The sequence below is a fragment of the Octopus sinensis genome, linkage group LG4 (assembly GCF_006345805.1).
Source record: "Octopus sinensis linkage group LG4, ASM634580v1, whole genome shotgun sequence".
Classification (NCBI taxonomy): domain Eukaryota; kingdom Metazoa; phylum Mollusca; class Cephalopoda; order Octopoda; family Octopodidae; genus Octopus; species Octopus sinensis.
In genome coordinates, this window is record NC_043000.1 from 72,086,583 (window position 1) to 72,158,671 (window position 72,089).

At 35.9% G+C, this 72,089-nt stretch overlaps 1 protein-coding gene across 2 annotated transcripts; it reads left to right on the forward strand.

Moving 5' to 3' along the window:
- The first annotated feature begins 2,754 nt into the window (after window positions 1-2,754).
- Window positions 2,755-43,210, forward strand: LOC115210905 (collagen alpha-5(VI) chain). 2 transcript variants are annotated; one of them, XM_029779683.2, is made up of 7 exons: window positions 2,755-2,893; window positions 5,356-5,386; window positions 8,033-8,174; window positions 12,460-12,901; window positions 35,119-35,352; window positions 37,875-38,471; window positions 42,255-43,210. In XM_029779683.2, the coding sequence occupies exons 3-7, from the start codon at window positions 8,094-8,096 to the stop codon at window positions 42,827-42,829; spliced, it is 1,929 nt and encodes a 642-aa protein (XP_029635543.1). In that variant the 5' UTR covers window positions 2,755-2,893; window positions 5,356-5,386; window positions 8,033-8,093; the 3' UTR covers window positions 42,830-43,210. The 2 variants fall into 2 exon arrangements, with proteins under 2 accessions (XP_029635543.1, XP_036358031.1); XM_036502138.1 differs by lacking the exon at window positions 8,033-8,174 and having other exon boundaries at window positions 2,756-2,893.
- Window positions 43,211-72,089: the final 28,879 nt, after the last annotated feature.

Here is a 72,089-nt window from a genome sequence, read left to right on the forward strand (position 1 = left end):
GTTTAACAGCAGACTTTACACAAATTGGTCATAAACGATTTAGAATTCATGTTGTTGATGGTACCTAAATATAAGAAGCAAGAGGCAAAAAATAGTATTTATTGTAAAGGACAACAAAGGCTCTCACCCTCAATAAACAACAAACCAAACAACAGGATGAATTAAAGCAGCTTTATCTATGACGTCAACAATATAGTATCATCTCTTAAACTATAAACAAACAAATTAGGAACATCTAAGCAGTGGTTAGAACTAGAAACCAAATCTCCTTCAGATATCAACTTAGCAGCTTAAGATAGAATGATATACTGGATAAAATGTGCTACAATAATCACGATTGGAAAGCCAGTCGAACGATTAAAATTTGACGCACAGTTATCATTAAAAACACACGAAATCTGAAAGTAAAAAGTAAAAACAAAAAGAAGTGCAAAGGAACGGTATTTGTCTCTCTCAGCCCATCCCGTTAGAGCCATCACTAGGAATTTCTAAGTTGCCTTTCGTTCTTCTTGGAAGAAGCGAATATCTGCCGCATGTCAGAGCGTACAATATGCTTCACAGTTAGATGAAGGCATATATGCCTGGACCAATAATATATCTACGTCATGCACCAGTCGCGCGGCCGACTACTTACGTACCATAGATTTATTTGATTAAAGTTAAGTACGAGGTACACAAAAAATGTTGAGGCTAAGTACCGGAGCTGATTAATCTCTCTAGGGGCAGAGAATATTTCCTTTAAATAAAATAAGAGATAATTAGTGTAATTAATGGTTTGCAGAATGAGTTATTCTAAGAAACAAACGTACTGGCGTTGGAGGAAATGAAAGAAATATCTTGCAAACTCAAAGAGTAAGTTGATATTCCCCAAAGCTGGATCTTACCATGAAACTATTTTCTTCTGTGCAAAATACAGAATCAACAAAGTTCAGCCGAATTCTGGATGTTGAAGATGATCGAATTTTGGAGTACAATGAGACAGAAAAGTATACTACCACATATCACAGACATACTTTTGCTAAGCACATAAGTGTATCGTTGTTATAGCAATTAAGTTAAACGAAGTAAAATGTGTATTATTACATATCCTGAAGATACAAATAACCACAGAAGTAATCATTGCTATGGTTATTTAATTGAAATTATGTGCGAAAACTCAATATGAGTCGCTGGTATCGAGCCAGAACCAGTATTCAATGTATATTCATGTGTATTCCAAGCAAAATTGTGTAAAGCTTTAAAATCAAGTTAGTCGGTTAAGTGTCTGGAATGCAAGATAATTGACAATTATAAGTAGCTGTACACTCATTTTCCCACTATAGATTTTCTCACGCCGAAAGCACATAGTAAAATTTAAAATAACAGGAAACGAAATAATATTTAAAAATATTTCAATTGATTAAAAAAAATTCAACAACATACAAATCAATATAATCATCTAACTCAAGTGTATAATTTTTTTAAGAGTGTGTGTTACATGAGCTGTCATATACGCTATAGATCAATTTAATAACCTGTCTTTATTCTTAATGAAGAATGTTTCAAAATGTGCCCAATTCTAATTTATTCGATACAGAAACGGCTTTGTCTAGACTGAAATTAAATATAAGCAGGAGGAAGAATATTTAGGTTGGAAAATTTTAGATTTACTTTGAAACTAGAAAAGCACTCAGAGAGCGCAGACCTCCGCCAAGCAGCTCATTTTCACCCATACACACATATCGAAAATCGCCCAATTTTCCAAACCAACGCCGGCAAAAACATAACCTCCTTGGCGGGGGTAAAAAATGATTTTAAGAAAAACATAAAACCCCTTTAAAAACAAGAATCATCCTAAGCAGTTCACAACCACCAACATCATCAGCAGCATTGTCTTGCTTCCACTTCAACCACATACACCGCCATCAATGTTATCATGACGGTTATCTTGACAGTCACTTTCACCACCACAACCAGTATAACCACTGCAACACCACCATCACACAACTAACGCTATCATCAACACCACCATCACACAACTAACGCTATCATCAACACCACTATTACCACCATCACCTCAGCATTACACATCACACCGTTCCTGTCGCCATTATAACCACCGATACTATTTTATCCTCCTCCCATACTTATCTCGACCATCGTCATCATCAGCACTGTCTCTAAACAGCAACGCCACCATAGGTTACTTGCAAACGATGTGTTTTCAAGGGAGATAATCAAAGAACGTAACGTTAAACTTCATGTAAATGAAAAATCCTTCAAGAATCCATAAAAATTCCCGGATCGCTACAAAAATTTCATCATCTGTTCCCTGTGTCATTACCAACTTTTCCCGCAAGTTTCATCAAATACTGTTCACAACTATTTGAGTTATTTTGCACACAGACGGACAAAACAACGCCAGTGAAAACAACCTCCTTCCTTGGCGGAGGTAATTAGTAATGAGTTAGAATTATATTCTAATTCCTGATGTCATTATGTTTTTGTGCTTGCGTTCGTGGGACAAAGACGCCCACGTATATGAGGCCAGCATAACAACATAACAAGTTTATACCTGTTTGCACAATCTTTTATTCATTTCATTTATAGAGCTTAAAGTTCTGGCTATAAGGAGAAAGGATTGTCTGAAACAATTTGAAATAAAGAGCCGGAAATAAAAGCATTCATGGTATTTACAGTGTTTCATGATAAATCGTAATCTCCGAACTTGCCCTCCTTCTGGGCAATCCCAGTCTTAAAAATTTGTATGATTAACAATATATATATATATATATAATAGATCATCCCGTAATAAGTTCATAACAATAACATCAAGTGGAATAGGCTGGTTGCGCGTAAAGCAAATATGAAGTCCCAATACTTTAAAACAGTTATCTTTTGGGGATTATTCTCGGTAAGTAGATGCAATATTGAATAATGTATTTATTTATTTTATTGTCAATGCATTTGATGCTTTTTAACGCGTTTTTTTTATAAAAGAAAACTATTGTAAAAAATATTTTTGTTGCCATTCGCCGTACATTATTTGTATTATTGCGCGGAAATTTCTGTAATCAATAATGTAATGTCGAATGATCCGCGAATATCTTACTGGACATTATCTTCACAGTTTTCCGCACAACTAACGATACAATCTGACTCCAATTTCATAATTTCATATGAGAAGAGACAAAACCGTTGCTGACTTATCCGTTTATGCAGACTATAAAAGATGCAGATTTGTAGAAAATTATATGTGTAATTGCCTAACGGTACTATATTACACATGTTTTTGAAATCTAGTAGATTATTATGATTTATTGTTATGCCCCAGGATGACCATTATGTCAATAATAAACACACGCATTGATTCTATTTCACTTCTTTTATTGTTATTAGTTAACATTCAACCAATTAACTAATTCCTTGTTTTTAATCGTTTGGCCAATCAATCAATCAATCAATCAATCAATCAACTAGGTTTGTCAAAGTCTATTCGTTACCATTCACAAGCAAATCTGAAATAGAGGGGGAATGTTATTGAGGAGGTCACGAATAGTGTCGGAGGAACTTTGACAAACTTAACGGATTAATTGATTGACCAAACAATTTATCAAACAATCGATTAGTTAATTGGTTAAATGTTAACTAACTGACTAATAATAGTAAAATAATTGAAATAGAATCAGTGTGTTTCGCGTTGACATAGACCCCTCCCTAGATACAACAAAATCTCTTTCAACACATGAGTTCACATCATGAATCTTGCACAGCAGATACAAAAACGAAATATCATTAACATTATATATTGATTCGGCGAAATCAACAGGCTTAATTTCCATCTTGAATAGTTTCAAATTGTCTGTTGGAGAAAAAATAAAACACGAACAGAGATTAGATTCCAGAGGGTCGACGTTCTAAAGAGGAATAACTGGGTGCAGTGGTTAGGAGACTGAGGAGGGACAAAAAGGCGAGAGATGTTCGAATATCTGAGAGGCGGAAGCATAGAAATGGCAGATAGAGGAAACAGTAGATTTATGGGCGACAAGTTAGTGTGTGCTAGTGAGCCACTTATATCAATAAATCAGTTCATTTTTCAAATGCAACCTATTGTATGTATAGAGAAACAGTTCCAAATGTAGGAAGAGTACACCCTTGTGTCCTACATGATTTATGTAAACTGTTGTTGTTGGTGGGGGGAAATATTTTCTGGCTTTCAAGAGGATGTGCAATGTTTATGATGCGGCAGTCATTATTATGCTGAGTTTGCATCTTCGCCAAGACTTCTTCAGTAATGATGTGGCCTAACATTTGTAGTGACCTTGAGTATTCCAGTTGCATGTTGTTCGTTTTTAATCTGAGGGTAGCAGTATGACATTGTCTTCTTAATAGCTGTAGTGATTGTGTTTTAGCGCTGTTGAAAAAGAGGAGGCATTGGAAGTTGTTTTTAAGATCTGTATTTACGGTGGCAGCGGGGTTTGGCCTGAGGTGATTAGATATCGGAGTGGAGAAGGTTAAAAAGAAATGTAGAGCAGTATCATTTGTGTAAGACATGGATTTGTTGGCTATGGTTGCAAGACGGTCATTGATAAAAGGGGGAAAAGAGGGGAGCAAAATTCTGGATTTGAACCTTGTGGTATACCAAAATTGACTGAACATTGATTAGAGAGAGTTCCTAACAGCGCACGCCACGATGATATGATTAAACAAAAGGTCACCAATCCAAGAGAAGTGAGTAGGTTTATTTGCAAACTTGTGAGCCTGACACACATGAATTCTTCGATGGTGTCAAGTGCAGTGGCATTATTTTCATTAGATTTCCTGAAGATAAGTGTCCATTGGTTAGTAACGTCAGGGAATAGGTCACCAGTAAATTTGAATTTACGAAAGGGGCAGTAGAAGTCATTAAAAGGGCAAGTGTTAGAAGGGTGAGATATGATTGGAATAGGATGATAATTGATAGGATCCGAGGGAAATGGGGCAAAGTGCAGAATGTTTCCAAAGATCAGAATATATCAAAATATATCCAAAAATAGAGAGAGAGAGAGAGATTGGGAGAGAGCAAGTGAGACAGGCAGAAGAATTTGGCGAGGATAAGAGCTAGCCTGGAACACATTGTTTATCGTGTTGTACAGGTTGCATTCTTTATAATTGTAACACAATGCGCCCATTATCTGTGCTACTGTTGATTCAATGCTAATGCTAATCTACGTTAAAAGTCACAAGAATCTCGACACATTCAAATTTACGACTATAATCCTATATCATGAAAATCATTTCTCATTTAAAAAATTCAATCTTCTGCAATAACTAATCAAGAATTATGTACTAACATAATTTATCATAATCAATATCTGCTTTCTTTTAATTTAACAGATTTTGAAACAAGTGACATCCCTGCCAAACAGTAAGTTTTCTTTCAATATTTGGAAAAATGTTTTCGTCTGTAGAATAGATAGAAAGGCTTTATATATATATATATATATATATATATATATATATATATATATATATAAAGCCTTGTATGTATGTATGTATGTATGTATGTATGTATGTATGTATGTATGTATGTATGTATGTATGCATGCTTGTATGTATGTATGCATGTATGTATGTATGTATGTGCGCATGTATATATATATATACATACATATATATATATCACTGTATCGATCAGACTATCGGATGTTGCTATACACCGCTGGTCACAATGCGCTTCTAATTCTTTCTTGATTCTTCCATCCCACCCGCCATCATAGCTCAAATCATCTAAATAAATCGTTTCCCCATCATCATGATCTTCCGAGTGGCCTTTTCTGATCTGTTGGCTGACACTCGGCAACTGATGACATGTCCGGCCCAGCGGAATTTATGCTTTTCATATTCTGCGATAACATCATTTACTCCACTCCGTTCTCGAATTATTTCATTCCAAATATGCTCTTTCGCTGATATTCCTAGCATAGATTTTTCCATCACCCTTTGCACCATAACCAATCAATGTTCTTCCCTCTCCGAAGTAGCCCACATCTCACTTGGGTATAAGGGTACGGGTAAGATGGTGCTATTGAAGAGTCTGGCACATACGGTTTTGCTTAGTTTTAGGTCCAGCTAACTTAGCACAACCATCATTGAGATGAATGCTTTCCATCCTGCTTTTATTCTTTTAGCATCCATGTCTTGACGCATATTCACAATGTACCCTAAGTAGACGTTCTACTTTGCTTCTCCCATTTCATCGCCTCCCACTTCTATTGAGTCTTGTGCTACGTTTTCGGAGTGCAAGTATTTTGTTTTTGCGAAGTTCGACAGTATTATCTGCAGCTGATACGTGGTTTGTCATTTGCAAATCGGAGGTGTGTTAAAAGCTCACTATTGATGCTCACGCCACTTGGCAAGTCAAAGTCTCTGGTGACCATTTCTAGACATTAGGTGAAGAGCTGTGGAGGGATATCTTCATAATTGACGCACGCCTTTTCTAATTGAAACTCTTACTGCTTGCAGTGGCAGAGCTATATCAGTGGTGAATTCAGAGTTCGCATCCCTGAGCTATCGAAATACTCTCGTTGTAGAAAGAGTCGAATACCATTTTGCTTCGTAAGAAGAGGGAGCAAGCAGGTTTCCGTGAGAATTACAGTACGATGGATCACATTAATACAACGGATTCTCACACACCTACCACATTCGACTGCCCTTCTTCTCCAGCCCCATATCTGCACACCGCGTAACTCTGTACCCTTTCTTCACACACCACTATACAAATACCTATACACACTGTTCAACTCAGTACTCACATCACACATCATTACGCACTCACCCACACACATCTTCTCACTAGCACCCAACAGCTCTCTGTACCCACACCACACCATTATCCACACACCCAAACACACTCTTCAATTTTCTCACCATACACAATTATGCACACTTCCACGTCAACACACTCACATGCACATGCATTCACACACACCTTCCCATTCCACGCACACTAGCAACCAATATCTGCCTACTCCCACCCCTCCACCTCATCCCACATTCACTGACATACACACATACAAGATAGCCGCACATATATACACACGTCCATATGTACACACACAAATACACAAAATGCACATTAGTCCACATAACCTCATAATATTTGTTCTATACCTAATATTTTCCTAAATCAACAGGTATACATTATGCATATAATATATATTGTGAAACCGTAATGATTTGATATTTTCTGAAACGCTTAACCGCATGTAAACTAATTTAAATGTCTCCAGTCGATGGGCACTGATCAATACATAGTCTATTCTATTCTTTCTTATTTTATTTTTGTTCTACTTTTATTTATTTACTTTATTTATATTCTTATTTCTATCTTATTTGATTTTTATACCTTTAACTTTTATTTTTATTGTATTTGCATTTTATATGAGTTTATTTTATTCTACCTTATTTATTTTATTTTATTTCTTATTATATTCAAATTAATCCATTATCCCTTACGCACACACAAAAATAGAAATAAAATAACTCCATATACCTAGTCTGATTGTATGAACTAAGAAGTCAACATGTAATCTTTTATTGTATATCTTTTCCCCTGATGATATTGTGTTCATACCTTATACATGCAAATTTAAACCATAAATTTGTAATTTATTTAATAAGCACGATTGAAACAGCAGTAGGAAGTATGAAGTATCATTTTACTAATAAATAATTATTAACTTTCAACTCTCCATTTTCTTTTCTTCTATTAAGCGAATTCGTGTGTATACATATACATATACATACATACACACGTATATATATATATATGTGTGTGTGTGTGCTATTGAGTTATACATGGCCTGGGCCTATAATGGCCGACTCCTATCAAAATAAACATAGTGGCAAAACAGAAATACAAACACTGATTATTTACGTGCAATTATTAATCACAACTAATCGATTACTCATACTACTAAGAAAATGAAAACACGACATCGCATTTCACAAACATTTAAACTAGTAATTTGCTATATTATATATGTGCAAATAATTTCTTTTTATATTGTAGCTAGCACCTGCCAAGGACAAGATGTTGACATTGTATTTATCTTGGATTCTTCGGCTAGTATATGGCCGCCATATTTAAAAAACAACTGGCATTCGTGAAATATTTGACTGATAATTTTGATATAGGACTCGGAAATAATCAAGTAATTATTTAAACAATTTTAATTTTGATTTAATAAAAGGAAGTGCAGCTTCCTTATGAAGATACGTACGTATATATGCGTACGTATCTATATGTGTATGCACACACAAACATACACTCAAACATACACACACACACACACCACACACACACACACACGCACGCACACACACACACACACACACATATGTGTGTGTGTGTGCTATTGAGTTATACATGGCCTGGGCCTATAATGGCCGACTCCTATCAAAGTTATCAAAGTTATATATATATATAGGGTCATCCCATAGATAATGCGGTTTTTTCAATTGTATGAACTAAAAGTCAGAGGGCACTGCTTAGAAGACGAGCCTCGTCCTGAAATATCTGTAGGGCTCGACGAGGACGTCTTGCAAACCCTGGTGGAATAAAATCCCATCGCAACTGTTGACGAAATATCAGAGAAGCTTGGATTTAGTCATTCAATCAGTCATTCAAGTTAGCGCTAGAAGAAAAACGACCATCTTTGGGTTCAAGACAAAATGTGTTCTTCGATCAGGATAATGCTCAGCCACATACAGCTAGGATGACATTCCGAAGGATGGAACAGAATGGGAATGGGAAAATATTCTCCACCCACCATATTCATTGGACATTGCCTCACTTGATTAACATTCTTCAAAATCTTTTGGACGGAAGAAATATGAATTCTGTAAGCGAGGTCAGAACATTACTGGAGGGGTATATTTCATCATGGAGAAGTGAATTTTGGAAAAGGAGCCTTGCAAGTCTAGATAGATGGAAGAGCATTGCAGAAAATGAAGGACAGTATATTCTAGATTAAAAAAGAACTTTATCTTAATTTCGAAAAATAAAAGAAGTATAAAAAACCGCATTATTTATGGAATGACCCATTATATACTATAGTACCCGTGACCCATATTAAAGCTGATTTTAACATTGCATTGAAATGAAAGTTATGATGATTCAGTTAAATATTTCAATTCGATCGTGTCATCATAGGTCTGGTTTACAAGTTCATGTTTAAGGTTTTATTGATTATTTATCAGGAGCGTCAATGCAGATAATGCAGATGTGTTCCTCTCTAAACTGTTACAAACGAAGTCATACACATCTTTTTCTCACTATTCGATAGAGGGTCTGGCATAATTACAAATGTGTACCCTCTCCCCGACTGTGTTGCCTTATAACTACCAGAAAAATGGATACTTTTAACGAAATTTTCAACAAATACAGCTTATATATTGATTCAGTGCATGTAGGAATTTGTGAGGAAGAATTTTTCTGAGGAGGTGGGGAGAGGAGTTTCGGAAAATTCACACGATCCAAATTTTTTCCCTCATAACTTTCAAGAAAATGGATATCTTTTAATGAAATTTTATACATATACCTTTCAAAGATTATGATTATAAAGAAATTTGTGGGGACATTTTTTCGGTGCGGTGGGGAGAGGAATTTCGGGTCAGGAAGACGAAATAAGTTGGAACTACTGCATTTTGACGGGGATTTTCTCCATTTTTTGAGTCACAACCTTGGAAATGATGGTGTGTGTGTATGTGTGTGTATGTGTGTGTATGTGTGTGTGTGTGTGTGGTGGGGTCGTCTTTTTATGAAAAACAACTTTTAAAAATCACCCCATTCCTTCCCATCTCACTCTGGACCGATTTTGGCCGGTATATTTAAACTTAAAAACCATTTTCAAAGGAAAATGTGTACGATTCAAGGGAGATTTGGCTGTTGTTTCTAGCACACCCCAAACCACCACCCATTTTCGCTCTAACATGTATTGATGGTTTTTTCAATATTCTTCTCCCATTAAACACATTTTATGGAATGATGATACGGAAGTAACACACGTGTGGTCCATTGGTGGAATAAAATAACAAAAACATTGTAATTTAAATTTTACCTACACCTCAATCAAACGAAGCCGTGTGTGTGTGTGTGTAAGCAAAAAATATTTTCTGACAGAAAAGTAGCTATTAAGATTAATAATCTTTTACATACATCTTTATTTTAAATCACTGTGGATAAATGCCAGCAATTACCTTCTCAGGCTCTCCAATGTTTTAAATTATGAACAGAAACAACCGAGGGCACAGTTGCAAAAACAATCATCAATTTTTTTTAATAGTGTATAAATGTATTTATGGGGAGAAAAATATTGGAAAACATCAATACATTCGAGAGTAAGAAAGAAAGGAGGAGGGTTGTCTTAGGATGTGCTAGAAACAACAGCCAAAATCTCCCTTAAACGAGTCACTTTTTCCTCTGAAAATATTAACAATTTTTAAAAATATTTTTTTACCGAAAAGGTTCCTCCCATGGTTTTGAAGTGCAAATCAAATTGGCCAAAATTGGTCCGGAGTGGGATGATGAGGGGAAGAGGTTGTTAAAAAATGGGGGAAATCCCCGTCAAAACAAAATAGTTTCAATTTATTTGGTCTTCCTGATCAGAAACTCCTCTCTCCACTCCCTCACAAATAATTCTACCCATAAACTTCTTTATAATCGTAATCTATGCCGTTTGAAAGGTATTTGTATAAAATTTCATTAAAAGCTATCAATATTCCTGAAAGTTATGAGGGAAAAAGTCAGATCTTGTGAATTTTCCGAAACTTCTCTCCCTACCCTTTCGGAAAAATTCTTTCTGATAAATCCCTGCGTACACTGAATCCACAGCATCTAAGCGGTATTTGTTGAAAATTTCGTTAAAAAGCATCCATTTTTCTGGATGTTATGAGGCAACATAGTCGAGGCAGGGTTACAGATATGTAGTTAAGCCGAGAGTCTCTCTCTTCTACAAATCGTCGCTGCTCTTCTCTGCTGTATTGCAACTCATGCAATAACTCCAAATTGCCAATATCCTGATTAGCGACAATATTGTTTGGCGTTGGCAAGTTAAAGTCACTAAGACTTTTGCCCAGGTCGTTAAGTTTGTCTCCAAAATACAGAAGACATTGATCATAATGTCTCTTGCTTTTCTTCCCTTTCAGAATTAGCGTTTCTTCCCTTTCAGAATTATGTTATTTTGAGTGTATTTTCCCATTATGCACCATTTGGCTATTTATGGAGGTAGCCAAAAAAAAAAAAAACCACTCGTATCTCGGGAATTCGTGGTCCGATTTACGCAAACTTGTTTTATTCCGTTTGTAGTCACATTTCACGGATATTTTTCTTTCAGAGAATTTTCCTATTATGCGCCGGTTTGGCTGTATTAAATTACAGACACACATACACACACCTTAATTATTTTGGGTAATGTGAGGCGCGTAGATTAGTCTTAGGGTATTGCACTCATGATAGTAAGAATGTGGTTTCCTAGACCGGGTGATGCGTTGTGTTCTTGAGAAAAACACTACATTTCACGTTGTACCAGTTCACTCAGCTGGTAAAAATGAGTAACTCTGTGTCGAAACGTCCAGTGGAATGCACAGTGGAAATTATATACGGCACAGAATCCGAGAAATTAGCCTTATGAGTTTATGGCTCGGGAAGGATCATTGATCCCTTTTTTATTCTTAGTTACATAATAATAATAATAATAATAATAATAATAATAATAATAATAATAACAATAAGTACATCCAACCTAACTTGGATGTGTTGTTTATAAACGCCTGAGACTGCGGTAAAGGTCGTGTAAAAGACAAATGTCAAAGAGCTAAAAACAGAATCTGTTTACCTGATTTTCGGTCTTGTATTCGGTGTCTGTCTGTTGCTGTGATCCGAAATACGGCAAAATCACTTGATACAACAGTGCCATCCGCCGGTGCAGACAAATTATCGTCAACTTATGCTATCTATACTTTTTAACATTTGTCATCTACACTGAATGAGTTCTCGGGACGTTTACCGCAATCATAGACGTTGAAAACAACACAACTAAGGTTAGATTGCCACTTAATATTCGTTACAACGTCTACTTCTGTCGCTGATAGCTAATATATATATATATAATATATATATATATATATATATATATATATATTATATATATATATATATATATATATATATATATATATGCGTACTTGTATACACACGCATACAAACACGTGTACAGAGACTGTAGGGAGAGGGGGGTGAAAAGAGAGAGAGAGAGAGAGTATAATATATACATATATAAATGTTTGCTTACAAACGCACATGCATGCGCAACATACACTCACTCCATTACACACACACACACACACACACACACACGCACATCAAGCGCAACATACACTCACATACACAAAAATATAAGTGGAAAATGTTGCCAATTTAAATCTTTAATATTTCAGATAAGAGTTGGTGTTTTGTCTTTTAGTAGCTGGCCTAGTATCAATATCTACCTAAAGGAATCGACTGATCGTGAAAGCATCCAGAGAAAAATTGAAGTTATAAAACATCAGCAAGGAGATATGACCAACACAGATGCTGCTTTAAATATGCTCGCAGACACTATGTTTAAACCCGAATATGGTGGTAGAAAAAATGCTGAGCATTTAGCAATCCTGCTAACCGACGGAGTGTCTTACAATCCCAAAGCCACACAAGCCGCTGCAAAAAGATGTCATGATGCCAATATCAAGATAATTGCTATCGGAATTGGTGACAAAATTAACAGTGAAGAACTGAGAGATATTGCTAGTGAACCAAAGAGCCGGAATTTTCTCTTTTCAGCAGATTTCACTGCCCTGAATCGTATAGAATCCGATGTTATCCAAAGAACATGTCAAGAAGGTACTGTACATTATAATTCAAATAATATGGAAGTATTTAACTATACTTTGAGGGAATATATATATATATATATATATATATGAATTGATTGCATCGCAATCATTAACACTTATGTATTAACTTTGTTGGGTACTTCACCAGCAGTATATTGGATATATGTTATCCCATGGAGGGTTGCATTTACAACCCCTATCTCAATTTGTATTTTGTATATATATCTCCCCTCCCACTCTCTCATCAACCCGCCTCTTCAAACCCACAGATTCCAACCTCTACCCCAACTTCTTCTCCTCCCATCCCCCCACACCAAACGAGTCATCTCCTGCGCTCGTCTAATCGATAGCACAACACCAATCCCCACATTAATCCTCTAACAGCACCCTCTTTCTCCTCTTTTCCCACCCCTCCACCCTACCTCTCGTCGGAGGATCCTACGGGCTTTCCGTCGTCTCTAGCTAGATCCTACCACCCGTCCCATTTTCTCCAACCCACCCTTGTCCTTCTTTAAACGCGTCAGTAACCTACGCAATCTACTGGTCCGTAGCACCTTCTCCTCTTCTCCCCATCCCCACCCGGATCCTTCCCTTGCTCTAGATCCCGCTGCCAACCTGCCTTTTCATCACCTCCCTCACTGGATCCAACCAGCACACTCTCCACATTAGAAACTCCTTCTCTTGTACCTCTTCAAGCCTTATCTATTGCATTAGATGTAATATCTGCAATAAATTCTACGTTGGTTAGATGGGCCGCCGGCTGGCCGACCGGTTCACCGAACATCTCAGAGATGTTCAGCTACACACGAACACCCCCATCGCCCGTCATTTCCGCTTGGCCAACCACTCCCCCTCTAATATCTCCGCCTTTGCCCTCGCCCTGCACTACGGATCCACACACTTGCGTCTCCGCCTGGAACAGCGTTACATTTTCAATCTACAAACACAAATTCCTTTCAGACTCAACACAACCCCCTCCTCTTAACGACTGTCTCTATAAACTCCTTAATAAAAGCAACTTTTATTTTTTTAATTTTATTCTATTTTATTTCATTTCATCTTATTTTATTCTCCCTTATACCCACTTACGTTTTACACTGTTACTCTTTTCTCGATTTTGTATAGTTTTCTTTCTGTCAAATTGTTTAACTTTTCAATTGCTTTATTTTCTATAATTGTATTAATTTCTATTTTATCCCTTTAATTTTTATTATCTTATTTTTTACTTTTTATCTTGTATCAGTTATTTTTTGCAATTTTTTACATCTTGTATCCATTGCCCTTCCCCCTTTATTTATGGATCTTATTTTACTATATTTTATTTTCTTTCTCTATACACGCACGCATAAATACACACACACGCAAAAATACACGCACTCGCGCACACACATGAACGCACATATATTTCCCACACATACACAAAACACACATACATGCACATACCTACACACATACACGCACACAGACACATACACACACGTACATACAGACGCACACACGTGCATACACACGCACGCACACACGAACGCACATATACCTTCACATAACACAGTCCCACACACACACTCACATACGCATAGGCCCATACACACGCACACATACATACACACATACACACACGCACACATACACGCACACACGTCAATGCACATATCACACATATATATCTCACACACCACACACACAGCATGCACATACATGCACACACACAGCATGCACATACATGCACACACACACAAATCACACACATGCATGCGCGCACGCACACACACGTACACACACGCACACACACACATACACACACACGCACACACATACTTCAAACTGCCAGTGAAACACCTTTCTACTGACCATTCCTCTACGCACATGTGAAGAGACACACAACTACACAAAGGACCATCACTCCAGTTACCATGCTGCTAAATTCTTCTTGCGACATTAAGGAACACAAAGTTCACTCATACATACACATATAAACAGCCCAAACCACACAACACATATACACATATGCACACACACACGTGCTATAACACACACACACACACACTTGCGCGCACGCACATACCCACACATATATGCACATACCTCTTTCTCTTACACTTTCCTGTCTTAGAAAGAAAACCCATTCCCTTCCGGTCATTTCAAAATGTAACCACATGTGAATCGTTGGCGATTTTCTTCCGTCTTCCTTTCTATTGGACTTTCCTCTGTTTCAAAGCATCTTTCTTTCCTTCCTGGATCGTCTGCTAATACTTTACGTGTACCACGTCCTCGCGTTGTTGATCTTTTGAGTTTGTTCTTTTTTGGATTTACTATATATATATATATATATATATAAGCAATAAAGGGTTTAGCAACGAATTGCCTTACCACATACCGAATTTAGAAATAGCAGTCAAAGAGTTATAGCAATTTCTTCTACTAAAAAGGGAGATCTCAGTAAAAACAGCAATTGGAAGGCAGACACAAACAGGTAAGAGAGAATGAATTGACGGCAATCTATCATACAATTTTAAGTTATCTACGGACGCACGTTTCGAAATCAAGTTTTTAGGAAAGCATAAGAATTAAATATTAAATAATTCTACCTTACCAAAACTTCTTTTCTCTTCAGCGTAGAATACTATAATCATAAATGATTATATATTGAATTTTGAGATACTAGAAGGCACCAACTCAACTCAGTATCAGAGCGAGCTAGAATCCGCAACTAGTATCACCAAATTCAATGTGTGAATGAAAAGATTGTGTCACCAGCCCCTTCCCACCCGCGTGTAGCCAAAACAAGATGCTGTGGTCATCTACTGAGATAAAATATGGTTATCCGTAATAATGAAGGGTGAAATTAATTAATTTGGAATAATTATCAATTACACCAAGTAGTCTTCGGCATGTAAAAGCCTCATTCGAGGAAAATTAAAGTAATACTAAGCAATAAAGGTTTAGCAACGAATTGCCTTACCACATACCGAATTTAGAAATAGCAGTCAAAGAGTTATAGCTATTTCTTCTACTAAAAAGGGAGATCTCAAATATATATATATATATATATATATATATATACATATATATACGCACACACACACACACACACACACCACACACACACATATATATATATATATATAATATAGGATAAATGGCCAGCATATTAAAAAATACCTTTAAAGGTTAAATTTATAAACAACTTATAAACAAGGGCGAAAGAAAAAAAATTCTAATGCTAAAATATGCCGAAACTAGACACATTGTCCATAACCATATAATTCATCACTATAAGTACGTGTCTCGAAGAAAGCCGACTGAAATTTCTAAAAAAAACCGTTATTACCATATCGGACCCGATTTCAGAGTTAGTTTATAACCACCTTCTCTTCGTCAATGATAAATGCGGCAAAGGAATAAATGAAATACCTACTTATACCCACGGGAGAAACAAACACTAAGTCATGAGCACAATTAAGTACCCCAAATATATCCACAATAGAAATTCTCCAGCCCATTCGAGACACGTGCGATTCGAACTGAAAACTCTCAAAGAGTGAGAGAGTCCGGAAGTGAACACTATTAAATTTACATCTAATATAGGATAAAATGTTTCGAAAAAAATTTTATCAATGACCAGCATATTAAAAAATACCTTTAATAAGTAAAAAATACCTTAAGTAAGTTGTATATATATATATATATATATATATATATATATATATATATACTTTATTTTAAGCAGCAGAAAATTCAACAAAATCTGTTACTCTGAGTTTCTCGTTGCCGTTCATCAGACAGTTTTTGCTATAGAATGAACTTATATATTAATTCAAACTATACTCTTACAAACGCTACACCTTTAAAAAGAAATGGACTTGTTTGATTGGCCCTTTAGAAAAAACGGTCAATCTTCGAGCGATAAACAAAAAGATCAAAAATATATGTATATATATATAAAAAAACTTATAAAAATTATAAAATCCGAGGAAAACGAGGAAAAAAACCTATTGCCGTTAATGAAGACAGTACAAATTAATGCATAGAAATTAAACCTGTTATAAATACTGCAATACATATTTATATTAAAATCTACATATATATATCAACATACACAAAAGGATGCGCGTAAACGCCATACATACATATACAGACGTATGAATATGAATCTAAATAACACATAAAAGCATGTGTACATATTCACGCAAACCGTCTCGCACGCAAGCTAAAATTCATCTATGTAGCAATTCTCATATACTGAGCAAGGAGGGGGGAACGAAAGAAAGGGAAAGAGAGAAAAAGGAACGAAGGAGGGGTGGGGAAAAAACTTGTAACGATGTTATTGGCATCTATAGAGACCAGTATACATACACAAGTTTGAATTGATACATATACATACCGTCGTGTATATGTGTGCTTAAGCAAGCATACTTTCACTTACACATACACAGATACGCATGCTTACAATACATATGCTTTGCTATACACATACTTATATAAACATTCTAATTTTGACAACATTGCTTTTTTTAAAAAAAACATTGCTTTTAAAAAATGGGTGCATTAATAAAAATATATACGAAAGACATATAAAATAAAATATAACATCCTATTTTGGGTCATTTATAAATAATCAAGGTAATATAAATAATCAAGGTAATCCTATGCAATACAATAACATGAAAACAAAGTTTGTAGGTTTTTCCTAATATATATGTAGAAACAAGACTTTGCTATAAATCCGTCGTAGCGCTCAAGATTCAAAATCGAAATCAAAAATCAAAAATACAAAATATATACTCTATCCATATGGTATATTTATATTCGACATTTTAAATTTAGCCGCGTGCCTACATAAGTTCATTAACTCACTTCTTTGATTCAAAGAATTATTGTCTTGGAATAAGATGTGCATTTTTTCTAATAGGCAGAGTCTGCACTTGAAATTATATTTGTAAGCTCCATGCCTGTATGGTGCCGCCCTGTCCAGAATGCTCCATGTCACGTTGAAAGGTGGGGCTTCCTTTTCTTTTAGTTCCCAGACATATTTTGCTAGGCTGGTTTTCTTCCTATTCTCTGGGTATTTAAAAGAATTCTTATGAGAATAAAATCTTGTTTTAAATGAATTTTCTGAAGCCCCTGTGTATGTCTTGTATTCCGATGAGCCTTCCACTTGCACCTTGGCTCTATAAACTACTCCTTTCACTAGACATTTCCCTTCTAACGGACAGGAGCTTTCCTTTTGGAAATTACATTTCTTAATGGGCTCGGCACCATGTCTAATCTCAATTAGCTTCCTATTATGTTGGCTAATGTAAGAGGCGCGAAATTTCTGCAACAAGAATAGCTAACCTTCAGGGTTCTTCTATTAAATATTCTGTAGAATTTATGACCCTGCTAAAATGCTTAGAGACTAATCTCAAAAATTCCTTACCTATATTAGTCTTTACGGCCAAATTGAAAGCCGGGTTGAACCACAAAACTTTCCTGGTCCTAGTTCTTCTTCGTGCAGCATTATTATTAGCATTAAGCTGGTTGAACTGGATCTTCTCCGAGAATCCACTATTCTTTAATGCGCTATCGTAATAAGGTGCAGCATTATGGAATGCTGCCTCGTCCGAAGAAATTGAAGATATTCTTCTACCTACATTGCTGACTAAGTTGCTAAGGATAACTGGTGGATGGTTCGAATCTTTGCTAATATACGATAGCTTTTCATTGGGCTTACGGAAAGGTTTAAATCTATCCGATCTTGCATTAAAATTTACGTCTAAAAAATCTACACTATTCAGGTTAGCATCTATCGTGATCCGGCCAATCAAACAAGTCCATTTCTTTTTAAAGGTGTAGCGTTTGTAAGAATATAGATTGAATTAATATATAAGTTCCATTCTAGCAAAAACTGTCTGATGAACGGCAACGAGAAACTCAGAGTAACAGATTTTGTTGAATTTTCTGCTGCTTAAAATAAAGCATATTACTCTACCACTGGTATTTGAGTACTCTTTTTTCCACCTTGTTTCACATTTATGTGTTTACTCCGGTATATATATATATATATATATATATATTATATATATATATATATATTATTATTATTATTAGTGAATTGAAGAAATGGAGCTGAACGAAGATTGAACAGAAATCGTTTTATTTCATTCTACACGTGTTTCGAAAGGCTTTGTTTTTGACGACGGGGGGTTTCTTTGACAAGGCATGATTAGACGAACACACACACACATAAAACATAAAATATTTTTCTGCCGCCCGACGGTTTTTACTGCAGTGACCATTGTGTAGAGCTGTTTAACAACTGACAGCCGCGCGATCAAACGCACACACGTACACAAAAAATGTTTTCTACCCCTTGACGGAGTTCTCAGCAGTGACCAGAAAATAGCGCTTCTTACCAACTTGCGCCAGCATACATATATAGAACAGTAAACACACACATGTCTCTAAGTAGATTTTTTCTCGCCCCATATAATACATCCAATATTCTTTAAATAGTCAGAACTTTACTCTCGGTCACAAAGAACATCTACACACCCCGTGCCCTCACCCACAGGAATGACCGCTGCCTGACCCGTTAAAATCTTCAACGCACCCACCACCCGTTCTCAACATACACTGATAAACAGTTTGACCATGGGCTCTTAGGAGCCTAGTTCGATTTGTTTTGCTCCGCCTCTGTTCTGTTTTTGTTTTTTCCAACGGATTTCCTATTTCTTCCTGAAGAGAAAGACACAATATGGTCTCATTATTCAATCGGATTTTGGTAAATTGTGCCTTCCGAAACACGTGTAGAATGAAATAAAACGATTTCTGTTCAATCTTCGTTCAGCTCCATTTCTTCAATTCACTAATAATATTAAAATTCAATTATCCGCACCAACGCACGGTTGCAACACCATATGGTTGTACCTCCAACCGTGCTGTCTTCTGCTGTGATTTTTGCTACCAAGGTATCGGTTAAACTTTTGATTAATCTGCTACAAGATTATTCATCTTTCTATTTCACATATATATATATATATATATATATATATATATATATATATATAATATATATATATATATATATATATATGATGGCGCCGAACTAACAAGTCGAGTGTTAATGTGTCTCTCCTAAAGTTTAAAAAGACCTCCAAGAGATCGATGTTATCAGAAGTGAATTTTGTCTGTAAAGCAAATATAAATGAAAGTACGACAAGACACTGTATTTGAGAAGAATATTTTCGCTTTTGATATAGTATTTGCGACTAGAACATACCTCGCGAGCACATGTGTTACTTCCTGAAGTCGAAGTGAATTTTGTCTGTGAAGCAACGACAAGACGCTGTATTTTTGAGAAGGATATTTTCGCTTTTGGTGTGGTGTATCCGTGTGTTTTGAAAACATCTGAAAATTTGCTGCCTCATACCAAATTGCTTAAATATTGATCTCGCAAAGGGATCGAAACATAAGAAAATATTGAAAATATTGCATCTACGAACATCGGAACTCTATTCTTTTCTTTTGTTTACAAAATACAAGTAAAGAATACAGGAATATTGAAGGTCTGTCTTTTTATCTTTCTTTCTTCTAAAACAGAGTGAAGGTAAGTGTTCTCTCAGTCGGAAGGTAAGGAAAAATATTATTTATTATTAGTGTTCTCTCAACCAGAAGATAAAAAACAAAAAAACGAAAACAAAAAACAAAAACAAAAAAACATTATTTATTATTATTAATAATTGACGATCTTACGGTTCTAAGATCGCCAAATAATACATAGATATAATCGCGATTATAAATATAAAAGATATAAGAATACACGCTATCTGACTATCTGTGTAACCTGCCATACTCTCTCTATCTCTTTCTTGTCTCTCCATCCATCAGACCCTCTATTTACGCTCTCTCTACCCCCCTCTCTCTCTCTGCCATCGTTTCTCTTTCTGCATCTTTCTCTCAGATCAACTTTCTCACATCTCACCCCCTCTCTGTTCTTCTACTTCACTCATTCTCTCTTATATCACTATCCCACCCTCTCTCTTTCTCTCTCTCTCCCTCTCTCTCTCTGTTACTCTCCCTCCCTCTCTCTGCCTCTCTTCTCTCCGCTCCTTCACAGATCAAACCCCTTTATCTCTTCTCCTTCTGTCCCCTTATTTCTTTCTCTACACCACCCTCCCTGTCCCTTTACCACATTCTCTTGCACCTCTATCGCACCCTCTCTTTCCCTCTCTCCTTTTTATTCCTACCTTTCCTCTCCCTGCTCCCTCTAAGGTTCACCCCCTTGTCTCTTTTTTCCTCTCTCTGTCTCCTTTCCCCACACCACCCTCTCTGTCCCTTTACTTCACTCTCTGGTACCCCTATCCCCCCTCTCTCACCCTCTCCATTTTATCTCTCTGCCTTTCTTCTCCCTGCTCCCCCTAAGGTTCATCCTCTTGTCTCTCTTTCCCCCTGTCCCTTTACTTTCTCTCTACCACACCTCTATCCCGCTCACTCTCCCCCTGTTGACCTGCCATTCTTTCTCTTTTCTCTCAGGACAATCCCCTCGTCTCTCTCTCTATCCCCCCCTGGATGATCTGCCACCAGCTTTTCTCCTTTCTCTTCTCCATCTCACGTCAACCATCTTATCTTTCCTTCTCTCTCTGTTCCTATATTTCACTCTTACTGTATCTCGGGCGAAAATGTCAAGAAACTGGTCTGTGAGGGAGTTGAGATTGTTCGTCCGCGCCTGGAAGATTGCCGAGGGCGACTCGCCAAACAATACCATTGCAGCGGCGCTAAAGAGCAATGATTTTTCGAGGACCACCGCCCAGATAGAGCGAAAGAAACGAGAATTTCTCCGTTCACACGCTCTAATCAGGCAACACATGGACACTCTGGACATCATCCTAAGAAGTGACTGCACCAGGGAAGACCAAAAAGATGAAGAAAACACCCAGGACCCAACAAAAGGCACAACCGAGAAATCTGCAACCAAGGGAAACAATGGCACATGTCCAGCTCCCAACACAACTGAAGACCAAAGAGGTGCGATAGCCGCAAAAAAAAGAAAGCACCCTAAAATTGATGGGAAACAAGAGGTAAAAGACAAGAAAATTAAAACTAAAAGAAACACTGTTCAGAAAATACAAAAGAACCCCAGCAAGAACTATAAGGGCAAAGGGAGAAACATCTGCAAATTCTACCTGAAGGGGGACTTCTGGCACGGCGTCGGAGGTGCAAACTGTCGCTTTGCACATCAGAAGCCCTACCAAAACCGCACGGACACAAGACAAAAATCCCTCCCTCGGGGAGAACAAAAAGATAAAGAAAAAGAAAAATATAAAAGAAGGAAAAATAGCGCACTGACCACTCCTGAAAGACGATATGCAGATGTAGTGCGCGGTAACCCAACAAATGGCCAGCTTCACCCAGATGTGAGAAGAGCAGCAGCTGAACAGCAATCTTTTTTGTGCATGGCACAAAAATTGTTCAGCAGCTGACCTGGCTACAAGCACAAAGCTGGAACTACCACCACATAAGGCCACCACCAACAGATGCAGGATGGCCAACACTGACACCAACACACACCACAAAAACATTTCTACTGAACGTAGGAGGGCCGCTGCGCGGCAACTGTAAAAGGAAAATTTCATTCCTGAGAGACCTTGTGACATGGAATCAAGCTATATGCATGGCACTCACAGAAACGCATCTTAGACTCGATATAGGGGATGCAGAAATACACATTCCACAATATGCAGTCATACGCTCAGATAGAAAAGGGAGGAGCCATGGTGGAGTTGCAATGTACATCCGAGATGACCTAACGCCCCAGGTCCTGTTGTTATATTCAAACTCAGTGTGTGACACTCAAATTGTACACATAAGACAACTGAATATCGTCATATGCACTACATATCGCCCACCAGTTGCCCCAAATCACTCAGGCATATTTGAAGACTGCCTAACAAAAATAGAAGTCCTCACCAACCTTGAAAAACACAACAGTGTATTCTTTATGGGTGACTTTAACTTCCCCAATGTGGAATGGCCTGGGCGGGGGCAGATGCTCTCAGGGATGACACACCATCAGCAGGCACAGGCAGGGCCCTGCTCCATCTCACAAATGCCTCTTTCATGGAGCAAATAGTTCTGCAACCAACAAGGGCAGATAATATACCGGATCTCTGCTTCACAAACAATATGGATATTATCCATAATATTAAAGTGATGCCGACAATGATCTCGGATCAGAATATAATGGAGCTGTCTATGTATGGACCAAAAGCCCCCGTAGACACACAGCCTATACGAAGCATCCACCATCTCTCCAACTTAAACTTTCATAAAGCAAACTGGAAGTTGATTGAGAAAGAGATCCAGGATTGGCCTAAATGTCTCTCCACACCGGACATTAACATGAAACACAAACACTTCATGTCTATAATACAAGCCATATGTGACAAATATGTCCCAGTGTGCAGGGCCAGTACACACAAAAACAAAAACAGGATCCCTAGAGAAAGGAAGATTCTTATGAGACGACGGACAAGGATTGCGAACCGCGTGAGCAAGCACACCAAAAGTGGTGAGAAGTCTCGGCTCGAGAGAATGCTAATGGAATTTGAGAAAAGTCTGCATCAGTCCCATGAAAAGGAGAGAGCAGATAAAGAAGCTTGGGTAATAGAAAATATAAAATCAAACCCTAAAGCTTTCTTTAAGTTTGCCAAAGAGACAGCCATAGTGCACCAGAGAATAGGACCTCTCTTCCAAAAAGATGGCTCTCTCACAGGAAATCCCACGAGGATAAGTGAAATACTGAACGAACAATTCCAAAGTGTGTTCACTACACCTCTAGGACACAGGCAAGTAAACAACCCAGAAGAATTCTTTGCCACTTTACCTGCGGCCAAAGAGGCAAAAATTGAGTACATCAACATTGAAGATGATGATATCACACTAACCATAGATGAGATTGACACAAACTCAGCTGCTGGACCTGATGGATTCCCAGCGATCCTTCTCAAATCGTGCAAACGATCCCTTGCAAAACCGCTACAGCTTCTTTTTCAAAGCTTTCTTGCAAGTGGTAAGCTCCCAGTCAAATTGAAAGAGGGGGTAATATGCCCTATCCATAAGGGAGGTAGCAGAGCAGATGCTAAAAATTATAGGCCTATCTCTCTGATCTCACACATCAGCAAAGTCATGGAACGAATAGTCCGCAAGAAACTAATCATGTTCCTTGAAGAAAATGACTTGCTGTCTGACACCCAGCATGGGTTTCCACCAGGTAGAAGCTGCCTAACACAGCTCCTGCAACACTATGACTGGGTGTTAAAACAGTTACTAAATGGCTCAAATGTGGATGTAATATATCTCGACTTTGCAAAAGCCTTTGATAAAGTCGACCACGGTATGATCTATCACAAACTGCATGGTCTCGGCATAGGCGGAAAACTTGGAGAGTGGCTGCACAACTTCCTAAAAGACAGAAGACAGACAGCTGTGCGCAATGGAGTCACCTCCAAGGAAACACAAATAACAAGCGGTGTTCCACAGGGCACTGTCTTGGGGCCACTGATGTTCATAGTGGCCCTTTCAGACATGCCCTCAGTTGCTACGATGGCCACCCTTGCTAGCTATGCAGATAACACAAAAGTCTCCGACACAATACAAAACCCTGAAAATATTGCGCATCTGCAACAGGAGTTGGATACTATATACAGGTGGGCTGAGGACAAAAACATGCAGTTTAATGCAGGTAAGTTCCAGGCCCTGCGCTACCGGCACACAAAGGTAAGCGACATGCAGACTGGATACACTGGCCCAGGAAGCAATCCCTGAGTCAAAATCAGTGCGTGACCTGGGCATTGACATGAGCAATGATGCAGCTTTCCAAGTGCATATTACTAATCTGGTGATAAAATGCAGACGGCTAGCTGGATGGATTCTCCGAACTTTCAGAACAAGAGAGAAGGAGACACTGATGGTCCTCTGGAAAAAATTCGTCCTCAGCCGCTTGGACTACTGTTCCCAACTATGGTCACCACACAATATAAAACTAATAGCAGAAATCTAAGCAATTCAAAGAAGCTACACAAAGAAGATCGTCTCAATGCAAAATATCAGCTACTGGGAAAGACTGAAAGTATTAAACCTCTTCTCCCTAGAGCGAAGGCAGGAGAGATATGCGGTGATATAGATCTGGAAAATCCTGGAGGGTCTTGTCCCAAACTTTGGCATTCAAAGTTACCCCAACCGCAGAACGGGGTGCCACTGCATGGTGCCAAAGATTCCAACATCACCATCAAAATACAGGTCCAGATACTGCAACAGCTTGGGTTTCAGAGGACCACAGCTCTTTAACATCCTCCCTAAATGCCTGAGAGATTACATGGTGTGGATATGGGTTTCTTTAAAACTAAACTGGATGTCTTGTTGTCGGGGGTCCCAGATGAACCTACCTCACGACAGGAGACACAGATGCGGGCATCGGCATCGAACTCCCTTGTTGATCAAGTGCCACGTATCAGAGGTGGATTCACATATTAGTGTAGCTCATTCAGCGGTGGTGCCCCAGCATGGCCGCGGCCTTCGGGTTAAAACATTTTAAAGGATTTTAAGGATTTTTAAGGATATATATATATATATATATATGGATGTATATATATATATATGTATATATACATACATACATACATCATACATACATACATACATACATACATACATACATACATACATATATACATACAGACACACACATACACACACACACACACACATATATATATACTACTTCATTATCGTATTTCATTTTCGTCTTGTATGAGCATGTATATGTTAAATAAAATGAGACAACAAAATCAAGGCTGTGGGGATTTTCAGGACATTTATAAAGAGAAAGTTACTCTTACAGCTGTTTCTAGGATATTAGGGATATCCCTTCGTCAGAGACGATGTGAGATGGTTAAATAGGGGGAAATAGTAGAGTTCAATATAAGGAGTTATTTTGAAAAAAGATGGAAATAAGAAGTATAAAAGGGAATAAAAGAATAAAAGTTAAAATAAAAGTATACGTAGGATGTTATAGTTGCAGTTCCAGTATCCAAGGAAAGTGGTGTATAGAAGTGGTAGATATGCTTCTTGTCCATGGTATGTAAATTCCGATAGGAGTTCATATTTTATCATTACAAACGGGAAGTGTGGAGACATTGATTCCATGTGCTGTTCATTCAAAGGGGTCTTGTGGTGTGAATGAAATTTTGAGAATGTAGTGGTAGTATTAAGTAGATAGAGAGGAGAGAAAAATGTGTGTTAGAATGAGGCGAATATATATATATATATATATATATATATATATATATATATATATATATATATATATATATATATATATATATATATATATATATATATATATATATATATATATATATATATATATATATATATATAATCACACATAACACACAAAAACCACAACAAGAAAACAGCTGTTCATGCAGGAATAAAAAAATTGTGCCCGCTAAATGGAGCTTGCATGTCCGAGACCATCATCTATGAAGCTACCGTGGACTCTATAACCACTAAAGACACCGTTTCAACGAAGAAATACGTGGTCCTTACAGAGGGTAATTTCAAGGCCAGCTTCAATAACCACACCTTGAGTTTTAGGCACTGGAACAAAAGAAAAGCGACAAAATGATCTAATCATATTTGGTCTTTAAAAGATAAAGGTGTCGATTATAACATCCATTGGAAGATTTTGGGCAAATGTAAGCCCTACACCAACGGCAGCGGAAAGTGCGGTCTATGCGACATGGAGAGATGGCTTATCTGGAAAAGCAGCTTAGACCTTACTACATGTCTAAACTCAAGGACAGAACTTTTCGGATCATGCCCACATGTGACAAAATTTTTGTTACGTTTTTGGTCTCCTAAAGAAAACAGATAGAACTTGCTTTCTATATTATGTCCCAAAAAGTTTTTCTATCTCATTATACCTTTTATTATTTCATATATTTTTATATTTTCACACATAATAATTTTTTCTGTACTCTTCTGTCCTGCATTTTTTCCTGTGCCTATATAGACGTGTATATAGATTCATTTGTACACGTGTGTGAATATGTATGAGTGGGCAGTTTTAGATGTGTGCGTGTATGCGGGCATAAGAATGCATATATACATAGACGTTTTTACTTAGTATTTTTCCATTTTTTTAGGGTTTTTTGGTGGGGGGGCATATGTATATTCATTTTTTGTATATGCGTGTGTGTGTATGTGTATATAAACATGTGCGGGTATGTACATATATAGGTGTGTGTGTGTATGAGTGCATAAGGGCAAGTCCGTACATGAACGTAGTTTTTATGCTTTGTATACTTCCTTATGTTTTTTCTGTTACCTTTAACCATGGTTTTTCTTGTGCTTGTGCGTATATAGACGTATGTATGAACCTTTACGGTACGTGTGTGTGTGTGTGTGTGTGTGAGTTTGTATATATATGCGTATATATTTGGCGAAAAATGCGAGTGAAGATGTGTACGTTTTCATAGTGACGTATAAGTACGCACGTGGGTCCTCGAGCGCACATGTGAGCGTATGACTAGCCATGTTTACGTGTTTACTATGAACTTATTTTATATAAGTAGCAGAATTATAACACAGTAATTTCCCTTTATATAACGGTATTTTTTCATAGCGTTTTTCAGATGGCCAGATAACCGAAGAGATTGTGTTGTGGATTTCCACTTCGGCATCTGAAACTCAGAGTTTTATCTTGACTATTGAGTAATTGTAACATATTATTTTATATATATATATATATATATATATATATATATATACATATGTACATGAATAGATACAAACAAGCATACGTAAATACATGCATATATACACACACATGCATGCATGCAAGCATACATACATGCATAAATGCATGCATATATACATACACACATGCATGCATGCATGCATACATACATACATACATACATACATACATACATACATGCATACATACATGATAGCTGTCCACTCGTGACTGAGGAAGACCATCACTGACCGTTGCCCAAGCAAAATGACAGCAATGCCCGTGTATTAGTTTATTGCAGCTGCGATCAGCTCCACCTTGGTTTGCATCCGTGGCTTTCATGCTAGCTGCGGCATCCTCCTACTTGACGAGGATCAGAAAGTTGCCTCGCCGGCGATTGCGCAGTCTAAAATTTTAGGTCCAATAAGCGGATCCTCTCCACCCAATTGACATGATCCAGAGACAAGCTTAGGCAAGAGATTCAATATCAATATGGATCACCGGCTCAGGAATGTGGGAGCGCCATGACCTTATGCACAAGCAAAAGATCCCCTGAATGTTTAATGCCATTTCCGATATATTTGATTTTATATCAGTGTGACCTTCTCCCAGAGACATGCTTTAAGAAAAGTTGAGTGGTACCTCACTCCCAGTTGTCTTCCAGCAAGCCGGAATTTCTGAGGGCCCGTGCTATTGCTAGATAGTCATTGAACCTTTACTATGCTAATTCGTTCATTTGACAGGGTTTTAATAAAAAGTCTTGCTGGGTTTCTAGCAATCTCCACACACCGGGCAAACTTGTGGGAGTGCCGGTTTAGTCATTCACAATGCAACAGTTTGTTCTGGATTCCATATTACCAGTAGCACTCGTGCAAGACCTCACAAGCAATCTGAGATATCCATCCATCCATCCATCCATCCATCCATCCATCCACCCATTCATCTATCCATCCATCCATCCATACACACATTCATACATATATATTTGTGTATATATATATATATATATAATATATATAATATATATATATATATATATATATATATATATATATATATATATATATATATGTACATATATATATATATATATATAATATGTACATATATGTATATATATATAATAATAATAATAATAATAATAATAATATAATAATAATAATAATATTAGGGAGTAAATCCAAACTTACAGGGAAAAATTAGATTTAGGATTAAATCTAATTTTATAGTATAAATATATATATATTATATTAAATTAGAGATAAAACCACTATAAGGCAAATCAAACAGTGAAAATCATAAGCCAATACAAAGAAATAAAATTAATTAATAAAATATATAAAAAAAATTTAAAATATAAAATTCCAAATTAAAATATTTAAATTAAAGTTAAGATTTAAAAAATTATTTAAATTAATAATTTATAATTATAAATTTTAAATATATATATATATATATTATTATTTTATTTATTTATTTATTTATTTTTTTATTTATATAACTATCAAAAAGTATTAAAAGTTTAATATAAGATAAAGAGTAAAACCACTACGATCGTTTCATGCCCGTAACCAATTCGAATAACAATAATTTAAATTCAATTAATAATTCGAATTATAGTTACAGTGAATCTTCAGGTTAATTGTAAAATTTTAATAAATAACCAGAGATATTTAAACAATATTTTTTAAGAAATAAATGAAATAATAATTTTTCTGATATAAAACTCTATTATCAAAATACAAACTTAACGATTAAGATTAAGTTAAAACATCGATTATAATGTTCTATATTATTTGTTTTTAGTTCCCAAATTTGGGAACTGTAAATGGGATTAGGACCATTTGACATTGACCTAGTTTCTCTCACCAAATAGCAGTAATTGGCATTTATTAGTGGCAATTGCTGTCTTCAACATGAATTCCATTTATGGGGTTCTGAAACCTCCTTTACCCCATTTCTACAATTAAAAAATCTTTATTGCTTCTAACCTTACAGCAGTTAGGAACAGCCATATCTTAGTCAGTCAGTGGAAGGACTTCACTACCTCATATGTTCTTAAAATTTAAATACACATCTTTGTCTGTATATCTACCTTCTCTATAATGTTGCCACTTGATTTGAAAATTTTTGTATTAATGGAAAACCTCTATAATTGGCTGATGAGTACTCAGCATCTTAAATCTGTTGTAGTACGAAATGATGTAGTACGAAACGATCGTACCAAATTACCGGAGTCATTCTTCTTGCTTATTTTGATTATAATCACCCCACGGATTTTTACGGATAACACCATACAACATTCTGGTGCATCTAAATTAAGTACCATATTCATTTGAATCTAAATTTTTGCTGAACTTATACTCTTTCTCTTTTACTCTTTTACTTGTTTCAGTCATTCGACTGCGGCCATGCTGGAGCACCGCCTTTAGTCGAGCAAATCGACCCTGGGACTTATTCATTCTTTGTAAGCCCAGTATTTATTCTATCGGTCTCTTTTGCCGAACCGCTAAGTGACGGGGACGTAAACACACCAGCATCGGTTGTCAAGCAATGCTAGAGGGACAAACACAGACATACAAACATATACATACATATATATACATATATACGACAGGCTTCTTTCAGTTTCTGTCTACCAAATCCACTCACAAGGCATTGGTCGGATCGGGGCTATAGCAGAAGACATTTGCCCAAGATGCCACGCAGTGGGACTGAACCCAGAACCATGTGGCTGGTTAGCAAGCTACTTACCACACAGCCACTCCTGCGCCTATATAATATATATATATATATATATAATATATATATATATATATATATATATATATATATATATATATATATATATAATATATATATATATAATTATTTTTCTTATAGAAACAAAATAACGCGTGTCATAAGAAACAATACATGTCGATGGATTGTACTTTTATTTCAATATTTCAGGGATAGGATTTTTCATCAGGAATTCTTAGGAGAAATGGTGTTGTGAGCCGAGTTCTCTGTTCTGCAGAAAAAATAGGGACCTGTATTATTTCTTATGACTCGCATTGTTTTGCCTTTATAAAGAAAAATCGTAAATAATGATTAACACACACCCACTCACACACACGCACACACAAAGAACGCAGGGTTGCATAATCGGAGTGTTACCTAACACTCAGTTGAACTCCTAGTGCGAAACCGATTGGTAAGGTTGGCCGTAATGGATGTATAATACAATACTGTACACTTGGATTAATATATGTATATATATATAGGGGAGACAAGCACCTCCATCCAGCTAAGCCTGCATCCAGAGACATGTTCCTGAGTCTTGCTCGTCATCAGTCTGGAGTAGCATGGCTTGCTAGCTGGCTGCAGATACCTGTCTAGACTTTGCAAACATGTATAATTTCAGTGAAGTAAATTCACGTGATCAGTGAATTTACTTCACTGAAATTATATATATATATATATATATATATATATATATATATATATGTATGTATTTATCTGACAATGCTTCATGCAAACTATACTACTCACAGACACACACATACACATACATATGTATGTATGTATGTATATATGTATGTATGTATGTATGTATGTATGTATGTATGTATGTATGTATGTATGTATGTATGTATGTATGTACACACACATATATAATTCAAAATCTACTGAAAAGAGAAGAATACGATAGATGAAGAAAAGAAACAACTAGCAGGTGTATTAGTTCTAACGGTTTCACATGATGAAATGACCAGAAGAAATAGGCCGATTAAAGGGGGGATAGTGACAAGTCCGACAGGGGTGCATAAGCGAGTGTGTGCATGGGAGAATATTGATAGTGCATGGTTGTGTGTGTGTGGGGGGAGGTGTGCGAGTGCGTGTTTATGTATGTGTAGGTGAGCTTAAGATTATGTGCGCCTGTGTGCAGGTAGGGGAGCGCGTGTGTATGTGTTAAAGTAAATAATTTCATACATTGTATGGAGAAATGTGTGTTCCGTGCATTTATGTGTTTGTGTGTGGCCGTGAGTACGTGTGTGGAGTGTGAGAAACTGTGTATAGTATATATGTGTGAGGCTGTGTATAGATGTGTGTGCGTGTGTAAACGCATGTATGTATCAGCTAATATGTGTGTGTGCACATGTGTGTGTTTGTGTGTGTGTGTGTAGTGTTGGTGGGAGGCGCATGTGCATCCGTCTTTGTGTCTGTGTATGTCTTTCGTCATTTGACAACCAGTATTGTTTGTTTACGTCGTCATAACTCCGTGGCTCAGCAAAAAGTCACGAAGAGAATTTGTACTAAATTTAAAAATAAGTACTGGAGTACGTTTCATCAAATAAATCTTCCCATAGCCGCATTCCAATGACTCAAACAAGTATAGCATATAAGCATGTAAGTTTACACACACACGCACACACACACACACGCACGCACACACACACACACACACACACACACACACGCGCACACACACACACACACACACACACACACACACAACACACACACACACACACACACACACAATATATATATATATAATTATATAAGTATAATTATAGTAAGGGCACTAATGAATAGCACCAAATGACTCTAAGAACCACATTATTTACCAGATTAGCACTGGCTGAAAGCGAAGGAAATGAACAAAGAAGATTTTTTTTTTACAAAATTGTTTAACCATAGATCGATTTCTAATTTAGGGTTGTAACTCTCTTTACCGTCTTCAGTATGGTACAACTCAAAGTACATAATTATAAACATTTATACATACCCATACGAACACAACGTATCTACAAGCGCATATACAAATGTTCACACATATACAAGCTGAATCTACTTTGATCATCTCGGCCCCGTGCGAATACGACCAAAATAATCCCGAAGTCAATATTTTGGTTGAAGTGTTTTGTAAATTTCTAGTTTAGGGATGTAATTCCCTTTACCGTCTTCAGTATGGTACAACTCAAAGTACATAATTATGAACATTTATGGGTATGTATATATTCTTACTTAATTCAGTGCACTTTATAATCTTTATAATCAAAGATAGATCTATATAAGATTTTATGAAGTAGCCAGCATGTAATAAGCCATATGGGTAACAATTAATACAAAATATATAATTATATAAATATAATTATAGTAAGGAGACTAATGAGTAGTGCTACATGCTAGAAATAGACGCCAAATGGCTCTAAGAACTACATTTTTTATCATATTAGCATGGGCTGAAAGCGAGGGAAATGAACAGAAAATATTTTTTTACAAAATGGTTTAACCATAGATCAATTTCTAGTTTAGGGATGTAATTCCTTTTACCGTCTTCAGTATGGTACAACTCAAAGTACATAATTATAAACATTTATGGGTATGTATATATTCTTACTTAATTCAGTGCACTTTCTAAACTTTGTACATTCTCAATAGTTGTTCAGTCAAATTTACAAGTTCAGTAAGGAGAAGTATTGTTGAATAAAAATGAAATCAGTCGACACGATATTCATTCCTGAAAAAAAAAAAATTCACAGCGAGACTAAATACAAAGGTATTTGTGTCAGTATATTTATATATTCATAACCAATGCAGTATTGGTACACTAGAAATCGTTTGCCCAGTGATGTAATATTATCATGCATAATGCATATGTTAAAGTGAATGCATATAGCTATTACATCTAAGTTAACATCTAAGAAGACGAATATGCTGGGAGAGATAAACGAGTTGATTTTGAACTTAGATTCAATGTTCTTTTCGCTAGTATTGACAGTCCATAAGATGATAAAAGAGCATATGATGACAGGATCAAAAGCTGAGTAATTTAAAATGCTTACATCTCATATTTTTAGGATTATATATATTAACCATGTGTTCTAAACCTCTATTTATAATCAATTTAGAAATAGCATGCTTTCAAAAACGACTAGCAATAAATGTTCTCCTTTCTGATCGACTATTCCTTTATTCTTTCAGTCATTAGACTGCAGTCATGCTGGGGCACTGCCTTGAGGAATGTTAATCGAATGAATCAACCATAGTACTTAAAAACATTTCTTTGAATCTTATTCTATCGGCCTATTTTGCTGAACTGCTAAAGTTGCGGGGACGTAAACACATCAACGCCGGTTGTCAAGTGGTGGAAGGGAAGAAATACGCACAAACACACACACACACACACACACACACACACACACACACACACACACACACACACACACACACACACACACACACACACACACCACGGGATTCTTGCCCAAGGTGCCACACGGTGGGATTGAATCTGGAGCCATGTGTAAATTTCAAATCTAAAACCATACGACTATAATTGTAAACCGCGTCACGGTGAATGTTAAGGAGTTTTAATGATTGAAATTGATGGCAGGTGTTAATTTAAAGGAAAATTATAAATACATTCAGTTTCTTGATGTCTTTTACAAATATTTAATTGTATACATAGTGGCATATAGTTCTTGATATGGTTCATTACAACCCACATTTTGGCTGAAACGAATGATAAAGATAGTTATCCATCCATAATTGTAATAGTATTATGCTTTTAGAGAGTTGTTGAAAGTATTCTATCAACAGTGTTATAAAAAGAAATAATTCTGAAAATGTAGGTCTTTATTGAATCGTCAGGTATTTCTTTTTCGCTCACTTCACTGTCATTCCTCAACTTGAGCCTTTTACTGAGTCGGTTTCTACTGACGGTAACTCATTCAATCATAGATCTTAATATATTATTATATTGAAATGGTGTCCACAAAGTCTATCAAATTCGACACTTTCAAAATAAATAACAGAAAACAAGTATCATTTCAAGTTAATTAATTTGGGAATAGGGATAAAGATATAAAGCTAACTTACCAGATTATGGTTAACTATGAGGATAAGTACTTTGTTAGATTGTGCCTTAATTTGATTTGTTTCTAGCTGAGGGATTCGATATCGAGAAAGAAAAGTTAAACACATGAGATCTAGAACTCGAGGTACGATATGGATAAAAAGAAAACTCTTGAGTGCTCTAGGAAAATTTGAGTAAGTATGCAAGATAGTGGTGACGTTGTCAGAGTTAGAAAGTATTATTTCCATTTGTAGAAAGAGTAATTAAAGAGACAGAAAAAGATTAAGTTCTTCAGTAGAACAATGGGTACAGGATGATTTTATTTTTATTTTTATTTTTGTGAAGTTGAAGTGAGTTGGATGTGTATCGTTGGATTCATTTCTACCTGTTTGATTTAGAAGGGTTTTGCTGAATTTAAGAGAAAACTTTGCCAACGCAATGCTCTCTTTTTTAAAATCTTAGCGTTCCTCAAAAAGTATGAGTAACACCTGCTCATTTTCATCAAAACCTTTAGAACTGTTATTTACAGAAATATTAGATGTGATTTAGTATTATATATGCACATTTTTTTCTTTTTGACATATTTTAATTCTAGTTATTACAACAGCAAGTACAACAACTACTTCAACGCTTGCAAGCACAACAACAGCAAGTACGACAACACCAAGCACAACAACAGCAAGCACGACAACAGCAAGCACGACAACACCAAGCACAACGACAGCAAGCACAACAACTACTTCAACTACAGCAACCACAAAGATATCATTATTTACAACAAGTTCTGCTTTGGAAACAACGCGATCTCAAATCCAGTCTGAACAAAGAGGTTAGTTTAAATATATTTTTCTTGATATGTCTGTAAAAAGAATTAAATTCAAATGTTACGTGTTTCTCGTTGACTGACATTTGTGGAGCAATGATAACAGTTGAAATATTTCAAGCTAAATAATTTAATAATATGGCGTTTTCTCTCACACTTCGCTTAATTTAGGTTTTTTGGATATGCTTTCTTCATTTTTTACACTTGCAAGTCGTTTCATTGGAAACATATCAAGAGAGGTCTGCTTTTCCCTGCCTTTCAATAAATTACGAAAGTGCACCAGGCATTGTCATTAAATAAAGTGGCTGTACGACCTGTAGCTACAGGTCGTGCAGCTACTTTTTCAGGATGATATTTTTCTACAAATTCAGAAACATACTGCTACTTCGCCAACACTGCCTTTATGTCACTCGTAGAGATAGCATTCTCGTTACACATGCACACACACATATACATACATACATATATATATATATAATATATATATTATATATATATATATATATATATATATATATATATATATATATATATATACATACATATATGGAAGACAAAGCTGAACTAGGAACGCTAATAATTTTTAAAATACCGTTAGGAAATTTGATGTCATAGGACGAAAGAAGAAGAGAAGGAAGAGAGAAAGAGAGAAAGAGAATTAAAAGAGAAATGGAAATATAAACAAATAGAGAGTGAATGACAGATAGATAGAAAAGGTGAAGGAAAAATAGGAGGTATGGGATGAAAGAATAAAGATTAAGTTGCAGATATTACGTAAGAGGTTAGATATTTGAAATAGCAGAAACAGTGTTTTTTTCGAATGTAAACACCCATAAAAACGTTCTTTATAGTTGTTGACCAGTTTGTGTTTAGAAAATAGTTGTTCGTCCGCACAAAAAGGGCAGAAGGTTTGATACAATTGATACAATTTTCCAATCCAAAGAAAATTGTTTATTACAGTTTTTGAAATGCCAAATTAGTTTACTAAGACCTGTAGAATTACGATTATGAATGCATTTAAATGTAGAAAGGTGGTTGGCAAGACCTTTTCTTTTTAATTCTGTGGATGGAATCCAAAATAAAAGAATTCTTCAGATCCTGCAGAAATTTTACATTGGCAAACAACGTTTGTAATTCTGCGATTTCCATTGAGAACGCAGTTTTTTAGGGCCACAATTGCAAGGACTATTACTATTGATACTATTATTTAAGGAGAGATTATCGTTGTTATTATTATTAATGTTATTAAAGTTATCAAGTGAAACTCATTTACCGTTCAGAATATAATTGTTATGCGAGTATATAATCCGTAGTAGGTTATCGGTGTTGGAGAAGGGTGTTTTGGGGAAAGTTCCTTTCGATGGTTTGACGAAATAAGTAGGGAAGGTTATTTTTAACTTGTTTTTTGTATGGAACAATAAGTCAAATATTTTTACTCGGGTCATGTGATTTGTAGAGAGATTTCTTATTTTTATATATGAATATGTATATATATATATATGTGTGTGTATGTGCGTGTGTGTGTATTTATATATATATATTTATATATTTATGTATACATATATATATATCTTTGATTCCTTCGCTCCTTGTTTTTTTCTCTCTCTCTTCTACTCTACTCTCACGTGACATGCTGGTCAACTAGCATTTCCGCCGTTGACCGATGCCGTGTCAACACCGTTTTCTTCGTCTGCCGCAAAGGAATTTTTTTCAAAATACGCCAGCTAAGATAAGTTAAATTGTCTGAAGTCGTAAGACACCCGCTGTTTTTGTCCTGTTATTACCATTCTTGTTTTTAATTTTATTTTTGTTTTTTTGTATTTATATTCGTGTGGCATCGTCCGTTTTTCTGTCCTTGTTTCGTATACATTCGATTCTTTTTCCAAGAAATCTAATGCTCGCAGCTTAGTTCTTCCTTGGGGCTGGCCGGATCGGAGCGATATCAGGATTAATCAGCCGAAATTTGCTAGGATGATCCGGTTCCTGACTGAAGATTAGAGGCTTCGAATGACCCGTCCGTTTTTTGTGTCGTCTCTTTGTGTATTTTGCATTCTTGTCCCATTTTGTATTTTTATATATAATTTTTATACATATATATATATATATATATCATATATTTTACTTTCTTACATCTGTTAAAATGACTCATTGATGAACACTGTTGTTTATATCCTCCTTGATAGGATTGATGCATTTTCCCACATTAATCTTTCTTTCGGATTTATTTTAATGCATCTACCGAAACATATGTCGGTGATATGGTGATATAGAGGATTTAAATAACATCTTTAGCGTAAAATAACATCTAGAGAGAGGGAGAGAGAGAGAGAGAGAGAGAGAGAGGATACATATATATGTGTGTGTGTGTGTATTATATTATATTATGCTACATATATACTGTATTATAATACATATATGTTATATTATACTCTCTCTCCATATATATATTTTTTCACATATACATACGTGTTTGTTTGTTTGTTTGTATGTATGTATCCATAAAAGTAAATATTTTGTTTGCTTCGCAGAATGCAAGAATAAAGTTGCTGATATTTGGTTCCTTCTTGATTCTTCGTCAAGTATCACAGCAGACAATTTTGGCAAACAAAAGAACATAATTGAAAATATGGTTGGTATGCTAGATATACATGCCTTAAAAACCCGTGTGGCTATATCGACGTTTAACCATGAATATCAGTCAATTGTAATGTTTGGCGACACCAACGACAAGCAAGAAGTCATTAAAAAAATTGAGGCAATTGAGTACGTGGGAGGCGGAACTAAAACTGGTAACGCTTTGAAAAAGGTGAGGACTGAGCTATTCTCATCTGGGACATGGAGACCAAAAGCTGATCACATAATTATCGTATTTACAGATGGTAGGTCAAGCGATTATAAAGAGACCAAAGCTGAAGCTGAGCTACTCAAGAAATTAAATATAAAGATATTTGCTGTTGGCATTGGTAGCTCAGTTGATCAGATTGAACTGGAAGATATTGCTAGTAAACCATTTAACTCTTTCGTACACAACTTTGAAAGCTTTGATGTTCTCTTGAATGAATATGGAATTCTTACACGTATTGCATGCAACGCATCAACTGAGTTATTGCCCGCAGATGAAGATGGTAAGATTAAGACATTAATATTTTAATTATATATATTATTAATATTAATTAATTGATAAATAACTTTGAGTATTTTCTTACACACAAAAGTTTCCTATTCCATTTAATGTTAAACTTACTCTTTAATGAATTCACAATATTCTCTTTAAAACAAAAATATTTCTGACGTGTAGACATGTTAGAAAATAGAAATAACACACACATAAACATACACGAACACGCATACCATATATATATATATATATTATATATATATATATATATATTATATAAAAGGGCTTAGTAAAATAAATTACTTTGCCTCATACTGAACTCATTAGAAATAGCAGCTAAAAAAACTTTTTTAAAACTATTTCTAATACTTAAAGAAAACCTCTCTCATATAGTGTTTGCTCAATTCAACTCACGAAAATATGGGGGTAGAGACATTAAAAAATCAAGTGCAAAGGTTATTTGAGAACGTACGTTTCAAGATTAGTCAAACTCGACATTTCTATCATCAGCTCAGAACTCCCTGGTTTGGATTTGAAAACACTGAAAGTGGGAGCATATCCTTTCGGCTTCTTATCGCTTCTGAAGATCTGCTCGTAACTAACAGTGCCAACAAACTCAAAAATGCAAGCGAAGAATTTCTGCTCTCCCCTTTCCACCAGCGTGGGTTAAAATCAGCAAACACTATGCTTTTTTCGGTAAAATCCGAGGCATTATATAGAGAGAGATGAATTATAATTTCAACAATTCAGGGTAAAATTAATTAATTAATCAATTTCACCAAGTATTCAGTATGCAAAGGGACCATTTAAGGCGAATTCAAAATTATTACATTATATAAAAGGGCTTAGTAAAATAAATTACTTTGCCGCATACTGAACTCATTAGAAATAGCAGCTAATATATATATATATATATATATTATATATATATATATATGTATGTATGTATGTATGTATGTATGTATGTATGTATGTATGTATGTATGTATGTATATGAATATTTATATATATATCGCACACGTGAACACGCGCATACACATTTCGACTAAAGATTCTTCAAGGCAGCTACCCCGTCATGGCCGCAGTCTCATGACTGCAACAAGTAAAATATAAAGGATAAAAGATATTATATATAAACAATTGCAACGTGGAATGTGTTTATAAGCCATTTAAGAAACACACAAAACCGTTAGATTCATTTCAACATTTAAATTTAATTTGTCAAAATATTTTCGGCGCTTTGAGACTGCGACCTGTTGACTGACAAAACTTCGTGCTGCTGCAATTGTTTTCGTTCCAGCACACGATCTCATTTCAAGTCACTCGCTATGCAAGTACATCTCCGTAATATTATATATATATATATATATATATATATATTATATATATATATGTGTGTGTGTGTGTTGTGTGTGTGTGTGTGTGTGTGTGTGTGTGTGTGTGTGTGTGTGTGTGTGTGTATGTATGTATGTATGTATATATATTATATATATATATATATATATATATATATATATATATTATATATATATATATATATATATATATATATATATATAATATATATATATAACATAATGTATATATAGAAAACTGTTCACGTATATTATTATCCTTAGCAATATAGGCAACTCACAAGAGCTGCTGACCAGAGGTAATAATACACATATCTATGCATACATACATACATACATACATATAAATCAATATAAACAGCTTGGCACAATGTGGTGCCATAAAGGACCTACATGACTAGAAATAAGAGTTAAAATACTTTTAATGCTGTAAGAAGAGCATAAGCATATACATATACTGACAAGGGAGGTAACCGCCTCATGACCATCTCTAGGATCACTGGACCAGGCCTAGTTTCGCCTATACGTAGGCATTGTCAGTGGTAACTTCTCAAACGGCTGATGGTGGATAATTCCAGCTGCCAACATATATATATTTACCATTGAAATTTATGGATGATTTAGCTAATTAGTATACTAAAAAATAATATAAACAGCTAAGCGTAATGTGATACCATAAAGGAAAAATTTAATCATCACTAAGCGTGACATGCTCATTTTCTAGATGAATTCAAATTTATCTACAGCGTACCTACACATATGCTCACATTAATTTACATATACACAAGATATAAATGGCTTACGTTGTATCTGGCGGCGATATATATCATCCGTTGTTCATGAAGCACAGGTCTCAGCTAACTATGAGAACGGTTTAAGAGAAATCAAGCCGTCGTGAATATATATATATATATATGTATATATATATATATATATGTGTGTATGTGTGTGTGTGTGTGTGTGTGTGTGTGTGTGTGTGTGAGTGTGTGTGTGTGTGTGTGTGCGCGTCTGTGTAACTATGTGCCAGTGTGTGTGTGTGTGTGTGGTGTTTACTCTGCTCATTGGATTAAACCAAAGTGGAGTGGGAATGGGCCTCTATATCCTCTTCTTGCCTCAACCCACTCCTCTTCTTATACCATCAGATATTCATTTGACAAATTCATTTTCCAATCACACCATCCACTGAGTCATCAAAGCTTGCATCCTTTGTCGGTGTAGAAAAACCTGTAAAGTTACATTATAAAGTAGCCGTGTTTTTATAAACATTATTAATATCTGAAGGGTTTCACTTCACCCCACGACGCGATTATATTGATCAGCTGTATTCATAATGTTGAACCTTTCCCATTAGTCTTTAACTGTAAGTTTATCTTCATCATTAACTACTTTTATTAATCTTTTAAAAGTTTCTCGCAAATAAAATACCTGGAAGTTAACTGATTTGATTATTTGGCCCGAGTAAATAAATTGCACTCTACTCTGACATTATAAAAAATATTTAAGTTGGAGAACTGTAAGGAAAAATACGTTGTTGGAACTATTACGTCTGTTACTACAACTTCTGACAGCTGAGAAAAATAAACCATGTTAGAGAAGGCTTGTAGTTATTCAAAAATTATTTGAATGCTGAATCAGATATAAATTAAAATACTTATCGTGGCCTCTGAAAATCCTTGGATTTTCGGAAGCATTTTCTCGAAGGCATGCGCTTCCAGAAAACCCCAGCTTTATCAACATAGAGTACAACATGGCGCACATATTTTTCTGGCTCGTCAGATTAATTAACAGCAGCCTCTCTATCAGTACAGGCAGCTTCACCGGTCATTTTAAAGTTATACAAAATAAGGTATTTCATAAAATTTTCAAACCAGCTTTTACAATCCGAAAAGGTTTTGTGCCAAGAGTTGCACTTTACTGTTTATGAAAATCGACACATAAACTTAACCTTCGCTTCAATGACCATTATGTTTATTGGCACATATGTATTAGCATGTCAAGAAATCTCCCTTAAATTAGATTTACTGTTTTAAGTGTGTATGAGTCAAGCAATGAAACCTGTATACGGTAATACTACCAGCTAGAAATCATCTCCAACGCACATGCTACTGTCTTATATATTATGTATGTCCGAATATCTATCTATCTATCTATCTATCTATCTATCTATCTATCTATCTATCTATCTATCTATCTATCTATCTATCTATCTATCTATCTATCTATCCGTCTGTCTGTCTGTCACACACACACACACACACACACACACACACACACACACACATACACACACACACACAATGGTATGCATATATTTCAGTGAAACAAAATATTATTTTAGATTATATTCTGTTTTATCCACGTTCCACAACTACATTTGCTCTGTAATCAGTGAAATAATCGTATTGTTATATACTATCTTTTTCTTTGTATCATAGCATGTCAGAGGACCATACCAACGGATGTCATGTTCATGGTCGGTAACAATCAGTTTGGTAGTCACAGGACTCAAATTATCTTCGAGGGTATAAAAGCGGCAATGAAGAAAGTCAATAGTGGAAAAAAGTTTCGATTTGGAACAGTATTTGAAGACTGTCTGCCTAACCAAGATGTTAGAGTCGGAATAACTGGAGAGAAAGAAATCATAAAGAAAACTACCAACTTCATACACGGTGATTTTACATCTCTTTTCCGCAAACTGAATTTTAATAATTTCTTGCCAAACTCAAACTATTTTACGCGGCATTTCGGAATGCTATTTATCGACCGTACTGTGAATTTGAACAATCCAGAAATAACTACTGAAATCCAAAGAATTTTGGTAGATGATATGCTTTTATTTTATATTGTAATCGGAGATGGTGTGAATATGTCTAAAATTCCTGGCATAGCACCTAAGATGATTATCAAAATACCTTCCTATGAAGCCTTAGTTACAACTTTTCCAGTATTGCTTTCAGATACAATATGCAAAGCAGCAGAAAGCTCAGGCGGCAGACCAGATATTTCATAATTTCGTTTCTTTTATGTGGAAGTAAGATTTATTGAATAAAATTCATTTAAAAAAATAAATAAACGTAACTTATTGGAAACATTCCAGACACTTATTCAGTGTAAACCTTTGACTATCATTCACAAAATACAGGCCGTCATATCCCCGAGGACAAAATCTACAAGAGTTCACTCTTCAATTTATTTAATAAAAAGAGATTTTCTTTGTGCCTTAATTTTTTCAAACAGAAGTGCCATTAATGGAAAACCTTCCATAATGAAACCATCAACAACTGAATGATTGATAGTTATATTCAGAATAGAAATAGAATATTTTGATTTGATAAAATTGACTGATAATTATTTATAACTCAGGAATAAAACGTTTATCTTCAGTTTTGAAGTTTTATTAAGATATAATTATTTATCGTTTAAAAATACCAGAAAGTATAGTAGTCTCATTGTTTTTGTTTTCTTTAAAACATTTCTTCAGATTGTTATTATTTGTTATATGTATAAACGTGTTTTTCACAAAAATATTTAAAATGTGTTTAATATATCATACGAATTTACTTTTGTCATAATAGAAAATGCAGTTTATCTCTTGCAATAAATATTTATATGTAACAGTATTTTTGAATATATGAAATTATGTTTACCTATCTAAATTATATTTTTCTCCTAATCTTTCCAGCATCAGATTTTAATTGAATTCGGTATTTACTTGTTTGGATGCAAGACTATGTTTGTGAATGTGTCTCTATGTATGTTGAGACTAACGTCACACAAGCACTATAGCTTATGAAAGAGTAATAAAGTATCAGAAAATAATATACATATATACTTTATTGGAAAGCATGTAGGTTAGGAACAAAGCAGTTAATTTTAAATATCAACAGTTAGCTCATGCAATCTAATATATATCTATGATATTCAGCTATAATAGACTCGACTAATTAAGTACCATATGATAATTAGTGCTGCACTTTAGTAAGAATTGATATATAATGCTGCAGTTTAGTAAGAATTGATATATAATCATTGTAAATGCAATATATACAATTGAAACACAATTGTAAAGTTGTTTCAACATTTCATGGTCTCTATATAGACTTGTTGACGGCTGTTTTCTTAACAAAAGTTTATAAAATGTTAAAAAATGATCTACCAAATCACGTACTCGAAAAATTTCAGTCAATCAAAATTTTCTATTGTATCGGAGAAAGAAAACAAAAACCTAGGAGGGAGATAAATTTAAAGAATTAGAAATTTATTTAACAAAATTTATTTAGAACCTTAGGGAAAAGTTGACATTTGCGGGCAAAGAAACAATTACAACCAGGTTGCGATCCTTTTACATTTCATCATCATTTCATATCACAGTCTACTTAAAATTGCTTTGAAAAATTGTCGAAGGTTATTTTTCGTGTTTAGCATAAAAACAGAGTTACGAATAAAACTCAATGTTGTTACTGTTTTGCTTGAAATATTGTTAGTGTTTTTGTTTAGTCTTGTAAAGATACATAAAAAGCTTATGTTGATGTAAAATTGTTTTCGTTTGTTTTAATAAGAAAATTATGAAATAGTATATTGTTGACGCTATGCCTCACAATAAAATTTGAAGTCAGTGAAGCTACTGATTTTGTTGCTATTTCTGTATGTACGTGGTTTTAAAAATTTCTTTGATTTCATTTTAAGATATTTCATTTTAAGATCTGGGTGTTGCATTTGCGATTGATGTTTGGAAGGCATTTTTCTTGTAGTTGTAAGGACTGTGAGAACTAGGACTGAATTTTGCTGCGTTAAATATATGTGCCTCTCGCAGATTTAGCTGGTCATTCAGTCTTAGTATTTTCGTTTTGTAGTGTAGGTACACTCGCACAAGGGGACTTAATAAGTTCCTTGTGAATGAAAAGGCGTCCATGTTAGGAGACTCGTGATTTAGTGTACGATTCTTGACAGTTGTTTTTGGTAGGGAAATGTGAAATTACAAAATTTGACGCTTTTAACCATGTTTAGGACCCCAGATTCAAATTCATCGAGCAAAGGGTTACAAAGAGTTTTATAAGATTTAAGCTTACAAGAGCGACGTTTATGTTTGGATACCTCTTTAATGTCGAAGAAGAAAACGTGCAGCCTAATTTTTCTTAAGCCATTAGTCTTCTGAAGAAGAGGTAATAGATATGATCCGAGGCGGAATGGAATATCCTTAAGTGAAATATTAAGGGATTGCCTGTCTATATTGTGTAATGCTTATTATTTGTATTCTTGAGCATGCATACATACTTTTACACTTCATCATTTCATATCACAGTCTACATACATGCATACATACATATATACATTCATACATACTGGTTTTAAATGTTGGCACAAGATCAGCAATTTCGGAGCAGGTAAGTCGATTACATCAACAACAGTGTTCGGTTAATATAATTATTTTATCAATCCCGAAAGGATGAAAGGCAGAGTGCCAGGCTCTATCTGCTCTTATGCTGAGTATCTTCCCTTAGATAACATCGGTGGCGTGGAGAGGGCAGACTTGTATACATAGATGATAGGTAGTCTTCCTTCAAAACAAGACCCTGTGCAGATGTTTCAGATATACGGTTAACTCTAATCGGCGCAGACCCCTAGGAAATGGAAAATGAAAACCTATCACTTTCTTTCAGAGACCTGCAATAGTGAATACAATTTCTACACATCTGCTTCTTATCCAGAATTCATATACAAGCAAGACTTTACTGATATCTTGCATTGAGATAGCAGCTGTTACACATTCATATCTATGTGTATACGTGCATCCCCACTCTTGGCACTATTTTGTTAGTGAATAGTACAAACTGTGTGTAAAGTATATAATGTATTACTACGCTGAAGTTGAGTCCGTGTAACATGAACAGTAAATAAACACGTAACAATAACAATGGTCTTCATCTGGTTGTCTATCCCATTAGAACACAAACTACACATAACATGGTGGCAGCGGTAAATAATTAAACGGAAACTGTGCCTTTACAACAAATCAGAAACGCAACGAACCAGGAAAGTAACAAACAAAACATCGCTTCGTCTTCGGACAACATACACGACGATCCAAGATGGCGCCCCCCGTCGCCGTACAGATGAATCTACATCCGATTATGGATTGGGGCTCCGATGATATTTTGGAAGCATTTAAAAAGTTTAAACAGAAAACTCAACTAGCTTTCAAAAGTTTCCTGAAAGGCACAACTGACGATGAGAAGGTAAGCTATATCCTTTTATGGTCAGGTAATAAAGGAATAGACCTATTCAATAGCTGGGATATGTCAGAATCGGACTGCAATAACCCAGACACACTTCTTGAGAAATTTGAAAGGCACCTAGAGCCCAGGTCGAACCATAGAATTCACAGATACGAATTCCAGGGCCTGAAACAAGACCCACAAGAAACAATTGACAATTTCCAGTCAAGACTGAAAAATGTTGCAGAGAAATGCAAATTCAAAGACAGGGAGGAGAGAATTGTAGACCAATTAATATGGGGGTGTGCCCACAAAGAAGTACAAAAATCACTAATTGGTAAGGACGCTCTCCAGTTGGTAGAAGCAGTAGACACTGCAAGAGCATTCGAAGCCACTACCAAACAAATGGCCTCATTTAGCTTACAAACAAGCTCACTAGATAGCAGTGTAGATACTGTATCTAGGCACAGGACACTTACCCACAAACAAAGAACATACCAGTACTGTGGTACAGAGCATGAATTTAATAACCGAAAAAAATGTCCTGCATTCGGTACACACTGCAAAGCATGTGGAAAACTTAACCACTGGGAAAAAATGTGTAGGTTAACAAAATCCCAGAAATACAAGCCCCAATTTTCAAAGAGGAGCAGAAATAGAAGAGATATACATGCACAACAACAGGAAAAAAACACCTCAGAGGAGGAATTCTTGGCAGTCGGCATAATAAATGTGTATGAGATGGGAAAGGACGACCGGAAGAAAGAAGATGAGGCATACACGACAATAAGAATTCAAAAGAAGGCCGGAAGGAAAAGAACAAACATAGACTTAAGGCTGAAGATAGACACTGGGGCCCAGAGTGATATCTTGCCTGTCAGATTATACAAGAAGATGTTCCCAGAAAATATGACAGAAGAGGATAGGGTCAGGAAAGGAATCCTCACACCAAGTGATGTGGTCCTCACTGCGTACGGAGGAACCAGGATTCCACAACTGGGTAAAACAACTATCACAGGGACACACAAAGGAAAAATAATTAAGTGTTCTTTTTATGTCACAAGAACAGAAGGCCCAGCAATTCTTGGACTCGATACCTGCAGGAGGTTAAATATTGTGTCGGTCAATGCTGAAGTGAAAGCAGCTCCAAGCAGGATTGACAGTGATATGCCTATCAAAGACCGACCACCAATCACAAACAAACAGGAAATGGAAGGACTAAGCAGAAAGGTCCACCACATTGTAAATGTGACAACCAATAAGCTAGTTGAAATCAAAGAGGAGACCAGCAAAGATGAAGAACTTCAGCTCCTTACACAGATGGTGATTCAGGGGTGGCCAGAAAAGAGACATCAGGTACAGCCCCTAATTCGTGAATATTGGGCCATCCATAATGATATATCAGTGGAGGATGGAAACCTGATGGCTGGATCCCGAATAATTATACCCAAGTCAATGCAAGAAGAGATTCTTGACAAGATCCACCAAGGGCATCTCGGAATGGAAAAATGCAAGCTCCGAGCCAAGTCAGCAGTATATTGGGTAGGCATGTATAAAGACATGGAAAAGACAGTTTCTACAAGCCACATCTGTCAAAAGTACAGAAACTCACAACAAAAGGAAGAAATGATATCTAGTGACATCCCAAGAAGGCCATGGCAAACTATTGGAGTAGATCTGTTCACAGAGGGCCAAGAATGGTATTTGATAATGGCCTGCTACTACTCCAAATTTCCATTTGTGAGAAAAGTGAAAGACCTGACAGCCAAAACAATCACCACAGTAGCTCGAGGACTTCTAGCAGAGCAAGGAATACCAGAGCAGATCATATGTGACAATGGAACCCAGTTCACATCACAAGAATTTAAAAAGCTAACCGATGAGTATGGGTTCAATATTACAACTTCATCTCCACACTATCCCAAAGGCCATGGGTTTATAGAAAGACAGGTGCAGACAGTGAAGAGAACACTAGTCAAATGTCGAGAGACTAAGGAAGACCCACACCTGGCACTTCTGTCCCTACGAGCGACACCACTGAGAGCTGATATGAAATCCCCAGCAGAATTGCTGAATGGCAGGAAGTACAAAACTACCCTGCCAACTAAGATCCAACCTCCTATTGACCAGGAAGAGACAAGGGAAAAGCTAGCAGCCACTCAAGAACAATCACAGAGCTATTACAACAAACATGCACAATATTTACCTGAGATACTTGGAGGACAACATGTGCATACTCAAGATCCCATAACTAAAACATGGATCCCAGCACAGGTTGTCAGTAGAGCTGAAACTCCAAGATCATATATAATAGAAACGGAATCTGGTAGGCAGCTGAGACGCAACAGGGCCCACATCCGCCCAACACCAGAACTGTTGAGGACAACGTGTACAACACCTGCTGCATTAGTGACAACACCCACAGAATCATCACCCCAACGTGCACAAACCACCTATCAGCAGCCCAACAACACACCTCAGACATCGGTGCGAAGCACAAGATCCACCAGATGGAGAAAGAACATTCTGCCACCGGTTCGATACCGTTAAAGAAAAAAAAAGAAAATGAAAAGAGAAGTATCTAATTCAGCTAGACTTTAAAGCAGAGGCAGAATAATCTCACGACTTCTGCTGTAGGATTGCCACCTCAGGCTGACAATCCATAGAGCAACGGAGACTACTCATAATTGTCTTCACTGCCAAAAGACCCCTCTTTTTTTTCAAGAAGAAGGGATGTTACACATTCATATCTATGTGTATACGTGCATCCCCATTCTTGGCACTATTTTGTTAGTGAATAGTACAAACTGTGTGTAAAGTATATAATGTATTACTACGCTGAATGTCGAGTCCGTGTATCATGAAAAGTCAATAAACACGTAAACAATAACAATCGTTTTCAATTGGTTGTCTATCCCATTAGAACCCAAACTACACATAACAGCAGCCAAATCTCTCTTCTATAAGAGAGGTAATATTTATCACCATTTAAACGTGGATGATCAGTCAGAGCAAATTATACCGCGGTAGTTACCATGAGAAAGCCTCGCATTGGCTTTTGATGCAGAATACATTCTTTTTTAAATAAACAAAAATACAACAGCAAACAAAACAAAAACAACAAAAAAGATATATGTACGTGCACACATATTTATGTATATTAGGTCATCCCATAAGCAACGTCCGAATTTTGAGTAAGGAAAAAACTGATCTAATTTTACATTTTATCGAAATTTAATCCTGTATATAATTTCTATCATTATTGAGGACTTCTTTCCATCTACTCATCCGGTTTTTAATTCCACTGGTGAAAGCTCTTTTGGTCTTTATGGTATCTACCGCAGTCTACTCAGCTGGCAAAAATTAGTGGTACCTGTATTTCAAGGGACCAGCCTTGTCACATTCTGTGTCATGTTGAGAACTACGTTAAGGGTACACGTGTTTGCGGAGTGCTAAGCCACTTGCATGTTAATTTCACGAGCAGGCTTTTCCGTTGATCGGATCAACTGGAACCCTTGTCGTCGTAACCGATGGAGTACCAGTTTTTCTATCTACCCCAGAATACTTTGTTCTAACAGAATATTTACGTCTAAGTGGGGATAAATATTACCTCTGGGTATTAATACTGCCTCTGTCACTATAAGAGTTTTGAGTACAGATAGTACCTTCATTATCATAAGCAACTCGGGCGCACTCGGTAACCACAGAAGTATGTTTGTATATATACATTTATAAGTGTGCGCGTGTGGTGTTTTCAGTGTGTTGCGTATGTATACTTGCGCGTCAGTTTGTATGTATGTATGTATGTATGTATGTATGTATGTATGTATGTATGTATGTATGTATGTATGTATGTATGTATGTATGTATGTATGCATGCATGCATGTAAGCTTTTCATTGGGGTATGTTCTCGTAATTCAAGTTAGTCATAATATAGAGACAAGGGTTCTTTGTTCGAATCAAAACTGTTCGAGAGATGTCTATCTATCTATCTATCTATCTATCTATCTATCTATCTATCTATCTATCTATCTATCTATCTATCTATCTATCTATCTATCTATCTCTCCCGCCCCCTCTCTCTCTCTATATATATATATGAGTTAATGCGTGTATGTAAGCATTTATATATGTATGTACTTAATTGTGTGTGTTGTATATAAAAGAACATGAACAAGAATGGAGAAAAAATATATACACATACATAGACACACACGTACAATCGGAGAGAGAAGTGCAAGTCACATGTATACATACTAAGGTGTGCATCATTTTGTAACATATGAGTGTATGTGTGATTATGCGTGCGTGTGCATACAATGTTTATGCATGAGATTATATGCAAATGTTCATTGTAGGAATGTCAAAGGACGAAGTTTGGAATGCTTTAAAATTACTCACCCCACCACTACTCGTGTGGATTTAGTGAATGCTAGACAGTTTATTTATTCTTTCTTGTTTGTTTAATGTAAATCTGTTGTTAGATAGCCCTATGCAACAATTGAGAATCCATAGCCAGTATGTCCCGTTTTAACTGACCATAGGTGTCTTTCTTTCTTTCTTTCTTTCTTTCTTTCTTTCTTTCTTTCACTCATTCATTGTTTTCTTCTTTTATTCCTCCCTCCCTTCTTTCTTTCTTTCTTTCTTTCTTTCTTTCTTTCTTTCTTTCTTTCTTTCTTTCTTTCTTTCTTTCTTTCTATCTATCTATCTATCTATCTATCTATCTATCTATCTTTTCTTTCCTTGTCTGTCTGTTTGTTTGTTTGTTTCTTTCTGCTTCTTTCTTTGATGGTGGTAATAATGTGGTGTGTGTGTGTGTGTGTGTGTGTGTGTGTGTGTGTGTGTGTGGTGGCGAGGGCTGTTTATTGACATGTTTTTGCAGTATCTCTTACTTTTAATGCTGTGAATACAGTCTTGTTGTGGTGTGCCGTTTTGTATCATCGTTAGGACAACCATTGTTGACGATCTTTGCTGTCTATGTGTCTCCTCTGTATTCAATCATTTAAATTCTTCCTCCAAAGAAGGTGCTGGTTTCTAGCAAAGATGCAAAACTCCATTGCTGGAATGTAGATAACGAAAACAATGTCACATTTTAGACCTGAAAAATGTCTTGCGTAGTTTTACTGTTTTGCTTACAGTTTGTATCTGTAACGTGTGAATCAGTTGGTTGATTTCTTTTCCTGAATATCCAAGCTTATCCAGACTGATAGTTAGGCGTTTACTCACAAAATCAAGTGCTCCAATTACTATTAGCATAGATATAAATTTGTAATCTGGGTATAGAATCTAGAGGTTTCGAAGCAGTTGTCCATAATTATGTATGTATGTATGTATGTATGTATGTATGTATGTATGTATGTATGTATGTATGTATGTATGTATGTATGTATGCATGCATGTATGTATGCATGCATGTATGCATGTATGTGTGTTTCTGTATATGTATGCATGAAAATATGTATTTACCACTCTGTTTCTCTATCTCTCTTTCGTTATGTATTATAGGTATGTATATGCGTGTATGTATAAGGTCATCTCATAAACAATCTCCGAAATATCTAATATATAATTTATATCAAATTTTTACAGTATTCTATAATGTCAAGTGGTATTAATTGATACTCATATAAATTTGGAAACCTTTAACGTTACATATTTCTTTTTACAGAACAATTTGACTGAATTAATCACTAATATGAACCCTTCAAAGATGGATATATCAAAGGAACATTTAAAGTACATAATGCTTAATTAGTTCAAAAAGGGAAACAGTGCAGCAGAAGCAACCCGAAATATTCATGCTGTTTATGGGGAAGAGTGCTTGAACGAAAGAAGTTGCAGAAGATGGCTTGCAAGGTTGCCATCTTCAACAGCCTGGAACGTTGCCTAAACTCGGAAAATGTGTTCTCCTTGATTTGACAGGAGCCAATCGAAATCACTAGTGGATATCTGTTCATCTCTTCACTCTTGTGAAGGTATCTCACCATTTTTGGACAGATTAGTGACTGGTGATGAAAAATGGACATTTTATGAAAATGTTAAGCGATGTGGAGAACAGGCTAAACCACAACCCAAAAAGACCTCCATGTAAAAAATGGTTCATTCTGTTTGTGGGGAATTGCATTAGAGTCATCCACTTTGAGCTGCTACCAACTAATGTAACAATTACTGCTTATTATCAACAGTTGGAATATTTGGATGCTGCTTTGAAGAAAAAAAGACTTCGGCGGATCATAAGGGAGTAGTATTTCATCATAATAATGCAAGGCACCACACTGCAAAGATTGCATCGGTAAAAAAAATCGAAGAACTTGGCTAGGAAAAAATCCATCCGCGTTATTCTCCGAACTTCGTTCCTTCTTGATTATCATTTGTTTCGAATTTTACAGAATCATTTAGATGGATTAGTACTCAAAAGCACCAAAGAAGTCGAAACTAATTTCTCTTACCTCTTCTCATAAAAACCAAAATTAATTCACCGGATGAGTAGATGGAAAGAAGTCCTCAATAATGATAGAAATTATATACAGGATTAAATTTCGATAAAATGTAAAATTAGATCAGTTTTTTCCTTACTCAAAATTCGGACGTTGCTTATGGGATGACCTAATATACATAAATATGTGTGCACGTACATATATCTTTTAGCTTTTATTTTTTCAGCCATTGGAATGCGGCCATGCTAGAACACCGCATTGAAGTATTAAGCCAAACAAGTCGACCTCAGAACTTATTTTATTGAAGCTTGGTATTTATTCCATCGCCCTCTTTTCCGAACAGCTAAATTACGGGGACATAAACAAACCGAAACCGATTGTCAAGCGGTGGTAGAGGCCAATCACGCACGCGCACACACACACACACACACACACACACACACACACACACACACACACACACACACGCACACACACACACAAGCATGTAAGTATGTATGTGTGTATATATATATATAATATAAGGGATATTAGCCAACTGAATATGGCTAGGGACAGGGCAGGGTGGTGGGGGTGTCACTGTTGCATTTAGCCCCAGGCGAACATCAACGTCACCAGATAGGCCGACGCCATCACGGCGTCCTCTATCTTGCAAAGGGAGATCATTCACCAAGAAGCGGATACCACACACGGACCTAGGTTTCAAGGTGTATTGCCTATTATCAACGTGTGGTAGGCATCGCCTCTCGATGAACGACCAACCATGCAAGATATATATAAAGATTTTCAAGTAAATACATTTACTGATTTCGAAAATCTGTTCGACAGCAATAATATATATCTTGCATGGTTGGTCGTTCATCGAGAGGCGATGCCTACCACACGTTGATAATAGGCAATACACCTTGAAACCTAGGTCCGTGTGTGGTATCCGCTTCTTGGTGAATGATCTCCCTTTGCAAGATAGAGGACGCCGTGATGGTGTCGGCCTATCTGGTGACGTTGATGTTCGCCTGGGGCTAAATGCAACAGTGACACCCCCACCACCCTGCCCTGTCCCTAGCCATATTCAGTTGGCTAAATCCCTTATATTATGGAGCAGTCATGTCTATATCTCATTTAGAGAATTATTATGCTATATATATATATATATATTATATATATATATATATATATATATGTAAATATATAAAAACAAAGTGGAGTTGTATGGTACCGCACGAGTGGAATTATATATGAAAGAAGGTTTGAAAATGCAATTTTAAAAGATGTTTATTTACTTTACCGGTTTCACTTTTTAGAAAAAGATTGTCAAAAGTAACATGTAAAAGCTTGGTTGTGTTAGTAACTGGTTGTCACAAAATACTACAATACATATATATATTCTTTGATAACAAGAACATGTTAAGAACAGTTTACAAGGGAAAATCTTGGGAAAATATAAAAACGTTTAACAAGTTCATCAAAATATTGGGCACAAAAGCTTGGTTGTGCCAGGTACTGGTTGTCACAAAATATTACAATATACATATACATTCCTTGATAATAAGAACATATTAAGAACAGCTTACAAGGGAAAATCTTGAGAAAATATAAAATAGTTTAACAAGTTCATTAAAATATTGGGCACAAAAGATTACAACATATATATACATTCTCAAGAAAATGTTAAAGATAGTTTCCAGAAGGAATTATTAAAAAGTTCAGTGGAATATTGGTATTATATCTGTATATATATACACACACAGAATATTATAAGTTCAAAAAAGTTTACAGCTTAAACTGACCTGGTTCACCATGTTATTGTAAAAGACTATTTTTAATTTCAAGGGACAGTGTAGGTGTGTTTGGGTGGGGGAAGGAAGAGTAATGTGGAACTGAAAAGAAGTTTTTTGTCTCTCCTTCAAGCATCAATGATTTGGGGGATTGGTCTTTAGATGTCAGAATGGTGCGAGTGTGTGTGTCTGTGTGTGTGTATATACATATACATGTATTTGTGTTTGTGTACGTGGGCCGTTTTTGATTGGTCCCAGGGTCCATTGTGGTGTAAATAGATGTGTCTGTGTGTGATTTTAAAAATTTGGTAGCAAGGTGTGTGTATATGTGTGCCCGTTTGTATGTGTGTGGTTAGTGTTTGTTAGACTATTGCGTGTGTGCTAGTGTGTGTATATGTGTTTGACGTATGTGTGTCCATGTGTGTTGGGTTTATCTGGGTGGCGTGTGTGTGTGTATATATGCGTTTTTGTGTGTTGGTATTTAGTATGTGTTTGTGTGTGTGTGTGAATGTGTGGGTATGGTTCATGTAGTTCTGTAGTTTCCGGGCGTGTGTGTGTGTGTGTGTGTGTGTGTGTGTGTGTGGTTTTGTTTGTGTGAATGTGATTTGTAATTTCGGGGTGGTGTGTGTAGGTGTGTGAATGTCCGTGTTCACATGTGTATATATGTGTGAAAGTGTTGGTTATGGATGCTAAAATCTTATTGCAAGTGTATATGTATATGTGCTTTTTTCCTGGGATGTGTGAGGGTTTGTGTTCTAGTGTGAGGATATTGTGTTTGTGCAAGTGTATTTGCGTCGGGGGTTAGCATTGTTTTTTTGTGTGTGTGATTTTGTATATCTGTATGTGTTTCAGTATGTGTTTGTTTTGGATGTGTGCCTGGGAGGGGGGTATGTTAGAGTATGTTTAGTTGTGGTCTGTAGTTTTGAATAAGATTATTTTCCCTATTTATTCGTGTTTGGTCTGTGGTGTTATTCGGGTATAGTGGGGAAACTAAGAATTTGGGGTACTTATTGTGTGCACAGAGGTCTAAGTGTCCACTAAGTGGTATCTGTCTTGCCGTGGGGTCCATCAGTTGTTGGCGGTGAACTGTCATCCTTTCTCTGAGGGTAAGGCTCGTTTGCCCTATGTAGTCTTTGTGGCACCCTTCACACCTTTTGACATAGAGTAAATCTTTTGATGCGCAGGTGAAATTAATTTTTATGACAAAAGTGTGTCCCGACTGGAATGTGTACGCTGATCCTTCAATGAGGTGGATACAAGTCCTGCAGTTGGAACGACCACATTTTTTTACGGTGGGCGGTGGGTTTGTGTTGTGTAATTTTGCATTGGTGAGTAGGTTTTTTAGGGATTTGGGTTGTCTTTTACTTTTTATTATTTTATGGGCTGCGAGTAATTTATTTTAAACGTGGGTCTTGATTTAGTTGTGGAATGTTGTTGTATATAACTGTGTAAGCTTCTGCATTTCTTACATTGTGTATTGAGAGATAGGGGAGACTATTTACTGTACTGTGGGTGTGTTTTGGTTTTCGTAAGTCTTGTGTGTTAATTGATTTGGCCCGTTTTATTTCGTGTCCACTAGTGATGCTGGGTAATGTCTTTCGAGGAGAATTGCCCTTAGTTCTCGGAGTCTTTTAGCTGTGTCATTTGAGACAATTGTGCAGATTCTTCTCGCTAGTTTGAAGGGGATATTTGTCTTTGTGTGCTTTGGGTGATTGGAGGTGAATAGAAGGTATTGTTTAGAATCAGTGGGTTTGTAATAGATGTCAGTTTCAATGTTGATGCCTTTTTTTAATGATTAGAATGTCAAGAAAAGGGAGTTGGTCCTGACTATATTCCATTGTGAATTGGATGTGGTTGTTTACACTGTTGATAAGGTTTTTGAAGTCAATAAGTTGGTCGAGTGTATGGGATCATAGGATGAGGCAATCATCTAAGTAGCGTTTCCAATTCTCCCACAGGTATTTGTGGCAAGACTGGCCGTGCTTATATTTGGATTTTTCATAAATATGTGATTCCAGGTAGACCATCACCAGGTTTGCAACTTTCGTACCCATTGCAGTTCCTGAAACCTCTCTGTAAGTGTTATTATTAAAATTCATAAAGTTTTTTTGCAGAATAAATTTGAGGCCCTCAAATTAAAAGTGAACGAAGCCGTATATCCAACACAATTTAAGAAAGATCAGAGAGAGCAGATGAAGAAAAGTTGGCAGGTCATTAAAATGCACAGTCAGTTCTTGAAGAATAAAGATGAAATTGATTGGAATAGAACCTGGCAATGGCTGCAGAAAGGAGTCTTAAAAGGGACTACAGAGGCATGAGTGTGCAGCGTTCAGTAACAATCTCTCAGAACAAACTACTCTAAATATCACATTGATAAAATCATTGACTTACCACAGTGTAGGATGTGCTTCGAGAAGGGCGAAAGTATAAGCCATATTGTTAGTGAGTGCTGTAAGCTCGCACAACGCGAATATAAAAGGAGACACGACAATGTGGCCAGATATGTCCACTGGCTCTTGTACAGTAAAGCAAACCCCAAGAGAGACGAACAGTGGTATGAACACAAACCAGAGGGTGTAATGGAAAACGAACATTACAAAATACTCTAGGATTTTAACATGCAGTGCGACCAAGTCACAGAGGTGAGACGACCAGATATCATGCTCATCCATAATGATGAAAAAAAAGGTAAAGATAATAAATGTTGCAATACCAGGTGATTCGAGGGTGAAATGTAAGGAAACAGAAAAGATTGAGAAATAGCAGCCACTGCGAGACGAGATAGGAAAGTTATGGGGCATGAGGAAAGTAATGGTGATACCGGTGGTAATAGGAGCATTAGGAACAGTATCCAAGAGCTTTGAAAAACATATTAAGAATATTGGAGCTGCTGCCATGCTCAAGGTGATCCCGAAGACAGCATTGTTGGGTACAGCTCGCATTCTAACGAGAATATTGTCTCTTTGAGTCACAGGAGAAGGCACTACTTGAAACCTATGGTGATTTGTTGCTACTTGTTTCCAAGTAAAGAATAACCGGTAATTAAGAACTACCCGAAAGTCTTTCATAATAATAATAATAATAATAATAATAATAATAATAATAATAATAATAATAATAATAATGATAATAATGATAATAATAATAATAATAATAATAATAATAATAATAATAATAATAATCATTATTATTGTTAGTCAACTTGATTGTGTCATTAACCGATCAGTGAAACAACCAGCTGGTTTGTCAGTATCCATTCATTGCTTTTCGAGTAAAGAGAATATGTCAGTCATGAGATGGTGAATCACGACGAAAGTACTCTGTCAGACCTACTGAATATTGAGTGATCGAACGATTAATGAAAGCAGTGATTAATTAATCGATGAATTAGCTTACTAGTTGACGAATAATAAGAAAAAGAAACTTGTTTGACATTATCAAAATATCATTCCCTAGATACATGTTTTAACACACGATTTCCTATTAAGAATTTTACATAATAAAAGCAAAGAACGATACCCCCCACACATATCTTGTTGTTCCTTCACCTGTCTTCATCTTTTGGTTTCTGTAAATTTGGACTATATATATATATATATAAGGTTGAAAAGGAACAAACGAGTTGATATGTATAAGGAAAATAAGACAAAGTAGAAAATGCTAAAATAATTTTATCATGAAGAAAATTTTAGTACCGCTTTCAGTCTTTGCGACTTTTTCAACTTAGATTAAAAAAAAATGAAAAGCAATTAAATTGTGGAAAAATTAAAAGAAATGTTTTTAAAAATATTTCCATAGTTTTCAAATGCAAGGGAGATTTTCCTTTTTCTGTCTGTCTCTGTCTCTCTTTTTTACTCATGAGAGTTCTAGGTAGTGGGCAGCAGGAGGTAGTAGCTTGATATGCGTGTTGCAGCACGGAATTTTGTCAGTGAATAGGTCGCGGTTTCAAAGCGACGAAAATGTTTTGACAAATTATATTTAAATATTGAAGTGAATCTAACGTTTTTTGTGTTTTTAAATGGCTTATAAACACCTTTCACACTGTAATTGTTTTTATTTCAGCACACGATCTCAGATTAGGTCACTTGCTAAGCAAGTACATCTCCGTAATATATATATATATATATATATATATATATATATATATATATATATATATATATATATGTGTGTGTGTAGAGAGGAGAGAGAGAGAGAGAGAGAGAGAGTGTGTGTGTGTGTGAAAGAGGGATAGATACATATATTATATATATATATAATAGATAGATAGATAGATAGATAGATAGATAGATAGATAGATAGATAGATAGATGGATAGGTTAGCTGTCCATAAGTAAGATGAAAAGAATTCTCAAAAAAAAAAAAAGGAAAGAAATTGAGCGGTTATACTTTCATATTTTCGAGCAGTATATTCCTGGTTATGTTTTATGGGCGGTCTGAAAGTTACTGAGGCATATTTTTATTGTATGGTGTATCAGAGATTTATTCTTTCAATTTTATTGCTTGGAGTTTTTTACAATTATTTCTTGAGCACTTTCAGGTTATTCTTCGCATTTTTGTTATTCTTTGTGCTTTCCTTGCATCTCTTTCGTACAGAATAGATAACCAATTGTTTCACTTGGCTCGAGACCCATACTGAGACTCCGGCAACGCTTTCCGAGATAACTAGGAGACATTTCAACAGTATGCTGGCGAAGGTTTTGCTTAGGACGAAGAAGTGGAATACGCCAAGGTAGTTCCTACAAACGTTGCGATTCCCTTTCTTAAAAATTGTAACAAAGGCATTCATTAGATCTACAGGTACTATATGCTTCCCAAGTTTTCAGGTTGAAGTTCAATAACCTTTTTCTTATAGACTGGCTACCATTTCAGATGAATTCCACGATGTCATGACAGAATGACTGACATATCAAAACAACACATCAGAAGATTTCCCGATCATCAACGCTATAAAGCAGTGTATGTACTAGCCCAACCTCGTTCAGTGTGTACCTTACAACCTTGCTCTACGAAATTCCACTTCAAGGATGGAGTGCTGTTTCGACTCTTTATTTTGTACAGACATCGATCACAAAAACTGATCTACAGCACTCGTGTCACTGCACTGTGGTACACCGACGACAATATCTCGCCAGCTTATTCACTTCAAGAAATTCAGGAATCGGTCAACAAAAATGCGTATGTACGTTTCGGTCTGACAATCAACATCCAGAAGACCAAAATACTTGCGCAACCTGCTCCACTGTCAATCATTCCAGATTTCAACATCACTATTTCCGACACATCATAGAAGCAAGTAGCTCACTTCCTTACCAAGTTGTTCATGTTACATTCGGGAAACTCTTTCTGCATGTCTTCGGAAACGAGAATCTTAAATTACAAGTCAAGCTCATGGTGTATCAAGCCGTAGTTGTTTCCACTTTACCTGCGACATATGAGGGGTTGGGTTAGGGTTAGGGTTGTTAGAGGTGGAACGATTTCATTAACAAAAACTGCGATCAGTTATGAATATCAGATGAGATTACTATGTCAACTACTTTGCAGTCCTTGAACGGATCAAAGCTAACAATACCGAGGTCATTATCATTAATCCTTACCTCAAACGTGGAGGTCATATCCACACATGAATAGCGACAGAATGCTACGTGAAATCCTTTACCGCAAACTTAGCATCGGCAAGAGATTATGAAGCAGATCCAAGAAACGCTATAAAGACGAACAAAAATGACAATAAGGAGCATCAACATCTTCCCTAAATCCTAGTAGTAATACGCAGACGACTGAACCAGGTAAAGTCACATCATCAAGAGATGCACAGAACATTTTGGAGAACATTGTCAAAGAAATGAAGAAGATAAACGGCTATGACGAAAATCTTGCCAACCCCAACTAAGGCCTCCAGCAACCAAAATATTTTACCTCTACGAACAAAAATCGGTCTTGTCAGTTTCAGTTATCAAAGACACCGCCATAAATACAAAAGCAGATACGAAGGAGGAAATACCCAGAAGCAAAGAGGAACCCAAGACGACGACGATACTATGAGCTAGAAAATGAGAAAAATATGCATGTGCCTGAATATGTGCATGAGTATATGCTTGCATGCATGTAATTTGTGTGCGTGCTTGTGTGTATGCTTTTATACGTCTGTATGTACATATATCTGCATGTATATATAAATATGCACATGTGCACATATGTAGGGTGTAAGAATAAAATTACCGGTATTTTGTTTCTTTTGGCCACATTTTCGAGCATTTCAAAAAACGAATTTCGAAAGCAGTTAAACGTTGTTGAAAATATCGTTCGTAGTCCGTAGCTATATTTCTACTTAAACACAAATATAAACCTGTTTGCTGTGATAGTAACAACAAAACGGAACTTATTAGAGAGATTGCAAGCATCCAACATATAGGTAGTGGTACTAGAACTGGTAATGCAAGGTATGATTTTTGGAATCAAATGTAGACTACATCAAGACTTAAAGTCGACCGTGTTGTTGTTGCGCTTACTGATGGTCTCTCGAGTAATGATGAAATAATGAAGAAGGAAGCAAAGTCTCTAAAAAATTCCGGAGTGAAAATATTTATAGTTGATGTCAGTCCTGCTCTTAAAAGTGAAATGTTACAAGATATTTCGAGTGAACCATACGAAGAATTTGCCCACAGCTTCGAAAGTTTTGACGTTCTCCTTACTAAATATGGACTCTTTACTTATAAGACTTGTAGAAGAGTTCAAGAAGAAACGACTTTTACAAAACAAGGTAAAGTTTTTTTGTTATTTGCTAAAAAGTAACTCATTCTTCTTTTGTGCAAACTATTTTATAACTATTGTTGATGAGGAGATATTTATGAATGCTGATGCAGCACGGATTTTTGTCAGTGAAGCGGTCTTAAAGCGACGAAAATATTTTGACAAATTAAACTTAAATGTTGAAGTGAATCGAACGGCTTTTGTGTGTTTCTTAAATGGCTTACAAACACCTTCCACGCTGCAATTGTTTTCGTTTCAGCACACGATCTCAGATCAAATCACTTGCTATGCAAGTACATCTCAGCTATAAATGTTGTTTCTGTGGAAACTAAGTGGAAAAGATCGGCTATACCACCTTTCTCAATAAAATTAGCTTTGTCTCTTGTAACTAGCATTTCCAATAACTGTTTTATGATCTTTGTGTAATTATTAATTCAAAAGGTAGTTTTTAAAATTAATTATACACTTAAAAGTTCAGCATTCTCCCCAATAATTGCTTTGTCTTTGATTTCCATTTTCTTCTTCATTTTTGCATTATTGATTCATTCCTTCTATCATGTTATTTCATTCTTATTAATCTCAGATAAACAAGTACATTAAAATGTTCCATTAGAATAGGCGTATGCGTGGTTGTATGGTAAGAAGTTTGCTTCCCAGCCACAGAGTTCCGTGTTCAGTTCCACTGCATCGTACATTGGCCTTGTAACTGAAGCCCGTCCTATGTATGTATGTATGTATGTATGTATGTATGTATGTATGTATGTATGTATGTATGTATGTATGTATGTATGTATGTATGTATGTATGTATGTATGTATGTATGTATGTATGTATGATGTATGTATGTGTATGTATGTATGTATGTATGTATGTATATGTATGTATGTATGTATGTATGTATGTATGTATGTATGTATGTATGTATGTATGTATGTATGTATGTATGTATGTATGTATGTATGTATGATGTATGTATGTATGTATGATGTATGTATGTATGTATGTATGTATGTATGTATGTATGTATGTATGTATGTGCAACTCGAGATTTCTCAAAAGTGGCTGTCCCCTCATGCACAATCCTTCTCCACCTGCTACGATCAATAGCTATGCCTTCCCATGTGTCAGGAGAGACGCAAGCATCTCGTAAGGAAGCCTTCAGCAAGTCCTTACACCTCTTTTTTGGTTTATGTGGAGGTCGTTCTCCTTTAGCTAACTCTCCATAAAAGAGTTGTTTTGGCATCCTTGAATCCTTCATCCTGACGAGATGACCACTCCATCTGAGCCTTTGCTTTAACACAAGAGCTTCTATACTTTCACACCGAGAGCCTTCCAATATTTGATGCTGACATGCAATGTCTGTGCAAGACCCTGCCTCAGTAAAGCTGGACTCAAGTGTCATCTTCGTAGTCATAAAACGAGACAGATGAGTGACAACCTGGCCACTGGTGGTGGTGTAACACACCATACTAATCATATCTGTCGGGCATGTGGAAGAGAGTGTAATTCGGCAGGAGGACTTAAACGACATGCAAAGGTACATGAAGCCCAGTTACAACTACAGCCGGCTATTACCAGTAAAGGTTTTAGTTGCCAATTCTGTACAAGGCATTGTAGATCTTTAGCTGGGCTAAAAAGTCACATTCGATCACAGCACCAGTAACAGTTAAGCTTCGTGCAATGGCCATAGTCGATAACGAGGGGGCCGCCATAATAATAACGTATGTATGTATGTATGTATACTCTTTACTCTCTCTTTTACTCTTTTACTTGTTTCAGTCATTTGACTGCGGCCATGCTGGAGCACCGCCTTTAATCGAGCAAATCGACCCCGGGACTTATTCTTTGTAAGCCCAGTACTTATTCTATCGGTCTCTTTTGCCGAACCGCTTAGTGATGGGGACATAAACATACTAGCATCGGTTGTCAAGCAATGCTAGGGGAACAAATACAGACACACAAACATACACGCACACACACATATATATATATATACATATGTACGACGGGCTTCTTTCAGTTTCCGTCTACCAAATCCAGTCACAAGGCTTTGGTCGGCCCGAGGCTATAGTAGAAGACACTTGCCCAAGGTGCCACGCAGTGGGATTGAACCCGGAACCATGTGGTTGGTAAGCAAGCTACTTACCACACAGCCAGTATGTATGTATGTATGTATGTATGTATGTATGTATGTATGTATGTATGTATGTATCATCCCTCACCGCTTGACAACCGGTGTTGGTTTGTTTTCTTCCCTGTAACTTAGCAGATCGGAAATAAAAACCGATAGAATAGGTATCGGACTTTAGTAGTGTGTCCCCAGCATAGCTGCAGTTCAATGACTGAAACAAGTAAAAAATAAAGGACTACTTATCCAATCAAATTCTAGTAAGATTATAGTAAATAAATCTACCGACCGTCTTACTGTATTATTGCATTTTTTATTGTTTCCAGGCTGTAGAGATGCTTCTTCGGCAGACATGTTATTCACAACTCGGATATAATAAAACTAAAACAATACTGGACGGTGTGGAAGAAAGTTTTAAAGAATTTAACACTCGTCACAATATAAACTTTGGGATCTTATTAAAGGATTGTTTTCAAAGTTTGGATATTTCGGTGGGATCAATTAAGGACAGTGAAGAATTCATAAAGAAAACCAAGGCCTCGGTTCGCTACTAAGTCAAATAAGTTTAGATAAATTTATATCGAACAGTCATAGATTTCCTCAAAAATTTGTGAAGTAACCTGAATAACCAATAGCTTCAACCAGAAATTAAAAGCCTTTCCAATGAAAACATCGATGTAGTTGCAGTACTCATTGAAAGAACTGTAGATACAAATGCTTTAACTTCCTAAGCAATTACCCCCAAATACATACTGAGCATTCTCTCTTACAAAACATCTTCTTCGTCGTTAGCAGAATTATTTTATAACAAAGGTTACTGAAAACCTCTCACAGTCAAAATCAATTCGTCTTAGTGTATGAAACAATTTCTTTGCTCACATATTTAAAACGAAAATGTTGACTACTAATTGCTTTGTGGCAGCTTTCGACAATGAAAGAGAAGTGAAAATGTAAAGCGCACGTATTTTCTGATAATGATAAATCAATTCATATTTATTCTAAATACTTACTTTTATTTCATTCTACTTTTCGTACAATAGTTGTCAGTCATAATTTTTCATGATGGAAATTAGAAAGTAAAACAAAATGCATTTTAAAGGGAAAAAACTCTAAATTTCTACCGTAAAATTATTTCCCATTAAGTCTCCTGTCAGTTTTGAAAATCCATTAGAGGACTTTTTTCCATGCATGTACTATAACCGATTTCAAGAACCCTTGATTTCAAAACCTTTTCAGAGTATCAGGTTCTCTGGGCCAAAATTTCACAATATATTCTGGACCAATTAAATATATATATCTACTATTCCGCTAGTACACTTTGCATAGCTAAACGATTAAACAAAATATTGCATGATTAAATGAAAAAATGCATACAAGTTTTTTCAAACAGTCTGTACCAATGAAACAGAATTTTTAATTAAACGCTATCTGAATCATTTAATGAAATAAACTAAATGTTAGTCACGAAGGTCTCGAAGCGGAGAACTTTAAGTATTACTACCTGTTTCTAGATAACATTTTCTTCATGGAAGGTTCAGAATTTCCAAATATAGGCTTAGTACTTCGACACATATTCTAATAAACACGTTATACGAGCAAAACTGCTTCAGATGCTTCCCTGCATAATTTTTACATGTAGCAAATGAAAATTGATTATCCTTTGACGTGCTGAAACAATCGTCCAATCGGAAAAATGCTTTGTGCAATATCATTTGTACAATATTATTTGTTCCGGTGCTTTACATTCTGAGTTCAAACATCGCCGATGTCAACTTTGTCTTTCATCTATTCGTGGACGATAAAACAAAGTACCTGTTATATATTGTGATCAAACAAATAAAAAATAAAGAATAAAAAGCAACTTAATTTGAGAATTCAGAAAATCGTCTGGTATTCTAGTAACTATCTTATTACGTAACTAATTAATTAATTTATTTCATTTGTAAATGATTTAAGCACTTCTGGCCAGGATCTCATATGCTATATCGTGCACTTTTATTTTATACACACACGCGCGCGCGCATGCACACGCACACACACACACACACACACACACACACACACTCACACACACACACACACACACACACACACACACACACACACACACACACACACACACATATAAAGTTTGGGAGATGGGCGTACAGTGTCCTCCATATATACCTCGTTATAATAGAGAGGCCTTATTGAAGATCTCTCTGGCCGCCAAGAGTTCAGTTTCCACTACTTATGTCTGTGACTAGGTTTTTTTTTTTTATTGTAGCTAGGGAGTGGTTGCAATTTTTCTGGATTAATGCAGTTTCCACGTTGGACTTCTTGTAAGACTAATACTTGCTTGTCTTCAGGTCTAGGTTATGTCCATGCTGGCAATCCAACTTACTAACACCAAATTTTAATCTAACACCACCAAACCTAGTTATTCCATGGGAAAGGCTGACGCCGCTATAGTATTACTTCTGCATACCCATACTGCAGTCTTCAGACATACTAACGACAGCTACATACCAACATCCTTCTCGACCATGTCAACCGAAGAACAAAGAAAATTACTGATGTCACGTCAGACAAATAACACCACCTATCATCTGGAAGCCATCTTGTATTTGTCCCATGATGTCTGGCCAGCTAGATTCGTTCTACGAGCCAATGAAACTTTAAGTTGCGTGGAGCTGGGTCTAACTGTTGAGAGCCACTTTTTTTCGTTTGTCCACTCATTCATATACATACACACACATACATACACACACATACATACACAGACATACATACATACAGAAATACACACATATGTGCATACATACATACATACATGCATACATACATACATACATACATACATACATACATACATACATACATACATACATACATACATACACAATTAAGCACATAAATGCAAAACAAGGTGGAAAAATAGTACTCAAATACCAAAGGTAGAATAATATACTATTTATTTAAGCCGGAAAAAAATCTTCAAAGCTGTTACGTAAAGTTTCACGTTACCGTTCGTCGGACAGTTGCGATGATACTAAATAAAAAAAAAATGCGTGGGTACTTGTAATATGATATAGTATAGTATAATGCAATAATAATATAATAGAATGTAGCCCTAATTACGAATAAGCAACTTAATTTGATTGGACGACTGATTTCAAACCATAGTGGTGTGGATAGTCTGTCATCGACAAAAAAAAAAAAAAATGTTTGTGTAAAAGCGAAGAAAATAAACAGAATATACACAGAAAATAGCAACTGTAAATAATTAAAAGAAATAATAGGATTTCGAAATGGAGCATTTAAAAGTTAAGATTACAATAAAAGATAAAAATAAAGGTATAAATGAGAGAATAAATAAGTAGACATGCAATATATATATATATATATATATATATATATATATTATATATATATAATATATATATATATATATATATATTATATATATATATATATATATATATATATATGTATGTATGTGTGTGTGTATGTGTGTGTGTGTGTGGTGTGTGTGTGTGTGTGTGTGTGTGTGTGCATGTGTGTTTGTTTGCAAGTATATAATTATAATTATATGCGCTGGAACGCCAGCGCCTATACGCTAAAAGTAAATGTCAAATAACTACAATCAACTCTAAATTTGTTTTCTACTTATAACCCCAGGTCGAATGCGAGATAATGAGCAAGAAGATGTACAAAAAATTTCGGATAATCATTACGCTGAGAACTATATAAGCGAAAAATTTATTTACATACTGATAAATCTATTCGTACAGATACCAATATATACATGCATTTCCCGCATATGCATTCTATCTACTATCCCATCTCGACCATGTGGTTAATATCAGAAATCATACAGTTTGGATATAGTACCGCAGCATAATATAATTAAGCTTGGCCTGTTAGGCCGAGAAGCATTACCACAGCATAATATAATGACTAGAGAACTCAAAAATTAGTGACATTTGCAATTGGAAAGAGGTTTCGTCACTAGCTTGTGGTTGTCTCACACTGAGGACGGATAACATTCAGAAACCTAGGTCTATGAGTATTACGTAAGGCTAGAGATGTGAGCGATGACCTCCCTTGCAAATGCTATACGAACACAAATTGTGTGTCGATAGCCAGCTGGAAAATATGTTTTCCTGTGGCTAAAACAACAGTAACAACGTTCTTTATAGGACTGGAACATTCTGTTGGTATATAAACATTACTATATATATGTATATATAGGGAGAGAGAGAGAGAGAGAGAGAGAGAGAGAGAAGAGAGAGAGAGAGAGAGAGAGAGAGAGAGAGAGAGAGAGAGAGAGAGAGAGAGAGAGTTGAAACACTCCTGTCACAACCTGGGACCTTGAAGACTGCTTTAATGCAAGACAGTATACTAGTCCCTTAATATTTTATATTCAATATTTCATCTATTCAATACGACAATCAATACTTCATTTCATTTTACTATATATATTATTTATACTATATATTCTATATTCTACATTAATATTATAAAGAATATAAATAAAACATAAAAAACAGAGTTGGAATTTCTTTGAATAATATATATACATATATAAATAATCAGAAAATGGAGAAAATCTCTGATTAACAAACATCGATTGGACCTCTTTAATAGCTTGTTTTTTAATACAAAGCATGACATAACAAAATAGGTGACGCAACATACCTTACGGCGTTTGCGATCGGTTACCAATGCTGTCAATAAATAGATGCGAGAATAAAGTTCTTTAACTTCATAGGGTATTCGAATTAAGGCAGCGGAGTTCATCAGAGGGAAGGAGGAAAGGGATGGAAAACATGGCCAACACAAAAAGTCTAGAAGCCCAAGATGTTAAAAGTATATAATTTACCACGAAGGGGGTGCTTATTTAAATTTGTTTCTTGATAAACTTTTATTTATTCTGTTGTTACTTGTACCCTATGAGCATAGCGTGCTTGCATACCCAAGCCCAGGGATAGCGTAGGTAAATAATACCGATAGTATTATCCTTTAGACAGTTACTCTAACCGCTAACTCTGCTTACCTTGTATATATATATATATATATATATATATATATATATATATACAGTCATTTGACTGCGGCCATGTTGGAGCTCGGCCTTTAGTCGAACAAATCGGCCCCAGAACTTATTCTTTGTAAGCTTACTACTTATTCTATCGCTCTCTTTTGCCGAACCAATAAGTTATGGGGACGTAAACACACCTATTTTGTTATGACATGCTTTATATTAAAAAGTAAGCTATAAATGTGGTACAATCGATGTCTTTATTAATCTGAGGTTTCTCCATTTTCTAATTATTTGCATTGATTCCTGATAAGTTCTTGTTTATCATGTTGTTATGTACACACCAATGCCCGAGGTAACGGATACCTATAGTATATTCCGATATTTTATCCCTTAGTCGGTTATTATAACCGCTAATTCTGTTAAGAAAAAGATAAAAGATATAAGATATAAGATATATATATATATATATATATATATATATATATAATCAACTAATAAGGGTGAGAAAATTGGATACTAATTTAATAGTACATCTATTTAACACCAGGTGGCTTAGTGCATAAAAACCTGGATTTCGATAAATTTTATACATAAATATAAGAGAGTAACCACTATGTGGTCGACTCTAGTACTAAAAATAGATCCGCTAGGTTTCAGCCACAAAGAATTGTTTCCGATGAAAGTTAGCACGACTACTAGCGCAAACGAACAGGGCAAATAAAAATAACAAAAATGCAGATTAGTTCAGGACAATTGTTTCGCTATTAATAAATTATGTAATTTTACTCACATAACATATCTGTAGCTCTTCAGCCGAACCCGTCCAGAATACAATTTACTCAACCGCACGTTAGATTTTACCATAACGATAAACACACGTGCGGTTCAGATATGTTATGTGAGTAAAATTACATAATTTATTAATAGAGAAACAATTGTCCTGAACTAATCCGCATTTTTGTTATTTTTATTTGCCCTGTTCGTTTGCGCTAGTAGTCGTGCTAACTTTCATCGGAAACAATTCTTTGTGGCTGAAACCTAGCAGATCTATTTTTAGTGCTAGAGTCGACCACATAGTGGTTACTCTCTTATATTTATATATATATATATATATATATATATATATATATATATATATATATAATATATATATATATATATATATATATATATATATATATATGTATATATATATCTTTTACTCTCTTTTACTTGTTTCAGTCATTTGACTGTGGCCATGCCGGAGCACCGACTTTAGTCGAGTAAATCGACCACAGGACTTATTCTTTATAAGCCTAGTACTTATTCTATCGGTCCCTTTTTCCGAACCGCTAAGTTACAGGAACGTAAACACACCATCATCGTTTGTCAAGCGATGTTGGGGTTACAAACACAGACACACAAACATATGCACACTCACACACACACACACACACACACACACACACACACACACACACACACACACACACGCACGCACACACACACATATATATATATACATATATACGACGGGCATCATTCAGTTTCCGTCTACCAAATCCAACCACAAGGCTTTTGGTCGACCCGAGGCTATAGTAGAAGACACTTGACCAAGGTGCCACGCAGTGGGACTGAACCCGGAACCATGTGGTTCGTAAGCAAGCTACTTACCACACACCCACTCCTACACATATGAATATGTTCATATATATATATATAACATGTATGTGTAGATGTACACACACATACACACACACACACACACACACACACACACACCGTATTGATACAATGGAAGCAATGGTCCCATGCATAACCATTTTGATATAACATATAAAAGTGAGTGCAAATTTAACGGCGTAGCCACTTATAGTTTTAAAGTGATTTGTCATTGCAGGTAGGCTAATCCCCCTTTCATCTGTGTTATGTTTAAAGATGAAAAGGGTTAAGGTCGAATTCTCCTTAAAATTCGTCTATCTGTGTATGTATGTATGTATGTATGTATGTATGTATGTACGTGAAAATACACACACACACACACACGCACAAACACATATATTTACATACATATATGTATGCACACGCACATACATGTACGTGCCCTGAATGTGTCTATGATACTTGTAAACATTCCACAGAATTGTAGAACAAGATGAATCAATAGAAATATGACAAAGATACATTGTAGCTGAAAATCGCTTTTGTTTGCACAGAATTGTCAAAGTATTACCATGTCAATGCCGAAATCTAAATTAGCATACAATATACTTCTTGAACAATTTAGTCGTTTATAATCCGCCTCTTACAATCTTACATGTCATGATGTTTTCTACGTCGCACTCTCTTTCTCTACTTCTTTGATTGCCTGTTTGTTTGCTTCTTTCTTTCCTTCTTTCTTTCTTTCTTTCTTTCTTTCTTTCTTTCTTTCTTTCTTTCTTTCTTTCTTTCTTTCTTTCTCTCTCTCTCTCTCTCCCCCTCTCTATTTATCTCACTCGTTGTAATTAGGGCTACATTCTATCATATTATATTACATTATACTATATTATCTCACTCTCTTTCCCATCTCTCATTCTCGTTTCCCTTTATTGAATGACTATATTTCAGTTATTTCTGTCAATGTAGTTTTATTTTATTTTAAAACGGTTTACTTTCACTATATAAATCATGTTCAATTTTAAATGCTACTCTTCATGTTTGTAATTGCATGTAAAGCATGCATGTTTAAATTGTCTGTTTGGGCTATTCACTGCTTTATACAAATTGCTGGTTTAATGTAAATTTCTCAATTTGGAAGTTGGCTACAGTTTCCCTTAGTTTCCCTTTCGCCATCTTTGTACATAGACGAGCTACTACATTGGTATATACATACATACATACATACATACATACATACATACATACTACATACATACATACATACATACATACATACACACATCTCCTATATCTGACGAGGAATGTTACAGGTATCTAGGGGTGGATGAAAACATATCTTACAATGGCATTTGTAACAAAACCCGCATCACTAAAGAGTATTATAGCCGAATAAAAAAAAAATGGACCTCAGAACTTTCTGCAGTGAATAAAACAGTGGCCCACAATGCGTTTGCTATGCCAGTACTCATACCGACATTTGGGCTGCTTGATTGGGCGCTTGATGAAATCTGAGCCATTGGTATGGAAACTCGAAAGATTTTAACAAGCACACAGAATTTCTACATAAACAGTGATGTAGACTGCCTCTACATAAAACGAAAACAAGGCGGCAGGGGCTTGACATCGATCCAAAATGCCTTTGAATGTCGTATCATATCCTTTCGGCAACATCTTTTAACCAGCAAGTGTCGAAGTGCATCCCTTGACCAACTTTGTAAACATGAAGTTGATAACATCATCAGACTTGGAAGGCAGCAACTTGAGCCACATTCTTTGACTGATAACCTAGAATAGTGCTCAAAGAAGTTACACGACTCTACCGCAACGTATCATCACATGAAAGGATGAGTCTATATGAGCAGAAGACTATGCAGCCCAAATGTCGGTATGAGTTAGTAGAAAGCACCGTGATGATAGTACCATCGATCATCAAAGCAGTTTATCATGGACCAATAGCCGGATTACTACGTCCCACTTTGAAAGATATGCGTTTGCAATCCAGGGACAGGAAGTATCAACGAAGTACCTGATGCACAAAAGGGACAGAGATGTAAGGAAAAGCAATAAAATGTGGCAACCAATGCAAACTTTGTGGAGTTAACACCGAAGATATCATCCACTTTATATGCAGTAGTCCAAAAATATCACCACGGTGAGACATGATGTTATAACTAGGACAGACAACTCCGAGGACAAAGAAATGTGAGCCCACAGTACGGTACAAGCCATAGCCACTCATAATAAAATGGAATACTGCTGGAATGTTTCAGTGAAAACCTCAATAAAATGTGAGCACA

Excerpts from the sequence above, each read along its gene's own strand:
- LOC115210905 (XM_029779683.2), top strand. The coding sequence starts at position 8,094 with ATGGCCGCCATATTTAAAAAACAACTGGCATTCGTGAAATATTTGACT. Across the intron at positions 8,175-12,459 it reads TAGGACTCGGAAATAATCAA|ATAAGAGTTGGTGTTTTGTC; the intron begins GTAATTATTTAA and ends TTAATATTTCAG. Across the intron at positions 38,472-42,254 it reads ATTGCCCGCAGATGAAGATG|CATGTCAGAGGACCATACCA; the intron begins GTAAGATTAAGA and ends TTTGTATCATAG.